Source organism: Dendrobates tinctorius, unplaced genomic scaffold, assembly GCF_039654945.1.
Source record: "Dendrobates tinctorius isolate UK_male_01 unplaced genomic scaffold, ASM3965494v1 ptg000064l, whole genome shotgun sequence".
NCBI classification, from domain to species: domain Eukaryota; kingdom Metazoa; phylum Chordata; class Amphibia; order Anura; family Dendrobatidae; genus Dendrobates; species Dendrobates tinctorius.
Genome location: NW_027361732.1, coordinates 50,028,071 through 50,100,159, shown reverse-complemented (window position 1 = coordinate 50,100,159; position 72,089 = coordinate 50,028,071). Strand labels below are relative to the sequence as shown.

Below are 72,089 nucleotides of genomic sequence, written 5' to 3'. Positions count from 1 at the left end.
CATAGGCTGCATCAGCAATAGTAATATGGCAGAGAAGAAAATACACATGGTCACCTGCAACACATGCTACATGTTTACGGATCTTCCGGCCCAAAAACTCAACTTTACCTGTCAGAAGTGCAAACTTGTTGCCCTCTTAGAGGAAAAGGTGCAGGGACTGGAAGAAAGAATAGCAACATTGAAGGTAATTAAAGAACATGAGGACTTCTTGGATGAAGCAGAAGCAAACATTCAGGATACGGAAAGTGAGAAAAGCTTCAGAGCACATACAGAGGCTGAAAAGTGGAGCCATGTGACGAAAAGAAGCAAACGGATCAAGTGGTCATCACCACCCACACAGCTTAGTAACCAATATGAAGCCCTCATGCTGGAGAACGAAAATGGCACAGCTCAGGATGATACCGTATCTACAAGAGAAGACACCCTATCAACAAAAGAAGTTACTCTGTCAACAAAAGCAGAAACAAATGACACTCAAAAACACTCACGAGCAACAAGCAGTGCGTCCAGAAATAAAAGAAGAGTGGTAGTTATGGGTGACTCACTACTAAGAGGCACGGAGGCAACTATCTGCAGGCCGGACATAACCGCACGAGAAGTATGCTGCCTCCCAGGAGCAAAAATCAAGCATGTGGCCAACAGGATACCAACTATCTTCAAATCCAAGGATGACTACCCTTTCCTACTGATACATGTAGGCACAAATGACATGGCACGAAATGACCTACCAACTATCTGCGAAGACTTTGAAATTCTGGGGAAGAAAATTAAGGAATGGAATGTACAGGTTGTTTTCTCATCAATCCTCCCAGTCGATGGTTATGGCATCAGAAGATGGAATAGGATACTAGAGGTGAACAACTGGCTACGACGGTGGTGCAGGCAGCAAGGATTTGGATTCTTGGACTATGGCGTGAATTACTTCTACGATTGACTTCTCGCAAGAGATGGGATACACCTCACAAAACCTGGGAAGCACACATTCACCAGAAGACTTGCCACACTCATCAGGAGGGCTTTAAACAAGAGGGGATGGGAGGAAAAACAGCAGAAGGACAAACTAATCAAGGATACTAGATGTGGTAAAGAGGACCCAAGACAGGGTACTCAGAAGGAAGCTAAGAAAAAGGAAGCAAAACTTCTTTCCTGCATGCTGACCAACGCAAGAAGCCTGACCAATAAGAATGAAGATCTGGAGTTGGTAATGTATGAGGAAAAATATGACATAGTAGGAATAACGGAGACATGGTTAGATGACAGCTATGACTGGGCGGCTAACTTGCAAGGATATGATTTGTTTAGGAGGGATCGTAAAAAAAGGAAAGGGGGTGGAGTCTGTCTATATATAAAGTCCACTTTAAAGCCCACACTAAGAGAAGATATACAAGAGGGAAATGAAGAGGTGGAGTCTCTATGGGTGGAGATACAAGGAGGGAAAAGTAATAAAATCCTCATAGGGGTTTGTTATAAGCCACCCAATATAACAGTCACTGAAAATGTATTATTGAAACAAATAGACAAAGCAGTAAATCACAATGAGGTGATTATTATGGGGGACTTCAACTACCCCGACAGACTGGGAAACTGAAACCTGCGTATCTCAGAAAGGAAACCAATTTCTGTCAGTGACCAAGGATAATTATCTGTCACAACTTGTGCAGGGCCCAACTAGAGGGACAGCCCTTCTGGACTTAATTTTAAGCAACAGGCCAGATAGAATAACAGAAGTACAAGTCGATGGGCACCTAGGGAACAGTGACCACAATATAATAAAATTCCACTTGTCCTTCAGTAAGGTGCCCATGAAGGGGGTACAAAATCGCTGAATTTCAGGAAAGCAAAGTTTGATCAGCTTGGAGAGGACCTTCGCCAAATTGATTGGGACAATGTCCTCAAAAATAGGAGCACAGAAAATAAATGGGAAATATTTAAATTTGTTTTACACACCCACTGCAAGCTAGCCATACCATACAGAAATAAAAGGGCTAGGAACAGAACACCAATGTGGCTAAATAAGGATGTAAAAAGGGCAATAAATAACAAGAACAAGGCATTTAAGAAGCATTAAAAAGTTATAGAGAAAAAAATAAAATGTGTAAAAACAAATACATTTAGCAAAAGTGGAAACTGAGAGACTCATTGCTAAGGAAAGTAAAACAAACCCCAAACTATTCTTGAATTATATAAACAGTAAAATGATTAAAATTAAAGGTGTCGGCCCTTTAAAGAACAATGAGGGTGAAATCATAGAGAGCGATGTGGGAAAAGCAAATGTTTTAAATTCTTTTTTCTCAACAGTGTTCACACAGGAAAAGGATTTGCCAGGGGAAATGCAGAGTGATAATGTAAACTCCCCATTAAGTATTACCTGCCTAACCCAGGAAGAAGTGCACAACCGCTTTAGTAAGATTAAAATTGACAAATCACCAGGCCCTGATGGCATTCACCCTTGGGTATTAAGGGAGTTAAGTAATGTGATAGACAGGCCTCTATTCCTTATATTTAAAGACTCTATAGAAACAGGGTCTGTTCCTTTTGATTGGCGGCAAGCAAATGTGGTACCAATATTCAAAAAGGGGTGTAAAAGGGAACCTGGAAACTATAGGCCGGTAAGCTTAACATCTGTTGTGGGTAAAATTTTTGAAGGGTTTCTAAGGGATACCATTATGGAATATCTCAATGTTAATAAATGTTTAACTCCATATCAACATGGATTTATGAAGGATCGCTCCTGTCAAACTAACCTGATCAACTTCTATGAGGATGTAAGCTCTCAAATGGACCAAGGAGAATCATTGGATGTCATTTATCTCGACTTCTCTAAAGCATTTGACACTGTCCCACATAAAAGATTGGTAAGTAAGATGAGAAAGCTTGGGCTAGGGAAAAATGTGTGTAGATGGGTAGGTAGCTGGCTTAGTGCTAGAAAACAAAGAGTGGTTATTAATGGTGCATACTCAGATTGGGCCAGGGTTACTAGTGGGGTACTACAGGGTTCTGTATTGGGTCCCCAACTATTTAATATATTTATTAATGATCTAGTGGATGGCTTACACAGTAAAATATCAGTATTTGCAGATGATACAAAACTATGTAAGGTAGTTAACACAAAGGAGGACAGTTTGCAACTACAGACAGATTTGAGTAAATTGGAGAATTGGGCTGAAAAATGGCAAATGAGGTTTAACACAGATAAGTGTAAGGTTATGCACATGGGAAGGAGAAACAGATGCTACAATTGCTTACTAAATGGGAAACTGCTGGGGGAAAGTAATTACTTACCAGTAATTTGATTTTCCAGAGCCATGACAGCACCGCACATGAGAGATGGTATCCGCCCCGGAACAGGAAACCTGTAGCAGAGATAAGAAGGGGGCGGCGCCTCTCTCCTCAGTTTGTTTCCGAGTATGCAAGGTAACCGCCTTATCAGTTGACATGTATTGTTTACGTCACTCTTACCACCTTCTTTTGATATATTATCTATTATATACTTCTATATATATTTTCCCCATATATACATATATTTGTGCACCACACAACTATCACCAAGATAGGGTGGGAACAATGCGGTGCTGTCATGGCTCTGGAAAATCAAATTACCGGTAAGTAATTATTTTTTTCCCTTCCCCATGACGGCACCGCACATGAGAGGAAAGATAACAGAGACTCCTAGGGTGAGACAACAGCAGATAACACTTCTCCCCAAAGGCAAGATTTGAGAGCCCTAGGTCTAGCCTATAGTGTTGGAAGAAAGTGGATGGTGAAGACCATACTGCTACTTTACAAATCTGTTCTACAGATGCATTTGCCCTTTCAGCCCAGGATGTGGCTATGGCTCTTGTGGAGTGAGCTGTTACACCCAGTGGGGGGAGTCTGACCCGAGGAAGAGTAAGGCTAGTTTCACTTTAGCGTTTACGGCTGCAGCGTCGGGCTGCGCACGGCCGCCGCTAAGCCCCGCCCCTGCCGCGCCTCCACCGGTAGCTCCGCCTACGGACGCATGACGCTGCATGCGTCCTGCGTCCCCTTTCTTTAGCACTGGGGATGCAGGCCGTACGCAGTATGCGTTTGGCGGCGCATGCGTCCTTTCGACGCTGCGCTGACCAGCGCCAAACGCAACAGGTTGCAATTTGGTGCGCTCGGCGCAGCGTCAAAAGGACGCATGCGCCGCCAAACGCATACTGCGCACGGCCTGCGTCCCCAGTGCTAAAGATAGGGGACGCAGGACGCATGCAGCGTCATACGTCCGTATGCGGAGCTACCGGCGGAGGTGCGGCAGGGGGCGGGGCTTAGCGGCGGCCGTGCGCAGCCCAACGCTGCGGCCGTAAATGCTAATGTGAAACTAGCCCAAGACAGTGAAATAGCCATACGTAGCCATCGTGCAATGGTTGATTTTGAAGCTTTTTTTTTCCCTCCCCTTCTCCTTCTTTCCCAGTTTGTCCCCTGGAAGGAAACAAAAAGGGCCGAAGACTGTCGCCATAATTTTGCGACCTCTATATATTGGAGTAGGCAATGCCTGCTATCCAAGAAGTGAAAGGTTTGCTCTCCCTGGGATTTTGGGTAGGCATAAAACGAGGGCAAAATTATTTCCTGGTCCCTGTGAATTTCGGAATTGACCTTCGGGAGGAAGGCTGGGTCAGTTTTTATAATTACTCTGTCATCCCGAAAGGTAGCGTATGGGGGATTTACAGAGATAGCTTGCAGATACGTTGAGCTGAAGTCAGGGCACCAGGAGTACCGTTTTCAACGTTAATGCCTTTACCGAAGTGGAAGTAATAGGCTCGAAAGGAGATGATGGGGCATTTGGTTTTAGGATGTTTCGCCCCCAGCAGTTCGCCCCAGGTACATTTCGCCCCCCGTACATTTTGCCCCCAGCAGTTGGCCCCCGCCTTTTCGCCCCCAGCAGTTCGCCCCCGGATTTTTCGCCCCCCAGCAGTTCGCCCCCACCAGTTCGCCCCTGGATGTTTCGCCCCCAGCAGTTCGCCCCTGGATGTTTCGCCCCCAGCAGTTCGCCCTCGGATGTTTCGCCCCCGGATGTTCTGCCCCCAGGCAGTTCGCCCCTGGATTTTTTGCCCCCGGCAGTTCGCCCCCGGATGTTTCGCCCCAGCAGTTCGCCCCCGGATGTTTCTCCCCCAGCAGTTCGCCCCCGCCAGTTCGCCCCTGGATGTTTCGCCCCCGCCAGTTCGCCCCCAGCCTTTCTCCCCCGGATGTTTCTCCCCCGGCAGTTCGCCCCCGGATTTTTCGCCCCCCGGATTTTTCGCCCCCCGGCAGTTCGCCCCCGGATCTTTCGCCCCCAGTTCGTCCCTGGATGTTTCGTCCCTCGATTTTTTGCCCCCGGAAGTTCGCCCCCAGATGTTTCGCCCCCAGCAGTTCACCCCGGTAGTTTGCCCCCGGATGTGTGTACCGTTTTGCCCCCAGAATTTTGTGTTTGGATGTTTCGCCAGTTTGTCCTTGTGGTTCATGAATTCCCGTCCGTCATCAATTCACATGTCACAAAAGTACTGTACAGAGTGCTGCACTTTTGTGACATTTTAAATCAACTGTTTCCATCTGTAAACCTCACAACTGATGCATTATAGTGTCAGAGCATTTTGCCGCAATTTTAACAAGACATTTTCCAAAACGTTTCTGAAACGTTTTTGTTACATAAACATAACATGAAAAAAATAAACGGATTAAAAAATGTAATGTGAATAAGGCCTGATTTAGGTGGGGAATCTAAAATCAAAACATTTTGTGAACTTTTACCTGACCCAGCACTGAGCTGCTTTTTTGCAAGTTTTGTTGCAGATGTAACAATTTTCATGTCCGGTGTCCTGCAAGTTAAATTAGACTAGCTTTTATTCCATCTTTACATCAGAATATAGCAGTATCTAAAATCTCTACAAAGAGAGAGGTGTACTAGCACAAAACATCAGTCAGCTTCCACAGCAATTCACTTTCTACAAGTATGAATTCAGTTCTATCCAAACGTGGGAAGAAGTTGGTCTACGAGAATCACATTTACGTATTTTCCAAACGGATGGCTGACTATGTCCATTCCATCTGGGTCTGTGAAAAACGGTTGACTTGCAAGTAACCAATCCCCACAACCACGCAGCACAAGCAGCAAGATCTGAAGCAATCTGACTTGTCAATGAGGCGCTCACCAGGGCAAGGACAACACAGGAGACACGACCACAGATTCTCACAGAAGTCATTTCAGGAGCCCATTCTAATGTTGTAGCACTTCTCCCAAAGAAAGCATCACTGAAGAGAACAATACAATTATCAAGGCAACTTGGCAATATTCCAAGATTGCCCCAAACCCTTGATCAACTTGTTATTCCCCAGGAGTTCCAGGGATCAATATTGACGGTATCCATCAACAGTTCCTTCTGCATGACTATGGTGAGAATTTAACATTTCCATTATATAGAATTATTGCAAAGTTTGTTGCACAAATGTGAAAAATTATCTATTACAAAAGTGCTGATATAGAATACTATGTGATTATTTTACCTTAAAGGGAAACTTTGAGGATAGTGTAATGTAGGGTGAGGCCTACTGATTCCAACTATGCCTCACTTTTTTAGTTGCAGTCTGATTCTCTGCTCAGCTTCAAAGTAGAAGTCCTGCCTTTGAGATACAGTGGTCTGCCATGTTCATAAGCAGAGTGGTAACCTTGTCCACCAACCATGATTTGCAGGTATCCAGCCATTGTCAATCACAGACAGAGGACAAGGTTGTTGCATCAAACCCGCATCACTAGATTTCAATTTTAGTGTAGAACTTTCTGCTATAAATTAGCTGCAGATTGTCTGCTGCAACTACTTAGTGCATGTTAGTGGACCTTAAGGATTCATTAACATGTCTCCTAACCTCTGCCCTGCCCCTTTAGCCATGCCCCCTGCCAACAGCCTGAAATGAAGTTCCAATGATGAATTAGTGCTGGGAAGAGGGTACACCATGCCCCGGTAGGTGCCGGTCACTTACCGGAACATGGCAGGTTAATTAATATTCACCACCTGCTGCCACACACTGCTTTGATACAGGACCTGGAATGATGTATGCAATCATGTGATCGCTCACGTCTCAGGATCTGTATCGAAGCAGAGTGAGGAACGCAGCGCAGCAGCAGGCGGTATTAGTTAATCCTTGACATGCTCCAGGAGGAGACAGGCACATACCAGAGCATGATAGATCAAGGGGGCCCGCTGTTCATGGGCGCATTACACCCCTTGGCGGCAGGCCCCTGACGGCCCAAGGGCAGTGGCATCCCCTGCCTACATGGTAGGTACGCCACTGCTGCACTGCATGTCATTTTTTTTAACTGTGCATTTTTTCATGAGCATGTGGATGGGATTTAGACATTTACGCTGCATTTGACCCCGACCTAATGAACCGTTGAGTTAGTATGCTTTTTTTCACAAATACTTCTTACATGTTTGCTTGTTTTTCCTGATGTAAACCTTTTATTTTCATGGAATTCTGCATTTTGCTAGTTTCTGCAGCCGATATTCCTTTCACGACTTTGAAAGTGAGACATTTTTGAATCTTGGAGGCATTTTTAAACAGGAATATATAATTTTCCACTGGGACAATATATGTCGTAGAAAAAACTATTGTTTAGCTCCTTCACACCAGATTTTGCTTCAATTTAATGTTTTTGTTATAAAATCAGAAAATCTGAAACTAAATGTGAGTTTTTAATGTGAGATATGAACAACGGATGCTTCTGATTAGGAAAATTTATTGTGAATTCATCCCAAAATTCTCTGCCGTGCATCCGTCCTTTTTGCGCTGCACCGAGCGCACAAAAATGCAACACAGTGCGTTTGGCGCACGTGGGCGCAGCGCAAAAAGGGCGGAGGCATGGGCAAAAGTTTACCAGCGCACGACAAGCATACCTAACACTAAGTATAGGGTATGCTGATCGCATGCAGCTGACAGGAGGGGGGGGTGGAGCTAAGCGGCGGCCCTGCGCCCAGTAACGCTAGTGTGAAACTAGCCTAAGTGTCCAAGAAAAAATATGCAACTCCAGGTAGAGAAAAGTTAATCCATGTGGCAGAAATGAACAGAGTACATATTAGAGATTTGAAAGCTAAGGTATAAGGAAGATATATAAAAGAAAAAGTGTTGCTACATTACCTTAAGTAGTGGCGGTACCCCATCGCGCGTTTCGCATTTGCTTTTTCAAGGGGAGTGTATTTTTTAATATAATCAGGTAAAATTACCTTTGGGTATCTCTTATACAGGGTGCCGCTACCTCCTGGACTAGCGCGTCCGCCCCATGCGTTTCAGCTCCTTTCTCAAGGGGCCTGCTACCAACCACGTGTCTCCATTATTTATATCTCCCAGCCACAGCGTGGTAAACCACGCGACCGGAAGTGACACTCACCACCCGGATGCGACGTGTCACATCCGGGTGGTAAGCGTTACTTCCATTCTCGCGGACCAGAAGTGACCACGGTTATCTGATTATATTTGCAGAGTATTATTGTAATTATGGGTATGAGGGTTATTGCCAAGCAAGCGGCATTGTTTTATGGTGGACATCTAGATCATAATCTGTGATGTGGCCTATACACCTTGCGATATAATTATGGTTATATTAATATTTGTAGTAGTTTATTATTAGGGCTTTTTCAGTTCTGCCCCTTGTAGCTGCAATATATTGCTGGCAGTCCCTGTGTCTATCCGTTTTCGTGGTAGCTGTCTCTTCCTGGATTTGCGCGTTATGAATTAATTAATGAGTGACTGTGAGCAATGAGTGTATCTGTAGTCTCCTACTTCCCCAGTTTTGGCATTATGGTTTTAATGAATTTGTTTCAATAAAAATTATATTTTTATACACACATAATTGCCTTGTGATCATCCTTTTTCCTATGGTTCTATGAGGTACCAACAGACGCAGAGGGTCCTCTTCAATGCACTTCCACATTGTGTGAATGTCATCGTTCCTGAGGGAATCCCTTTCATTATTCCTAGCTAGGGAGTCCCTTGATCAAGAAGACTCTCCACACAGGTAGGGACCTTGGCAAAGGGGAGAGAAGCGATTTTTCCTTTTTGATGAGCAAACTCCAAACATTGCCTGTTTTGGGTCGGTGGGGTTGAAGCCGAGCAGGCAATGTTCGATACGAAACCTGAACTTTCCAGATCGGGTTTGCTCATCACTAGGTATAGTATGATATGTAATGGATGACAAAAAGAAGCCATTAAGTGTAACACCACTAGTACATGACAGTAAAATGATGGTCACTTGTCTTAGATCAGGGGTGTCAAACTCATATTCATTAAGGGCCACACCAATTTAATGGTTGTCCCCAAAGGGCCATTTGTTACTGAAAGACCAGATGCACACAATCGGGTCCCGTCCAGAACATGCATTTCTCTGCACAGCAGTGCATGCCCCTGTATAAGGCATGTCACGGTGGATCAGCTCTTTACCAAGCACTGTCACATCTTCCCTGGATCTCACTGAAATCATGGAGAGCGCTGCAGCTTCCAGTCACTTGTCCTTGGTGCTGAAAGCTGCTGATAAACAGCTGGTTCAATGCAGAATATAACTGGACCCTATTCTTGGCCTAATCTGAGGAATGGGCATCAATAGAAAAAGGGATCCTGAAGTGAGAATACTACTTTTATCTGCTGCTCTATTCTTTGGTATACTGGCAGAGTGTTCTGTGAGGGCTAATCCCAAAACCCCCCTTCTGAAGACCTGATAAAGAGGTTCTGTAGAAGCTGGTTAACCACCACTTTAGTTCAGCAAAGCCAATATCTCAGTTCTACAGAGATGGTTGGTGGGATTAACCCTGTAGTCAGTTAACAGTCCCACTGCTTCCATACATAGCCTGCATTAAGGGGGTATTCTCATGCCGAACAGCAAAATAAGGCAGCATGCTTTCAGCAATCATGTTGTGGTAAGCATGCTGCCGATCTTCCCCTCCTGGTACTTACCTAGAGGTCTTCTGCTCATCTTTGTCTGATCTCCTGGCTGTGTGGGCTGGCGATCGCCATGCTGGGTCCAGAGGCCACCACGAGTCCTCTCCTTCCCAGCATCCTCTTGTTCTGCCTGATCTCATCGCGGCATTGCGCATGCGCAGCAGTGTTTTGGTGACAGGAGAGGCATCCTGCCCCCTGGATTAACTGATGAATGGGGCAGGAGTAACGTCATATGTCAGTGAGCGGCCAGGAGATATTCGGCCTCACTGCCGCGGCATTCTTCATGGATCAGTGATCCAGGCAAGATGAAAAGACAGCCAGAAGCAGAAGACGTCACGGGGAACCGCTAGACTGCACTCCGGGACCCAAGGAGCTGCAGCTGCAACAGGTAAGTATGTCAGTTTTTTTGTGTTCTAGGGTGATAATACTCCTTTAAGGCCAGCCAATAGAGCTGCTGAAAAGGCAGCCACAAGAATCCCCAGCAATTGGGGTCCTGTATATTTTACCTCCAGGTATGTTCAGCCCTAGATGTTTTGCTCCCTGCATGTTGACCCCAAAAGCTGAGGGTGAAACATCTGGGGTCAAAATGCTAGGGGCAAAACATCAGATGGTGACACATCTAGGGACAAAATGCTGTAGGTGAAACATCTGGGGGCGAAACTGCTGGGGGCGAAACATCTGGGGGCGAAACTGCTGGGGGCGAAACACCCGGGGGGCGAAACACCCGGGGGGCGAAACACCCGGGGGGAGAACCGCTGGGGGCGAAACATCCGGGGGGCGAAACATCCGGGGGACGAACCGCTGGGGGCGAAACATCCGGGGGCGAACCGCTGGGAGCGAAATGTGCGGGGGCGAAACCTCCTGGGGGCCAAATGCTGGGGACAAAATGTGCAGGGGCTAAATGTACCCGGGGGCGAACTGCTGGGAGCGAAACATCCAAATCCCAAGGAATTTAATACTAAATTTAGATCCCAGGGAGCTACCTTAGTGAGTAATTTTGAGGGTCTGGTTGTGAAGGAGGTTCGAATGAACCTATAGACCCAAGGGTGATTGGCAAGCTTTTTGTCCAACACACCCAGGGCAGATACTTGCACTTTTAGGGTGCTCGTGGACAACCCTCTTTCTAGCCCTTTTTGGAGGAATTCCAGGATCTCTTATCGGATCTTCCTGGCTCATTTGGATAACTGTCAGCCTGAGAACTCCAGGAACCTTTCCCAAATTTTTTGGTACTTGACTGAGGTTACGTTTTTCCTAACAAGCAGGGTGGTCACCAAGGGCCTGAGAATCTCTTTGCTAAAAGGAGTCCCCTCTCAAGTTCCATGTGGTGAGATGGAGTCTGTGCAATTGAGGATGTAGTACTGGGCCCTGGTGACTAGATTCGGGATATCCAGGAGGATCCATGGGTTCGAGATAGACATGCGTCTGAGTCATGTGAACTATGCTCTTTTTGACCAGAAGGCGCGATAAGGATTACTCGTGCCTTGTCTTCTCGAAACTTTTCCAGGAATATTGGAATTAACGAAATAGGGGGAAATGCACAAGCTAGGCGAAATTCCCAGTGGTGTAGCAGTGCATCCACCCCTTCTGGGTGTTCTCTTGGGTTTAGAGAGTAGAACCTGTTTATTTTCCAATTCTTTCTTGTGGAAAATAGACTCACTTCTGGTGTGCCACATACGGCATGGACTCTCCCAAATGTCTCCAGATTTAGGGCCCACTCCCCCTGGTGTAACACATGCCGGCCTAAGAAGTCGGCCAGATGATTGACTGTGCCTTTCAAAATGTGTCCCCGTCAGGGACAGAAGATTGTTTTCTGCCAACATGACTAAAAAAATTTTTTTTTTTTTTTTTGTTTCTGCCATCACAAATGTTGGCCATGTCCCCCCTTGTCGGTTTATGTAATCCATTATGTAATAATCTATATATATATATATATAAAGATTTATGTAGGCTATGGCTGTACTATTGTCCGATAAAATTGCAACATGTTTGCCTTGAATTTCTTCTTTTACCTGAAGAAATGCCCACCTTACAGCTGCCATTTCTTTTAAACTGAAGGATGCTGTTCTTATTGAGGATTCCATTGGCCCTGTAGAACCGGTCCACTAGGTGTGCTCCCCAACCTATCGGACTTGTGTCCGTGGTTAGCACCACCGGATTCTGAACAGACCAGGGTACTGCCCTGCTTAAGTTTTTGGCGCTCAGTCACCATTTTAATGAGTTGTGAACTTGTGGCAACCAGGGCTGTGGAGTCGGAGTCGTGGAGTCGGAGTTAGTTTTGGTTGGAGTCGGTAGAAATGTACCGACTCCGACTTTAAAAAAAATGTATTAATATTTCATAATTGAACTTTCATATGAATTTTATAAATGTTACTCAAATCTATATGTTCTATCAAACTATGAACAACAGTGATAAGCAGTTCTGCTGGAGATAGAGACATTTCTTACTTCTTGTGTGTCACTGTTCTCCACTGCCCTTATCTAATCTTATACTTGGTTAACCTCATGCTGCCCCAACCCCCCTACTTACAATGTATGAAACTAAGTGAAAATGTGTTGCAAATTCTTAGTAGTAAAGCTCCTCCTCTAGACTAGATCATACTAGGTGTGCGTCTTCCAAGCATCTCACAGCTGCCTGCTACTCAGAAGAGGAAGACTGTAAGAAGTATTATCCTTTCAACAAACTTTGCATCAGTTAACTGTGAGTACATGAGGAATAATAACAGTATTACTGACCACTATATCAGTTGTACGACCTGGCAATAATTTTGTACAATTGTTTTTAGGAAAAACAATTGTCATTTGGATTGTGAATGCAGAATTAAAAACCTGAGAATGTCAAAGAAGCATCACATTAAATCAGCTGTATTTGAACATTTCACCATCACTCAAGATAGAAAACATTATGTCTGTCAGTGTATGACAAATGATCCAGACGAAAACAAATGCTGTGAAGCCAAGATGAGTGCATATTCAGGCAAAGATAAAAATGCTTCTACCAGAGCTTCTAATCTAAAGAGACATTTACAGCGCTTTCATCCAGAAGTACCGAAAGCAGTGGATGAGAAAGACTGCATCCAAACCAATGAACCAGTGCCCAGCTCTTCCAGCCAAACAAAGGAGCAGAGAACTTTGCAGCCATCAGTTGCAAGATATTTTGTCAGTGACAAAGTTACTGTGACAATGACAGTAGATACATTTAAAAAACAGATCATAGAGCTTGTTGTAAAGGATAGTGTGCCTATTTCATTATTTTCACGACCAGCTTTTATGTGTCTGAATGGGGAAATGGCCCGCAAGCTTGGTGTTTCTCTGGAGAGAGAGAGTATTAGAAAATTAGTAATCGAAGAAGCTTTTAAACAAAAGGAAGAACTTAAAAAAACTCTCAAGGGACGCTTTATGTTTCTTAAAATGGATGCCTGCACACGTCACAGAGTGAACTATTTTGCCATCAATATCCGATTTGTTTGTGACAAAAATGAAATAGTTACCAAGACATTGGCAGTAAAAGACACCAAAGCTCATCACACCAGTGAGTTTCTCCAGGTCTTGGTGGAAAAGGTTCTGCAAGACTATGAACTTAAAAAAGAGCAAGTTCTTTCTGTCGTAACTGACAATGCTTCAAATATGATAAGTACTATAAAGCTAATGAATGAGAGTAATGATGGTGACCAGCAGCTAGAAGAACATTCTGGGTCCACAGACACAGAAATGTTTGAAATAGAGGAACACAGTATTGTAACTGAGGAGCAAACTGAAGTTGCTTCAGATGAACAGCAACATGATAGTTTAGATGATCTTGTTAAAACTGTGTCAATATGTTCTTTCATTCATCACATGCGCTGTGTTGTGCATACGCTACAGCTGGCTATAAGAGACAGTCTGCAAGAAGGACATGCTGCTGCACTGATTGGCAAGGTGAGAACATTGGCTACTGTTGCCAGAACCCCTAAAGTTGACTCAATTTTGAAGAGACGTGCTGGAAAAGGGGCAATTATTGATCAAGCCACACGATGGGGCAGTACTTACTTAATGATTCAGCGCTTGGTTGAACTGAAAACCTTTCTTGTAGACATGGCTAACCCTCAACTGTAGCTAAATGAAAGTCAGTGGAATCAGGTGACTGAGCTGGAAAAATTGCTAGAGCACCCATTTACAGTGACTAAAAAATTACAAGCAGAGGACTTAACTCCAGGTATTTTCTTAAAGGAGTGGAAGAACCTGATGTTTCGCCTGTCCCAAAGAGGAGGGTTAATTGCAAGTGGCATTGCTACATCAATGAAACGGAGAGAGGAGCTACTATTACAAAATAACATTCTTTTGGCAGCTGTTTATGTAGACCCAATGCATCGGATTCTTCTAGATGATCAACAGCTAAGTAAAGGAAAAGAAGCTCTGTTTGAAATAGCAGTAAGGATGAAAGGGTTGCAGGACAGTCAGGAGGAACAAGAAGAATTTGGTCGTCCTGCCACATCTTCACCCTCATCATCAACTGATGAAGAATTTAATTTCTAAAAATATTTGGATCACAAGGACCGTGCAAAGCGTTCCCGCATAGAAGAAGAGTCATCCCCATCAAGGAACACAGCCAGTACATTTCAGCAGAATTTTTCATGTGCACTAAAAGAAATTGAGAAATTTGACTGTTCATCAAAAATAACAGTGCAACAAGCGATTCCTCTGTATCCTGACATTGTCAGAGATGTTGCCCGAGTGGTTACTGCTTTGCCACCAACACAAGTTAGTGTAGAGAGGTTGTTCTCTGCTCTCAAAATAATTAGATCAGATTTGAGGGCATCCATGAAGGAGGATCTGACAGAGGCAATACTTTTTCTGAGGACAAATTTATAGATTTCTTCTTATTAACTGCATAAAAGTGTTTATTGCATATTTACTTACAGTTTAGAAAAGTTTATAAAAGTTATTTGCTATATTCTAATTGTATTCTAATAAATGTAGTTTTTGCTCTAAGTGGTCTGATTACTTATATGATGGTGAGAAACTGAATAAGCACGATGTTTAATATTTTACAACAGTAAATTTGTTGTTATGAATTGGCCATTTATGAAGGAGTCGGAGCCGGAGTCGGAGCCTGATAAAATCCAGGAGTCTGAGTCGGAGTCGCAACTGTGGCTTACCGACTCCACAGCCCTGGTGGCAACAAGACTATCTCCCGATTCAAATTGCAAGGGTATTTTCCCTGCTCAGTAAAGATCTGCCACTGTAATTTTTTTTTTTTTTTTTGAGCAATCTCCACTCCCCCTTAGCTTTTGCAGATGTTCTCCTTTAAATGCATGACCCCGGACCTGTGAGCACTGGCTGGTCTCCAATTCGGGTCCCAGCCCAGGCTCAAGCCGCTTAGCGGCTGCCACCTGACAAATGCACTCATGCTCAGCCTAGAATGGCCGGTGGCCCATATTGGCACATGGTAGTAAGCATTGGTTAGATCCACTACTGCCCTGTAGCAGCCCGGGCCGAGTAACCTTACCACTTTTAGGGTGCTCGCCAATTTTAAAGTTTCCATTTTGAAGCTATCTGCAAGGATAACTGATCAATGCTCTCATGTTGAATCTTGTTCTCAATGGACTGTCTGGCTTTGGCGTGAGGAACTGGGTGCGGTAGAATCCATTTCCTATTTGGTGTGTGGTACTTTTATCAGTACTTTTTGTGGGGATGTGGCTCGCTTAGGTGCAGCGGGAGACAAATGTGAGACAGGTTCTTCCACAGTGTTTGCAGTTTATTCACAGCATAAACGCACAAGGCAACGTAACACCAAACAAATAGCCTTTTAGCTCAGGCAAAATAACACAATGTCCGTAGTTGTAGACTCAGAGCAGGAGTCTCAGCACACATGGGAGGCTTAGTCCTCCCCACACACAACTCCTTGGTTCAGGAGCAGGCCACATTATAAGGCTGTAGCCACACCCACGTTCCCAGCAGCTGACTGGTCACCTGACTGTGACCTCACCACAGGTCCTTCAAACAAAAACAATAACAATATCTGTTATGCTTTACTTCTGCCTTACATTATAGAGACAAGCCATTTATGAGACACATATCTCCCATCGATTACACGACCCTTAGCCCTGCCACATTTTGTATGAGGAGCTAAACCTCCTCTATCATGGCCTGGTTCTTTTTGTCACGTGTCATTTTTATTCACTACGGTAGGGGGTTGCGCAGACCTCCCGCAGGTAATGCCGCCCCTGGTGTCGAAGTCTTTCCCCCCACCGAAATTTGGAGCCTAGAGAAGGTGGGTGGTGGGAATTTTTTTTTTTTTTCCCCACTTTTCCCAAAAATTCATCTGACACCTTCCTGAAGAGGAATTGTCCCTCAAACGGGACTGCACGGCGCTTGACCTTTGACTGGAAATCTGCAGCCCAATTTTTTCCCATAGCGCTCTGCAACCCAAATTTGAAGGGGCGCATGCACATTGGACGGAGTCGGCGGCGGTACGTCAGACGGAGTCAACCGTGGCATCTGCCAGGAATCGTGCCGCTTTCTGTAGGGAAAGTATTGCTTCTAGCAACCTTTCCCTTGGGCATTTATTTGCTTATCGAGTTCCTCTAATCACTTTGCCATAGCATGTGCTGTGCCAGTGGTGGGTAACCCCAGTTTAAATGACTATACTGGCGCCTCTCAAGATCCAGGGATCTTTTATGGCACCCATGTCTTCAAATGGCAGGGCTATCCCTCTGGAGGTACTGGCGATGGCAGCATCCAGTGTAGGAGCTTTTCTTTTTTTCAAATGTTCACATACTTCTTTATCAAACGGGTATTTACTTTTAAGTGTTTGTGGCAGAAGTGTGATCTGAACCCACGCCTCCAGGGGAGACTGCGACCTGAATGCAGCGCCTTAGAACGCTCGGCCATCCTGACCGTGGGAAGGGAACCTTGTGTTCCTTCCTTTCTAAATTACTAAACATGAAATCCTGTACTGTCTGCGGCTCCCTAGGCGTTTCAGTCCCCATGGTAAACTTGACAGTTTGCCGATATCTTTGGACAGAAATAAAGGGGACCTTCTTCCTCGTCTGAAGAGTCCAGGTCTGAGTCATCAGAGGGCTACTCTCCCAGCTGTTCCTCTGAGTCCTCCCGTTTGAATCTCTGTAGGGGGTGGGGTTGAGGTAGGTTTGGCAGAGCAGAGCGCAGTGTGCTGCTTTGTTTTTCCCCCCATCCCGGATAATAGTTTTATATTCTGCAGTAGGGCTGGTGATTTTTCCAGCTTTAAGCTGCTTAGCAGCTGACACCTGATGAGAGCATTCATGCTAGGGAACACATGACAGGGGGCATCATTACTCACATTTTTGCCTTACAAAGGCACTCACCCATATCCCCTGGGTACTACGGTAGCCTCCGGGTCTTCCTCTGTTGTTCGCACTTCAGTTACGGGGTCCGCCATGCTTTACCAGCTGCTGCCGCCTGCGCCTTGTTTCATTATAAAGGGGGAGCGGTGTGCACGCTCCTGGATCAACTCCCTCCCGGAAATGTCCTGTACACCGGCTACCCCCGGCGTGAGACATCACTTCCAGTGCGACCGGAAGCCGTCCCCTATTCAGACGGCGCCAGCGTCGTGATGGGCACACCTCCTCCCGGCCCGGCCACCGGGGAGTCCAGCGGGGGGAATGCGCGCGGCACTGACAGCCCCCCCCCCGGCTGGGATTACAGGCGCGCCACAGCGCCCAGCTGCATTTCCCCCCCATACGGACCTCGGCCTCCAGACCGGACTTCATCAGAGGGGGGATCCCCCAGGAGGTATGAGACCTGCCACAGGCACCTGCAGGAACAGGAAACCAAACTGAGGAGAGAGGCGCCGCCCCCTTCTTTTATCTCTGCTACAGGTGTCCTGTTCCTGGGGGCGGATACCATCTCTCATGTGCGGTGCTGTCATGGGGGAAGGGAAAATCTGACATGGAAAAAGACCTAGGCATCTTAGTCAATAAGAAGCTAAATTGGAGTGCCCAGTGTCAGGCAGCTGCCACCAAAGCAAATAGGGTCATGGGATGCATTAGAAGAGATCTGGGGACACGAGATGAAAACAATTCTCCCTCTGTACAAATCACTCGTCAGACCACACTTGGAGTATTGTGTGCAATTTTGGACGCCGGTGCTCAAGAAAGACATTACTGAACTTGAAAGGGTTCAAAGGCGGGCTACTAAAATGATAAATGGAGATGGTTCACTACAATACCCAGAAAGGTTATCAAAATTAGGTCTATTTATTCTAGAAAAGAGAAGACTTAGGAGAGACCTAATATATATTTACAAGTATATCAGAGGGCAATACAGAGATCTATCCAATGAACTGTTTGTACCAAGGACTGTCACAAGAACAAGGGGGCATTCTCTTAGTTTGGAGGAAAGACAATTTCTGCACCAGCATAGAAGAGGGTTCTTCACGGTAAGAGCAGTGAGGCTCTGGAATTCTCTTCCTGAGGAAGTGGTGATGGCCAACTCAATGAATGAATTTAAGAAAGGAATGGATGCTTGTGAGTAACAGTATAGAAGGTTACGAATAACATATTATAGGTAGATGGTTGACCCAGCTTAGGGGAAGGAATTTTTTTCCCTATGGAGAAAAATGGCTTCTACTCTGTGGGTTTTTTGCCTTCCCCAGGATCAACAATGCAGAACAGCTGCACTAAAAATAAGCTGAACTAGATGGACATAAGGTCTTCCTTCAGCCTTCAAAACTATGTTACTATCTGGTAAATAATTCAATAAGTACTAACCCACGAGGTGGAGAGCGTGACATGGCCGCGGCCATCTTGTCGGCGTTGTTGGTAGGTGAATAAAGTTTGTTCAAACAATAGTGACATCACTGGGCAGGGTGGCGCCTGCACAGTGGAGACAAAAAACAAGAAAACTGTAGCGCATGCGTCCAAGACACGTCGGTCAGTGTATAGTCATTGTAAGAGTAGAGACAAGTTTAAGTGGCGCTATCAAATACCGAGCGCATGCGCAAGTAGCAGACTTGTTAATAAATACAGCCATAGATGTTAATGCATTAACATGATTAAAGTGCAGGCACTTGCGCAGTGTGAACAAAAATACATAATAGATGTAGTTTATAATGTGAACCGTAAGCCCATATACCATTAATGACATCACCAAACAAGGTGACGCCTATGCAATCCGGCAAGAAGCCAGAGGGGCTACAGCGCATGCGTCCAAAAATGTGTCGATCATTATATAATTGCGGCTGGCAAAGTAGAGACGTCACCGAATAAGGTGACGCCTACACAGGCAAGAAAACAAAAGAACTATAGCGCATGCGTCCAAAGTGTGTCGATCATTATATACTCGCAGCTGACATAATAGATTTAAAGGCGAATATGCGTGGCGCTACCGAATACACAATGCTTGCGCAAACAACAGTCTGTTAGTAAATCTAACCACCGATGTTAAACCATAAAAACTGGTTTAACCCCTTCACGACCAATGACGCCACATAGGCGTCATGAAACCTGGTTCAAATCTGACCAGTGACGCCTATGTGGCGTCATGACTTCAAAGCCCCCCTGCGGGTCGGGTGACCGGGGTCACTGAAAGGTCACCCGACCCGCAGATACAGGGGGCTTTGTAATTCACCACAGGGGGCGTGGCTTCGCCCCCACGTGGCTACGATCGCTCTGATTGGCTGTTAAAAGTGAAACAGCCAATCAGAGCGATAGTAATATTTCATCAATGAAAATTGATGAAATATTACAATCCAGCCATGTCCGACGCTGCTGTAGCATCGGACATGGCTGGAGACACCGATTCCACCCCCCCCACCGGCGATCGCCCCCCCGCAACTGAATGACAGCGGCGATCTGCCGCCGCTGTCATCATCTGCCCCCCTCCCATTCCCTCTGCTCCCCGCCAGCCTCCGATCCCCCCCTCACCCCCCCCGGTACCTCCGGTGTCCCCCCGTCCCTCCTGGTGTCCCTCGGGTCCGGATGATGGGCGCCGCCATCTTTGAAAATGGCGGGCGCATGCGCAGTGCGCCCGCCCGAATCTGCCGGCTGCAGATTCCATTCTTTCATTTTGATCACTCTCACAGTGATCAAAATGAAAGAAAAAGTAAATAAACCCCCCGATTATCACCCCCATAGGTAGGCAGAACTAAAAAAATAAAGATAATATTTTTATTTTTTTTTTTCCGTTAGGGTTAGGGTTGAAAAGAGGGTTAGGGTTGGAATTAGGGTTAGGCTTGTGGTTAGGGTTATGGTTAGGGTTGGGATTAGGGTTCGGGGTCTGTTGGGGTTAGGGTTATGGTTAGGGTTGGAATTAGGGTTAGGGATGTGTTGGGGTTAGGGGTGTGTTGGGGTTAGGGCTGGAGTTAGAATTGAGGGGTTTCCACTGTTTTGGCACATCAGGGGGTCACCAAACGCGACATGGTGCAACCATTGATTCCAGCCAATTTTGCGTTCAAAAAGTTAAACGGTGCTTCCTCCCTTCCAAGCCCCGACGTGTGCCCAAACAGTGGTTTACCCCAACATATGGGGTATCAGCGTACTCAGGAAAAATTGCACAACAACTTTGGGGGTCTAATTTCTCCTGGTACCCTTGGTAAAATAAAAAATTGGGGGCTAAAAAAATATTTTTGTGGAAAAATTTTTTTTTTAAATTTTCACGTCTCTGCGTTATAAACTTCTGTGAAGCACTTGGGGGTCCAAAGTGCTCACCAGGCATCTAGATAAGTTACTTGGGAGGTCTAGTTTCCAAAATGGGGTCACTTGTGGGGGGTTTCTATTGTTTAGGCACATCAGGGGCTCTGCAAACGTAATGACGACCGCAGACCATTCCATCAAAGTCTGCATTTCAAAACGCCACTACTTCCATTCCGAGCCCTTACGTGTGCCCAAACAATAGTTCCCCCCCATATATGGGGCACCAGCGTACTCAGGACAAACTATACAACAACTTTTGGGGTCCAATTTATCCTGCTACCCTTGTGAAAAAAAAAATTGCTGGCTAAAAATCATTTTTTTTGAGGAAAAAAAATATTTTTTATTTTCACTGCTCTGCGTTATAAACTTCTGTGAAGCACTTGGGGGTTCAAGGTGCTCACCACACATCTAGATAAGTTCCTTGGGGGGGTCTAGTTTCCAAAATGGGGTCACTTGTGGGGGGTTCCACAGTTTAGGTACATCAGGGGTTCTGCAAATGTAACATGATGCCCGCAGACCATTCCATCAAAGTCAGCATTTCATAATGTCACTACTTCCCTTCCGAGCCCCAATGTGTACCCAAACAGTGGTCCCCACCCACATATGAGGTATCAGCGTACTCAGGACAAACTGGACAACTTTTGGGGCCAATTTATCCTGCTACCCCTGTGAAAAAAAAATTGCTGGCTAAAAATCATTTTTTTTTTTGTGGAAAAAAAAAATATTTTTTATTTTCACGGCTCTGCGTTATAAACTTCTGTGAAGCGCTTGGGGGTTCAAGGTGCTCACCACACATCTAGATAAGTTCCTTGGGGGGTCTAGTCTCCAAAATGGGGTCACTTGTGGGGGGGTTCCACAGTTTAGGTACATCAGGGGCTCTGCAAATGTAACATGACACCCGCAGACCATTCCATCAAAGTCAGCATTTCAAAATGTCACTACTTCCCTTCCGAGCCCCGACGTGCGCCCAAACAGTGGTTCCCCCCCAACATGTGGGGTACCAGTGTACTCAGGACAAACTGGACAACAAATTTTGGGGTCTAATTTATCCTGGTACCCTTGTGAAAATAAAAAATTGGGCACTAAAAAATAATTTTTTGAGGGAAAAAATTTTTTTTTTATTTTCACGGCTCTGCGTCAAACTTTTGTGAAGCACTTGAGGGTTCAAGGTGCTCACTACACATCTAGATAAGTTCCTTAGGGGGTCTAGTTTCCAAAATGGGGTCATTTGTGGGGGAGCTCCAATGTTTAGGCACACAGGGGCTCTCCAAACACAACATGGTGTCCGCTAACGATTGGAAGTAATTTGCATTTCAAAAAGTCAAATGGCGCTCCTTCCCTTCTGAGCCCTGCCGTGTGCCCAAACAGTGGTTCCCCCCCACATATGGGGTACCAGCGTACTCAGGACAAACTGGACAACAAGATTTGTGGTCCAATTTCTCCTGTTAGCCTTGTGAAAATTAAAAATAGTGTGCTAAAAATCATTTTTGAGGAAAAAAAATTATTTTTTATTTTCACTGCTCTGTGTTATAAACTTTTGTGAAGCACTTGGGGGTTCAAAGTGCTCCCTACACGTCTAGATAAGTTCCTTAGGGGGGTCTAGTTTCCAAAATGGGGTCACTTGTGGGGGAGCTCCAATGTTTAGGTGCACAGGGGCTCTCCAAATGCGACATGGTGTCCGATAACGATTGGAGCTAATTTTCCATTCAAAAAGTCAAATGGTGCTCCTTGCCCTTCCGGGCCATGCCGTGCACCCAAACAGTGGTTTATGACCACATATGAGGTATCTGTGCACTCAGGAGAAATTGCTCAACAAATTTTAGGATCCATTTTATCCTGTTGCCCATGTGAAAATGAAAAAACTGAGGCCAAAAGAAAATTTTTGTGAAAAAAAAGTATTTTTTTTTTTTTACAGATCAATTTGTGAAGTACCTGGGGGTTCAAAGTGATCACTATGCATCTAGATAAGTTCCTTGGGGGGTCTAGTTTCCAAAATGGGGTCACTTGTGGAGGAGCTCCAATGTTTATGCACACAGGGGCTCTCCAAACACGACATGGCAACCGCTAAATATTCCAGCATATTTTCCATTCAAAAAGTCAAATGGCGCTCCTTCCCTTCCGTGCCGTGCGCCCAAACAGTGGTTTATGACCACATATGAGGTATCGTTGTACTCCGGAGAAATTGCCCAACAAATTTTAGCATCCATTTTATCCTGTTTCCCATGTGAAAATGAAAAAATTGATGCTAAAAGAAAATTTTTGTTGGAAAAATTAAAATGTCCATTTTTTCTTTCCACATTGCTTTAGTTCCTGTGAAACACCTGAAGGGTTAATAATCTTCTTGAATGTAGTTTTGAGTAGCTTGAGGGGTGCAGTTTTTAGAATGGTGTAACTTTTGGGTATTTTCTGCCATATAGACCCCTCAAAGTGACTTCAAATGTGAGGTGGTCCCTAAAAAAAATGGTTTTGTAAATTTTATTGTAAAAATGAGAAATCGCTGGTCAACTTTTAACCCTTATAACTTCCTAACAAAAAAATATTTTGTTTCCAAAATTGTGCTGATGTAAAGTAGACATATGGGAAATGTTATTTATTAACTATTTTGTGTCACATAACTCTCTGGTTTAACAGAATAAAAATTCAAAATTTGAAAATTGCAAAATTTTCTACATTTTCACCAAATTTCTGATTTTTTAACAAAGGCAAAAATTATCAACCTAAATTTACCACTAACATGAAGCCCAATATGTCACGAAAAAACAATCTCAGAATCGCTAGGATCCGTTGAAGCGTTCCTGAGTTATTACCTCAAAAAGGGACACTGGTCAGAATTGCAAAAAATGGCCTGGTCATTAAGGTCAAAATAGGCTTGGTCATGAAGGGGTTAAAGACACCAATGCAATAGGAACAGAGAAAGAAAGTAGATATAATTTGAATGTTAACAGTAAGCCCATATAATTGTAGACAACTATTCAAGGTAACTAGTGTAATTTAAAGTGCCCATAACACAAACCTAGCACATACATTAGAAAAAACGCCTATACGCGACTAACGCATGTCAAGTCGCAAGGAATGTAAATAGGGTCCAAAAAAGACAATTAACAGGCAATGATGTATAAAGGGCAAATATATACAATACTCCCAAAAAGAGGTACAGACAGAACATTGGCACATGCACATGATGTGAGCCATCTAAACAAAGCATACAAATGATGCATGAACTGCAGTGCTTGAAGGTATAGAAGTTGATCTGCTTTCTGAAGGGATATATCCACAGAGCAGCAATATGTTCAAAAAAAGAAAAAACACGTGTGAGAGCAACAAGTGTTTCTTAAAATCCCTTTTATGTTTTTTTGGGTAGAACGGTCTGCAGTACAGCTGCGCCTCAAGAGCTGGAGGCATCGGAGCCATTTCGCCAGGAAACAAGCCAGCAGACAGGCACTGATGTGTCTGTCCTAAGCGAGCCACCATCAATGGACAGTAGTACTGTGGCTCCTGTTGTCAGTGCCCGTTTGCAAGCTCAGCACAGATGCAAGCGACCATCTGCCAAAGAAGAAATAGATGCCGGTTAGAGGATCTTTGTCACAGCGTACACAGTGAGATATGGTGGGAAATTAAGGACCTGCAATCACAAGAATCAGTGTACGCAGCCAATGATTGGAAGTTTCTGTTTTTATCTTATGTCCCTTTAGTTAAAAACATACCGCCGCACAGAAATTTACTGTTTTGTGAAAGATTTAATGATCTAGTAGGAGTTTTTGGACCCTCAGGAACCCACTTCGGCTAAGTGCACACGTACCTACCGGAACTCTCGCGGAAATTACCGCAAGAATTCCGGAATTCCAGTCCGCGGGAAAATCGCATTTTAAATTCCCGCGATTTTCCCGCGGAAAAACTAGCATTTTGCAAGCGTATTTAGCTTGCAAAATGCTAGCGTTCTCCAAGCGATCTGTAGCATCGCTGGGAGAAATGATTGACAGATTGACGAGTGTGACCAACTTTTTACTACTGAGGCCGCCTATGCAGCATCAGTAGTAAAAGATAAAATGTAAAAAAAAATAAAAAATATTGTTATTCTTACCCTCCGACGTCCCGCGCATCCGTTCCCAGTAATCCTTTGCGAAAATGCCCGCGATGACGTCGGTTCTCGCGGTAATTCGCGATGACATCGCGCGAATGACCGCAAGACTTCGCGATCCCGCGAGAACGGACGCCATCGCGGGCATTTTTGCAAAGGACTACTGGGAACGGGAGCGTGAAGAGAAGCGGAAAGACTGCGCGGGACGTCGGAGGGTGAGAATAACAATATTTTTTATTTTTAAATTCTATTTTTTACAGGGGTATGGTACCCAAAGCCCGGAGGACAGTCTCCTCTCCTCCGGACCGTGGGTACCATCCGCAAATGTTCTGCTTACTTTCCGCATGTTGTGCACAGCCACATGCGGGAAGTAAGCGGAACAATGCATTCCTATGGGTGCGGGATCGCCGCGATTCCGCAAATTAATGAGCATACCGCGGCGGAATCGCTTCGCAGTAAAAACCGCAGCATTAGCACAGCATTGCGGAATCCCATAGGAATGCATGGGATGCTTATTTTTCGCGTTTTCACGGTTAAAACAGCCGCGGAAACGCGAAAAAAAGTTACGTGTGAACTCAGCCTTACTCTCAAACCAAAACAAGTGAAAGCCATTGTACCATGGAGATGCAGTCATACCAAGCGACAACACAAGTCAGAGGTCAGGGTGAACCTGGTATGGAAATGCACCGGCAATATAGCAGTCCAGCTTTCAGTTGGACAGATAATACGCCCGCGCAATACCACAAGCTTTAAAAATTATAAAAAATTGCCATAGTTCAGCAATATAGCCTTGAAAAGTTTTGTTTGACTTTACAAAAAACATCAATTTGAATATTTTTGTAAATCCCCTTTGGGATCGCATATGTTTAAAATGATTATCAACATTTTGAGTGGGAGACTATTCTATTCCTGACTTATTAAACTGTTATTATGAAAAATAAGATTTGAAACTTTTTTAAATTTTGTAAAAATTATAAACCTCAATTGCAAATGACATAGGTATTAACCTAAAGAACCACAAATACAAGAATCATAATGTATGCACATACTGTATGTCAATAAAATACAGATTCCTAAAAAGTATCACACATGATCGTTTTGCCATGGAACCTGACCTGCATTGACAAAATTTGCAAATTGATCCCATATTTGCATAACCTCAACTGGCGAACGAACAGTAGTCGACTCAATGCTCATCAGGTTCGACTCACAGTCATCGGGGTCAACTAGCAGGGGTTCATGTCTGGACACAATTGTGCAGGCAGATGCAAGCCTTAACTAAACGATCCACATCTTCTGGTTGCAGTTTACAAGATAGTAAAATCCGCCATTTGTTAGTCAAAATACCGAATGTGCATTGCACATAATGTCTTGCCCGGCTCAAGCGATAATTAAAAATGCGTCTGGTGTAGTTTAGACTGCGGCTTGATAAGATTTCTTCCTAGTTGGAACGCCTCATCCCCAACTAAAACAAAGGGCAAACTTGGGTCTTCTGTGCCCAGTAGAGGTCGTGCTGAGGGTATGTTAAAGCGATTGCTGTACAGACATTTCCCCCATGTTGGAATTTTTGAAGACTTGTGAATCATTCGGCCGTCCATATGCACAGATATCAACTGCAACAAAGCGGTATCTAGCATCCGCTATAACCATTAACACAATTAAAAAGTATTTTTTGTAATTGTATTACAGGGATCCACTATGGACGGTTTTTTGAATCCAGATGTGCTTCCCACCCAAGGCACCAATGCAATTGGGAAAATTTGCCACATCCTCAAAGTTCTTAGCAATTGATAGCCACATTTCTGTTGTCGGTAGTACAAGTGGATGTAAGTTGTTCCAAATGGCATAACAGGTTTCCCGAACAAGTTGGCAAATAGTCGATTTCCCCAGCCGAAATTGGAAGTGCAGTGAGGCAAAAGTTTCTCCCGTAGCCAGGTATCTATGAACAAAAAACACTTATGACTGAAATGGACATATGTACAGATTTTACGAAAGCAAAGATTTTGTCTGACAACAAACAAAAAGGCAACTGAAAATGGACTATGACAGTAGGCTACGTGTAGAAAATAAGACATGTACAACGATAAATTACATCTCGTCTTTGCCTCTGGGACAATGAATAAATCAAAGGGAAATTACCTCAGGGTCACCACAATCTTCTTCCGCAGAAATACTTTCCTGGAAAGTGCTGCGTTGATGACGTAGCTCATCCTTCACATGTGACAGCAGAATATCAAACGTTTCAATTGTCATTTGAAGATAACACTGAAATTTAAAGTGATGGTCATGAAGTTGAACATTGAGGGTGTGAAAGGCACCATATGTTATCCAGAATAAATTTGCTTCATGAATCCAATATCTCCTTCAGGAAATATGCCTTCTCTGATGACGTCGCAACTGCATCAAGCGAAATCTTACAAGCTGAGACACAAACATCTTGCTTGCAGCAGTTCACACGATGCTTGCAAAATGGAGAATGTGTGTCAACCTACACACAACCCTGAAAAAAAAAAAAAATTTTAACAACTTTATTGACAGTGCCTGAATGCACACAAACGGATGCTTCAGGAACGGACTTCAAAAAGACAAACGCAGTCACATGCGTTAACGCGATGGCAAATTACACCAAATTTGACTCGTTATCTGCACATCCATTTAACGGATTCGTTAAACGAATTGAACTAAACGCAATGTGAACCTAGCCTAAGCGGTATGTGTGGAGAAAACCAGGCACTGCTCAACTGCCCAATACAATCCCAACAGTGAAATGTGGTGGCAGTATCATGCTATGGGGGTGTTTTTCAGCTCCAGGGACAGGACGACTGGTTGCAATTCAAAGAAACATGAATACGGCCAAGTACAGAGATATCCTGGATGAAAACCTCTTCCAGAGTGCTCTGGACCTCAGACTTGGCCGAAGGTTCACCATCCAACAAGACAATGACCCTAAGCATACAGCTAAAATAAATATGAGTGGCTTCAGAACATCTCTGTGACCATTCTTGACTGGCCCAGACAGAGCCCTGACCTAAACCCAACTGAGCATCACTGGAAAGACCTGGAAAAGGCTGTCCACCAACGTTCACCATCTAACCTGACGGAACTGGAGATGATCTGCAAGGAAGAATGGCAGAATATCCTCAAATCCAGGTGTGAAAAGCTTGTTGCATCATTCCCAAGAAGACGAATGGCTGTACTAGCTCAAAAGTGTGCTTCTACTCAATACTGAGCAAAGGGTCTGAATACTTATGACCATGTGATATTTCAGTTTTTCTTTTTTAATAAATTTGCAAAAATGTCTACATTTGTTTTTTTTTTCAGTCAAGATGGGGTGCAGAATGTTCATTAATGAGAAAAAAAATGAACTTTTTTGAATTTACCAAATGGCTGCAATGAAACAGAGTGAAAAATGTAAAGGGGTCTGAATACTTTTTGTACTCATTGTATATCACACACTATTACCATCTCTAGCCATATACACTGCAAAGTATGCCATATATCACACACTATTACCATCTCTAGCCATATACACTGCACAGTATGCCATATATCACACACTATTACCATCTCCGGCCGCATAGCGCATACCATTACCATCTCCGGCCATGTATCACACACTATTACCATCTCCGGCCGCATATCACACACCATTACCATCTCCGGCCGCATAGCGCACACCATTACCATCTCCGGCCGTATATCGCACACCATTACCATCTCCGGCCGTATATCGCACACCATTACCGTCTCCGGCCGTATATCGCACACCATTACCGTCTCCGGCCGTATATCGCACACCATTACCGTCTCCGGCCGTATATCGCACACCATTACCGTCTCCGGCCGTATATCGCACACCATTACCGTCTCCGGCCGTATATCGCACACCATTACCGTCTCCGGCCGTATATCGCACACCATTACCGTCTCCGGCCGCATATCGCACACCATTACCGTCTCCGGCCGCATAGCGCACACCATTACCGTCTCCGGCCGCATAGCGCACACCATTACCGTCTCCGGCCGCATAGCGCACACCATTACCGTCTCCGGCCGCATAGCGCACACCATTACCGTCTCCGGCCGCATAGCGCACACCATTACCGTCTCCGGCCGCATAGCGCACACCATTACCGTCTCCGGCCGCATAGCGCACACCATTACCGTCTCCGGCCGCATAGCGCACACCATTACCGTCTCCGGCCGCATAGCGCACACCATTACCGTCTCCGGCCGCATAGCGCACACCATTACCGTCTCCGGCCGCATAGCGCACACCATTACCGTCTCCGGCCGCATAGCGCACACCATTACCGTCTCCGGCCATATATCGCACACCATTACCGTCTCCGGCCATATATCGCACACCATTACCGTCTCCGGCCGCATAGCGCACACCATTACCGTCTCCGGCCGCATATCGCACACCATTACCGTCTCCGGCCGCATAGCGCACACCATTACCGTCTCCGGCCGCATAGCGCACACCATTACCGTCTCCGGCCGCATAGCGCACACCATTACCGTCCCCGGCCGCATAGCGCACACCATTACCGTCTCCGGCCGCATAGCGCACACCATTACCGTCTCCGGCCGCATAGCGCACACCATTACCGTCTCCGGCCGCATAGCGCACACCATTACCGTCTCCGGCCGCATAGCGCACACCATTACCGTCTCCGGCCGCATAGCGCACACCATTACCGTCTCCGGCCGTATAGCGCACACCATTACCGTCTCCGGCCATATATCGCACACCATTACCATCTCCGGCCATATATCGCACACCATTACCGTCTCCGGCCGCATAGCGCACACCATTACCGTCTCCGGCCGCATATCGCACACCATTACCGTCTCCGGCCGCATAGCGCACACCATTACCGTCTCCGGCCGCATAGCGCACACCATTACCGTCTCCGGCCGCATAGCGCACACCATTACCGTCTCCGGCCGCATAGCGCACACCATTACCGTCTCCGGCCGCATAGCGCACACCATTACCGTCTCCGGCCGCATAGCGCACACCATTACCGTCTCCGGCCGCATAGCGCACACCATTACCATCTCCGGCCATGTATCACACACTATTACCATCTCCGGCCGCATAGCGCATACCATTACCATCTCCGGCCATGTATCACACACTATTACCATCTCCGGCCATATATCACACACTATTACCATCTCCGGCCGCATAGCGCACACCATTACCATCTCCGGCCATATATCACACACCATTACCATCTCCGGCCATATATCACACACTATTACCATCTCCGGCCATATATCACACACTATTACCATCTCCGGCCATATATCACACACCATTACCATCTCCGGCCATGTATCACACACCATTACCATCTCCGGCAGCATAGCTCACACCATTACCATCTCCAGCCATATATCACACACCATTACCGTCTCCGGCCGTATAGCGCACACCATTACCGTCTCCGGCCGTATAGCGCACACTATTACCATCTCCGGCCATATATCACACACCATTACCATCTCCGGCAGCATAGCTCACACCATTACCATCTCCGGCAGCATAGCTCACACCATTACCATCTCCAGCCATATATCGCACACCATTACCATCTCCGGCCATATAGCGCACACCATTACCGTCTCCGGCCGCATAGCGCACACCATTACCGTCTCCGGCCGCATATCGCACACCATTACCGTCTCCGGCCGCATAGCGCACACCATTACCGTCTCCGGCCGCATAGCGCACACCATTACCGTCTCCGGCCGCATAGCGCACACCATTACCGTCTCCGGCCGCATAGCGCACACCATTACCATCTCCGGCCATATATCACACACCATTACCATCTCCGGCCATGTATCACACACCATTACCATCTCCGGCCATGTATCACACACCATTACCATCTCCGGCCATGTATCACACACCATTACCATCTCCGGCAGCATAGCGCACACCATTACCGTCTCCGGCCGTATAGCGCACACTATTACCATCTCCGGCCATATATCACACACCATTACCATCTCCGGCAGCATAGCTCACACCATTACCATCTCCGGCCATGTATCACACACCATTACCATCTCCGGCCATGTATCACACACCATTACCGTCTCCGGCCGTATAGCGCACACCATTACCGTCTCCGGCCGTATAGCGCACACTATTACCATCTCCGGCCATATATCACACACCATTACCATCTCCGGCAGCATAGCTCACACCATTACCATCTCCAGCCATACATCACACACCATTACCGTCTCCGGCCGTATAGCGCACACCATTACCGTCTCCGGCCGTATAGCGCACACCATTACCGTCTCCGGCCGTATAGCGCACACTATTACCATCTCCGGCCATATATCACACACTATTACCATCTCCGGCCATATACACCTGCAGCGCCCGCCTCTCCCTTCCTTCCCTCCCTGCCGTCCACGAGTCACACCCCACGCGCGCGTGTCCGCCTCCGACAGTCGCAGCCATCTCATGAGGGAGCGCGCAACACTGCCGCCATCTTAACAGACGCAGCAACAACAATAATAATCGGAGGCTGGAAACAAGCGCCATAGAGAAGGAGCGGGGCACCCAGACGCTGCGCTCTTTACTTTCTACGTCCTCTAACGCCGCGTGAGCGGCAAGGGCCTGGTTGTCTAATGAGTGCCGGGGGCGGGCTGAGTGGTGACGGGGAGCTGAGCTACAATACGGCCGTCCCGGGTTAATGCGACCAGCAGAAGACCACATACAGCGACCAGTCGAAAAACCAACCCGCCACTAAGGTAACGTATATCCCACCCAGACTGTAGACGTCACGTGGTGCTTTATCGCTGCGGCTTCTGTTGGGATCACGTGATGCCCTTTTCCCCCTGGATCTAAGTGTATAGTGTGGGGCGGGTCACGTGACTCCAGCGTAGCAGGCGCCCTCCTCTAGTGGCATCAGATAGTGCTCTGTATACATATATACATGGCCGAAGCCGACTGTGTAGTGTAAAGCGGGTCACGTGACTCATGTCTCTGGTGTAGCAGGCGCTCCTGTGTGCAGGGTGGGTCAGATAGTGCTCTGTATACATATATACATGGCCAGAGCCACCTGTGTAGGGTAGAGCGGGTCATGTGACTCCCTCTGTGCAGGGGGCCGATAGTGCTCTGTATACATATATACATGGCGAGAGCCGCCTGTGTAGGGTAGAGCGGGTCATGTGACTCCCTGTGTGCAGGGGACCGATAGTGCTCTGTATACATATATACATGGCCAGAGCCGCCTGTGTAGTGTAGAGCGGGTCACGTGACTCATGTCTCTGGTGTAGCAGGCGCTCCTGTGTGCAGGGTGGGTCAGATAGTGCTCTGTATACATATATACATGGCCAGAGCCACCTGTGTAGGGTAGAGCGGGTCATGTGACTCCCTCTGTGCAGGGGACCGATAGTGCTCTGTATACATATATACATGGCGAGAGCCGCCTGTGTAGGGTAGAGCGGGTCATGTGACTCCCTGTGTGCAGGGGACCGATAGTGCTCTGTATACATTATACATGGCGAGAGCCGCCTGTGTAGGGTAGAGCGGGTCATGTGACTCCCTGTGTGCAGGGGACCGATAGTGCTCTGTATACATATATACATGGCCAGAGCCGCCTGTGTAGTGTAGAGCGGGTCATGTGATTCCCTGTGTGCAGGGGGCCAATGGTGCTCTGTATACATATAGAGCGGGTCATGTGATTCCCTGTGTGCAGGGGGCCAATAGTGCTCTGTATACGTATATACATGGCCAGAGCCGCCTGTGTAGGGTAGAGCGGGTCATGTGATTCCCTGTGTGCAGGGGGGCGATAGTGCTCTGTATACGTATATACATGGCCAGAGCCGCCTGTGTAGGGTAGAGCGGGTCATGTGATTCCCTGTGTGCAGGGGGCCGATAGTGCTCTGTATACGTATATACATGGCCAGAGCCGCCTGTGTAGGATAGAGCGGGTCATGTGATTCCCTGTGTGCAGGGGGCCGATAGTGCTCTGTATACGTATATACATGGCCAGAGCCGCCTGTGTAGGGTAGAGCGGGTCATGTGATTCCCTGTGTGCAGGGGGCCGATAGTGCTCTGTATACGTATATACATGGCCAGAGCCGCCTGTGTAGGGTAGAGCGGGTCATGTGATTCCCTGTGTGCAGGGGGGCGATAGTGCTCTGTATACGTATATACATGGCCAGAGCCGCCTGTGTAGGGTAGAGCGGGTCATGTGATTCCCTGTGTGCAGGGGGCCAATAGTGCTCTGTATACGTATATACATGGCCAGAGCCGCCTGTGTAGGGTAGAGCGGGTCATGTGACTCCCTGTGTGCAGGGGGGGCGATAGTGCTCTGTATACGTATATACATGGCCAGAGCCACCTGTGTAGGGTAGAGCGGGTCATGTGACTCCCTGTGTGCAGGGGGCCGATAGTTCTCTGTATTCATATATACATGGCCAGAGCCGCCTGTGTAGGATAGAACGGGTCATGTGATTCCCTGTGTGCAGGGGGCCGATAGTGCTCTGTATACATATATACATGGCCAGAGCCGCCTGTGTAGGGGGTAGAGCAGGTCATGTGATTCCCTGTGTGCAGGGGGGCGAGAGTTCTCTGTATACATATATACATGGTCAGAGCCGCCTGTGTAGGGTAGAGCGGGTCATGTGACTCCCTGTGTGCAGGGGGCCGATAGTTCTCTGTATACATATATACATGGTCAGAGCCGCCTGTGTAGGGTAGAGCGGGTCATGTGACTCCCTGTGTGCATGGTGGGTCAGATAGTGCTCTGTATACATATATACATGGCCAGAGCCGCCTGTGTAGGGTAGAGCGGGTCATGTGACTCCCTGTGTGCAGGGGACCGATAGTGCTCTGTATACGTATATACATGGCCAGAGCCGCCTGTGAAGGATAGAGCGAGTCATGTGACTCCCTGTGTGCAGGGGACCGATAGTGCTCTGTATACATATATACATGGCCAGAGCCGCCTGTGTAGTGTAGAGCGGGTCATGTGATTCCCTGTGTGCAGGGTGGGTCAGATAGTGCTCTGTATACATGGCCAGAGCCGCCTGTGTAGGATAGAGCGGGTCATGTGATTCCCTGTGTGCAGGGGGCCGATAGTTCTCTGTATACATATGTACATGGTCAGAGCCGCCTGTGTAGGGTAGAGCGGGTCATGTGACTCCCTGTGTGCAGGGTTGGTCAGATAGTGCTCTGTATACATATATACATGGCCAGAGCCGCCTGTGTAGGATAGAGCGGGTCATGTGATTCCCTGTGTGCAGGGGGGCGATAGTTCTCTGTATACATATATACATGGTCAGAGCCGCCTGTGTAGGGTAGAGCGGGTCATGTGACTCCCTGTGTGCAGGGTGGGTCAGATAGTGCTCTGTATACATATATACATGGCCAGAGCCGCCTGTGTAGGATAGAGCGGGTCATGTGATTCCCTGTGTGCAGGGGGCCAATAGTTCTCTGTATACATATATACATGGTCAGAGCCGCCTGTGTAGGGTAGAGCTGGTCATGTGACTCCCTGTGTGCAGGGTGGGTCAGATAGTGCTCTGTATACATATATACATGGCCAGAGCCGCCTGTGTAGGATAGAGCGGGTCATGTCATTCCCTGTGTGCAGGGGGGCGATAGTACTCTGTGTACGGTAGAGCGGATCATGTGACTCCCTGTGTGCAGGGGGCCGATAATGCTCTGGCCTTGTATAGAGGTCACATGGCAGGATATGGATTACCAGTAGGCACAGTGCTGCAGCCATGTCAGGGGTCAGTAGATCACCAGTCTTTTACCTGTGTTGTTGCAGGACATCTGCCATGTTCCTATGTACGTACTGACTTGGTACTGGGATAGGTGTGGCTGCAATGTTATATGTATTAGTACTCCTGACTAATACAAATAATCAGTAAATCTAATCCATTAGGCCTCTTTCACACTTCCGTTTTTTACAATCAGTCACAATCCGCCAGGTTTTGAAAAAAAACGGATCCTCAATTTTTTTTTGAGGATCCGTTTTTTTCCCATTGACTTGCATTAATGGCGGATTGTGACGGATTGCTGTCCGTTGCATCCGGTTTTTGTGAGGATCCGCCAAAAGTTGCTGTCCGTCACCATCCTCAAAAATTTCAAAACGGAAAAAAAATTCAACAAGAAAAAAAAATTCTCTTTCTTTCTTTCTTTCTTTCTTTCTTTCTTTCTTTCTTTCTTTCTTTCTTTCTTTCTTTCTTTCTTTCTTTCTTTCTTTCTTTCTTTCTTTCTTTCTCTTTCTTTCTTTCTTTTCAGGATCCGTCTGAAAACGGATCCTGTGCCATCCTTTCACATCAGTTGAGAACGGATCCGCTTGTCCGCCTTTTTGGCGGATTATAACTGATGCAAAAAACTGAAGTGTGAAAGAGGCCTTAGACTTGGTAGGTGTAGACGACAGTACTTTCTCCATCCGAGAAAATCTGTCCAATTATGCTAATAATACTCTGATCGGATTGGGATCCATTTTTCTCAGATGTGGAGTATTAAGAAAAAATGTCTTTACTGATTGCATTCAGACCAAAATGATGGTCATCTGTAAGAGGCTTAAACCAGGGCACACAGCGAGGAGCCGAACTGCAGCGTGCCGGCACAGATCCTGCAACTAAACACCAGTGTGCAGCTTGTCTGTGAATATTCTACAGCTGGGATTTTGCTGTGAATAAATCTGCCAAGTTGCAGAGAAGTTGCAGTCACTTGCACTGAAGTTTATGGGACATGTCATCTGCGACCAGCGTCAGAAAATCAAACTTTGGGGAAATATTTGCAATTGTCCGTGTTGCAGGTCACAACATGACTTTGTAGGGAAATCACTCCATCCAAAGTTGTGATGTGCGATTTCCCCTTGGTGCGTCACTTGTCGCCGTGCAGCCGAGGCCTTAATGCTTCTTGATTCAGGGACTTATGGTCCTATAAGGCAGTTAGTGTGTGTTATAATGAGGGGCATGTCTAGTTTGGTCCCCTGCCTATTGCTACTGATCATTGTGAGCCTAGCGCTGTATTCACACCTCAATGTCATGCTTGGAGTATAGACCCCAGTGTTCGGATTGGCCACAGGTTTCCTGACCCAAATGCAACAGCGATAAGGCTCATTCAGACATCATTTTTTTTCCAAATTCAAGAAACAGATTCCATGTTTACAGAGATGTTCAGAGTATCGTCTGTTTTTTTGCGGATGAGAAATAAGTTTCTCTACCTTCTATCTAGCAGTCCATGAAATCTGACAGCGCACTGATGTCATCCCTGTGCTGTTTATTTTTTCACAGACTCGTAGTGTTGTATTGGTGCTTTTGATCCGACACTTTGATCTGATGATGTCGCTGCAATTTTGCATGGAAAACTCAGTCTACAAAAAAGAAATCGTACATGTGAACAGCCCAATAGACTATACCAGGTAGGAGTGCTGTCTGTGAAAAGCACGATAGAACCTGTATGCAAAGAACAGATGCCTGAATGAGCCCTTAAGCATTTGTGAGGCTGGTGCGTTCTGGTCAGTAGTCCCCCAGCCAGTCAGGACGTTGAGGTCTGTACTCAGACAATGAATGTCGCATTCATGAAACCAACCCTAGAAAGGCTCCGTGCTGCTCTTGCTTAAACAATTAGTAAACATTCATTTCCACGGTAGATGTGAACCTGACCTAAGTGGGTAAAACGGCAGAAGGATTGTGAAAGACATGGAGAAAAAGCTGTCGTTAACCTTCCCTATAGTCAATTTTCCTCATAGGAATATTGGGCAGATCTGTTCATGGCCCAGTAACCTGGATGATGGATATCAATCACTGACCTTTGCTACGCCGAGGAGACGTGTTTGTGGACTGTAGTGTTGGTTTAATCATTTGCTGGGTGATTTTACTGACAGTGTTTGACTTCCTTGTGGTATCTGACCTCAGATGTTTTCAATTCAGTAACTGAAGTCACGTTCTGGTGGGGTCATCAGGGTTTCATGTTTAGCCTTTTGACATCCTATACTTCCCAGTGAGTAATTAGCCTTTTAGAAGAGCACTATTCTTCCAGATTTAATATATCTGTAGATACATAAACTGGAAAAGACTGTAGACCCTAGCAGCAAGGCAGCCAAATCCAGAAGACCTTGCTCCATTCATCTATTTTATCGTATACAGTCATTGGAACAATCCTAAATGCTAGGCTTCCTTGTCTTAGTATTTGTCCCATCCTTCTTCATGTATAGATTGTTAAATAGGATGGCGCCGATAACAACAATATTAATAGGTTGTCTTTATATTTTATTTTTGTGACATAAGGCTACATTAATCCCTCCACCAAAAGGACCCCAAAGTATCCATGTAGAGTGGCTAACCCTGCCCATATCATGGCAACATAACTCTTTTATGGAAGAAGAAAAAAAGGGTACTCTTCCAGCGATGAAACCAGTGAAAAAAATTTGAATATAAAAAAGTGAAACTTTATTAGACCAATTGAAAGGACATAAGTTAGCGTTTCAGCTAAGAGTCTTATTCTTGATCATAATCATCTGACCATGATCAAGGCTCTTAGCTGAAACGCGTCGGTTGGTGCACCCATGTGGTGACCAGCACTTATGGCCTTGCAATTGTTCTAAAAAGTTGTTTACTTTTTTATACTCCCATTTATTTACTTGTTTCATCGCTGGAGGATTCCCCTTCTTTCTTCCGTGCTATTATAACTGATGTCCAAGACTGAGTTGTGTACGTGCGATTTTTCTCCAGCCAGCAAGGTGCATCTAACTAACGGTGAGCAGACTACGTCCCCTCCCTTTTCCTTCATTTCCATAAATCTTTTATGTGGTGGCCACATCCATCCGGTTAGTACCAGCATCAAATCTGCATTGCTGCTACCTGTAAATTTCATTTTACAACCAATGTATTTTCTTACACAGAAAAATATATTTGTGAAATTCCTACATTGTAATCAGTTATGTAAAGGGGATTTCCCATAGATAAAGTGATGCTATATCTTTAAAATATACCTTGTGACCTCTGGAATAAAGGGGAAACCATACTGGTGTAGCTCACTCTTGTCCATGCACACCAGAGGCTCACAGCCAGTTGGTGGGGGAAAACTAGTGGAGGACAGGCAACGCTTCACCGGCAGTGGATCACCTTCCTTCCCAGGAGCAGTGAGACACTAAGGCCAGCCTTCGCTGATCATAACTTCTGAAAATGGAAACCTCCTTTGAAAAGGTACACAGTCATATTTCTTAGTTTTATAAGTTGGGTGTGGACCTAGATATTACAGGGCTTCCTGTTTTCCCGTGTAATTATCACCTAAATAAATAGTTGGGAGATGATTTCATCTGTCACGTGAGGAGTAAGGGTTGTGCAATGCTATGTGTTACTGCAGGGCAGGAGCTACAATGGGCAGACAGAAGGCAGGTAGCCTAACAGGTAGTTGGCGTATGACAGTGAATGTGTTAATATATATTTATTTAAGTTTTACATTTTCTTAAAACATATTTATATGAGAGTATTTTATTATAGAGATATTTATATTCACCACTCACAAGTGGACACTCACCAATCCAGAGAAAGCTGAGTTTTAACACTATGGGCACAGTGATGTTTGTGATGCCACATCCAAAGTATTGGCCCTGTATCATAGTTATTGTCATGAGCACACAGTTTCATGGACAGTGCTCAAGCAACTGGACAATGCTCATCTGACAGTAAAAAAGTGACTGTTCATCGATCAACAGGAATTATTCACTACTTTCTGAATAAAGGCCTTAGAAAAACTTATTTGTAGTATAGGCATGAGCGTTAAGGTGTTGTAAAATAATTGATGGCTTATCAGTATGACAGGTCATCACTGGAAGATTGGTGGGTATCTGACACTGGACATCTGCATACAGCTCAGGCACACCACAGCAGGCAGCTCTATGCTTCTCACAACAGACAGGCACATTGCTATTTCTACTACACAAAGATAGGAAAAGGTTTTACTAAAGCCATTTACCAATCCAGATGTCTTGCAGTATGATTAGTAATGCTTTTCAATGTGAAGCATGTTACAAACGGATTACAAAAGCAACATCCCTGTTCTCCAAATCCGAACTATTATGTATCGTTTACTTTTCGGCTTTGTTTGACTCGTTTTTTTCAGACCAATGTCATTGTTATTACTGAGATGGTCTGGAGGACCATCTCAGTAATGCATGAAAGAACAGGCTTTCATTTCAACTGGAAACATAAGTTGAGAATCCATAAGTTGAGTACTCTGTACTGTAACCTGAAGAAGAGGTGCGGTTTGTCACCTCGAAACGCGTAGTTTCTGTAGTACATATAATAAAGAACTTGAAAGATTTATATGGATTTCTGAAGAATTCTTAGCACTAAAGCAGCGCGGATGCTCAGAAGTGCTTTTCTTGGATCCTCAACTTATGATACCTAGTGGACGCTGTCCACCTGCACGAGCTCTGCAGCAGCTATATGACTGCAACAAACATTGAGAGTGGTTGTGTCTGAACACAACCCATAAAGGGTGAGTACTCCAGAGTACTTTTATATTTTAATTGATTTATACCAGGTGAAGCCCTATGTCTGCGCCCCTGCCCTTGTTTTCTCTTATTTCAACTGGAAAGACATTTTTGTCTCAGTCAGTAGCTCTTCATTGGAGAGCAGTCTAGACCTCAATAACCGCAAGAAGAGACCTTGAAGATGGTCTTTCATTTTCTTCTTGCTATGTTATACATTAGCTCTATGCCCTGCACTTTGTTATGACCTTTGGGTATGCCATCCACCCTCGCCCACTCTCCTTCCATATAGACCACAATCTACATTGTCACTATTCTGTTCTTCAGCTCTCTAATGAATCATGTTTTTTTTTATGTGCAGGATGAAAAGAGGTAGAATGGCCAGTCACACCAGCACTGGGTTGTCAGATGGAGAGTTGGGTGAGTTGTCAAAAAAGTCAAAAGAAAATACAGAAGACGAACCCACAAAGCCATCCAAGGTTCACAACTGGGGTGATCTGCTTCCTGACATCATTCTGCAGATTTTTCAGTATTTGCCTCTTTTGGATCGTGCGCATGCTTCACAAGTGTGCAGAAACTGGAATCAAGTGTTTCACATGCCGGACCTGTGGAGATGCTTTGAATTTGAGCTTAATCAGCCGGCTACTTCTTATCTAAAGGCAACACATCCTGACCTGATCAAACAGATCATTAAGAGGCACTCGAATCACCTACAGTATGTCAGCTTCAAGGTAACGAATATTTCATGTGTATTGTGTGTATGCTGCCTGGTGTATTTCCCTGCTTCTGCTATGGATCTGCTGATTCGTGGACCCTTTTTTTTCTGCCAACATGGCTGCCGTGCTTCTCAGATTAATTGGTTCACAGTCCCTACTGCACTCAGATTAGTTAGGGCTGACAGTGTGAGCAGCCATTCCAAAAATGGTGACTGTGTATATCAGGAGGTCCTGGCAGTGTTCAGGAAATGATGCGGAGCCCAGAAATCAGCAGATCAGTGGCAAAATGAAGACACCAGGTAACTTTACTAAGCATTTCTCATACAAGGCAAGATTTTTGACCAACAGAAGGTTTGCTTTGTTTTGTTCCTGCTTAGATTAAAATGGAAATTTGTGACCCAACAGTGGTGCCTGGTTGAATGGTGCCTTATCCCAATTAATATAAACATGTCTAATGGACATTACCATTCTGTACAACTTGAGAATGAGCTGGTGGTCATTTATTTTAGCGGCATATAAGCACTTCTTTGATTAATATAGAGCATTTATTTTATTATCCTTCTAAAAGGGGTTTTACCTGGTAGTAGATCATCACAAAGACAAGCATTTGTGAAATGACGTATTCTAAGGAGACCTTATCACTATCTTAGTAGTGGACATCTTCTTTAATAGTTTTTTTTTTCTACTATTTTATTAATATGCAAACACATGAAGTCTTACTGTCTGTAGCGAGGCTTTTTACCTTAGTACAGAAACACAAGTTGGCCCTTCTTTGTCCTTTGTAGGCATTTTTCATGGTTGTGTGTGTGATTTATCGTTTCCTTTTTTTTCAGGTTGATAGTAGTAAGGAATCAGCAGAAGCTGCATGTGATATCCTATCACAACTTGTAAATTGCTCTTTAAAAACTCTCGGACTTATTTCAACTGCTCGACCCAGCTTTATGGATTTACCAAAGGTAAAGGTTTTAATATTTCATAGTCGTCTAGGGTGATCCTTGAAAAAATATCTGACAAGTGTAACTATGCTACAGTCAGGAGGTGCCCATACACATGAGATTAACGCCTGCCAATACAGATGATTTCCGCAAAACTGGCTTGCAATCTTATGTAATTGGGGACTGTTCCAACTTTTCCCAGATGGAAGATGATAGATGAAAGAAGAATCTGACACATTGGATTTCTGAGATGTTCCCCTATTGAGAACGCATACATACCTGACCAAACCGAGTGTGCATGTGTTTTAGGGGGAAGTGAGAAATGACTGTCAGCAAAATTAGCATTTGGATGGCAAAACGCCAAGGTGCATAGCCATGTTTGTTAATTTTTAGTCCTGGAAAGAGCTCAACTATTTCATGTTAAACTATTTTTAAAGGCTTGGCTAATAAGGGATGGATTGAAGTTACATTCAGGTCCAGCATGGCTATATAGAAGACCACAGATTTTATCATTCTTTAGAAAAATGTTGTTCAATTCGAGCAAGAAAGTAATGCTAATTTACTTTATGCATATATGACTCTTTAACCCAGCGGGCTGCTGTCTTTTTACGCTTTCATCTTTGCAGGCATCACTTAGTATGTCGGAATCATTGCAATTGTTGCGATTCTGATGTTAAGTGGAGGTTTTACTCAAAATCCCTCTTTATTTAGTGCCATGGATGAAACCATTTTCTAATATATTTGCATTAAAAATTCATTACAGTTCCCTAACTACACTGTCTAACTGCTATTCTATTCTTTTCCCTACTTCATTTCTGATGATGATACTATACCAGCATTCACTGAGATACACAAGTGAAGTGTCATTAGAGGGCAGAGGCTGCAGTCGCTTGTGCACCTTCTGCCATCTCCCTGAAATGAACTGTGATCAATGGCGCTAGTTCCTGCTCTTTCACTACGAGCTGTGCACAATCGCAGAGCACGCTCTGTTGTTGGCTCAGATCAGCAGTAACAAGCCGGCAACAGAGTGGTGTCAGAACACCCGACATGCAGAGACCAGTGATGTCACTTGCGGGGGGCAGCGCTGGTCTCTGCATGCCAGTTAATCTGACAATACTCTGTTGGTGCGTTACTGCTGATCTGAGCTGACAACAGAGAGCGCACTGTGATTGTGAAATGGACAGTGCAGGAATTAGCACAGCCCCTGAAACAAGCGTCACTGATGACTCTTCATTTCGCAGATGGGGCATAGACTGCAGCAGTGACCGCAACCGCTGCCCCCTGATAATGCTTTGAGTGTTCCAGCATGCACTGGGATTCTCAAAACAGTCATCAGGAAGGAAGTGGGGGGAAAAATAGACTAAAAATTCCCTATCCTTCCTTAACTACACTATCTAACTGCTATTCTAAGTATATTAGAACATGGATTATGGTACTAAATAGAGATTTAGAATTTAAAATGACTTTGATTTCGGACCAACCCTTAAGTGCAAGAGAGCAAATCAAGTGAAATTTGAAATGCGTACTACGTATAGGTTCGGGTTAGTGTGGCTCCAAGGACTTGCCCCACTCACACAAAGAAGGGACCATGTCCACTTTGGTGTTCAAGTCTTGCTGTACATCTGCAGTAAAATTTATAATGTGGGGAAGAGGATAGAAAAGGGTTTTGTATGCTACAGTGGGTACGGAAAGTATTCAGACCCCTTTAAATTTTTCACTCTTTGTTTCATTGCAGCCATTTGGTAAATTCAAAAAAGTTCATTTTTTTCTCATTAATGTACACTCTGCACCCAATCTTGACTGAAAAAAAAAATAGAAATGTAGAAATTTTTGCAAATTTATTAAAAAAGAAAAACTGAAATATCACATGGTCATAAGTATTCAGACCCTTTGCTCAGTATTGACTAGAAGCACCCTTTTGAGCTAGTACAGCCATGAGTCTTCTCGGGAAGGATGCAACAAGTTTTTCACACCTGGATTTGGGTATCCTCTGCCGTTCTTCCTTCCAGATTCTCTCCAGTTCCGTCAGGTTGGCTGGTGAACGTTGGTGGACAGCCATTTTCAGGTCTCTCCATACATGCTCAATTGGGTTTAGGTCAGGGCTCTGGCTGGGCCAGTCAAGAATGGTCACTCCTTTATTTTAGCTGTATGCTTAGGGTCATTGTCTTGTTGGAAGGTGAACCTTCTGCCAAGTCTGGGGTCCAGAACACTCTGGAAGAGGTTTCCATTCAGGATATCTCTGTACTTGGCCGAATTCATGTTTCCTTAAATTGTAACCAGTCGTCCTGTCCCTGCAGCTGAAAAACACCCCCATAGCCTGATGCTGTCACCACCATGTTTCACTGTTGGGTTTGTATTGGGAAGGTGATGAGCAGTGTCTGGTTTTCTCCACACATACCACTTAGAATTATCACCAGAAAGTTCTATCTTCGTCTCATCAGACCAGAGAATCTTATTTCTCATAGTCTGGGGAGTCCTTCATGTGTTTTTTTTTTTTATCAAAATTTACGCTGGCTTTCATATGTCTGGCACTGAGGACAGGCTTCCTGTGAGCCATTCTGCCATAAAGGCCCAACTGGTGGAGGGCTGCAGTGATAGTTGACTTTGTGGAACTTTCTTCCATCTTCCTACTACATCTGTGGAGCTCAGCCACAGTGACCTTGGGGTTCTTCTTTACCTCTCTCACCAAGGCTCTTCTCCCACGATTGCTCAGTTTGGCTGGACAGCCAGGTCTAGGAAGACTTCTGGTGGTCCCCCCCCAAACTTCTCCCATTTAAGGATTATGGAGGTCACTGTGCTATTAGGAACCATGAGTACTGCAGAAATTCTTTTGTAACTTTGTCCAGATGTGTGCCTTGCCACAATTGTGTCTCTGAGCTCCTTGTCCAGTTCCTTTTGACCTCATGATTCTCACTTGGTCTGACATGCACGGTGAGCTGTGAGGTCTTATATAGACAGGTGTGTGCCTTTACACATCAAGTCCTAACAGTTTAATTAAACACAGCTGGACTCCAATGAAGGAGTAGAACCATCTCAAGGAGAATCACAAGGAAATGGACAGCATGTGACTTAAATATAAGTGTCTGAGTAAAGAGTCTGAATACTTATGACCATGTGATATTTCAGTTTTTCTTATTTTAATAAAAAAATTTTTTTTTTTCCAGTCAAGATGGGCTGCAGAGTGTACATTAATGAGGAGAAAAAAAAAGAACTTTTTTGAATTTACCAAATGGCTGCAATGGAACAAGGAGTGAAAAATTGAAAGGGGTCTGAATACTTTCCGTACCCACTGTATAATACTTTTTATAACCCCAAATTTTACTGATATTATTGAGTAAAACAAAAAAATAAACTTCGTTTGTGTTAGATGCAGATTTTGCTGTTTGTATTTATTCTGCTCTCTTATATAGCGTCACTAATTCCACAATGCTTTACAGACATCATCACTGTCCCCATTGGGGCTGAGAAACTAACTTTCTTGTTAGCATGTGTTTGGAGTTTGGGAGGAAACCCACACAAATGTGGGAGAACATACAAAATCCTTGCTGATGTTTTCCTTGTTGGGATTTGAACACATAAATGTACAAATTCTGTAGTAATGATTAAACCTGTGGTGAACCGGCAAGCAAATATGCTGTCAAAAATGTGTTTTTGCTACAGATTTGTGACATGTTTGACTCTGTGTTTCTTGGAACCACAATCCAAGGCCTTATTAAGACGTCCATTCTTCATGTACATGCCTTATGTGTTTTTTACTATAAAGCCTTATTGAGTACTGTTCACATGTCTTTGTTTTGTTTTTTTGTGGACCATGTGTCCAGAAAGAAAATCACAGACACTTCCAATTTTTATCTGAGACAAGAATCAAAAACACCCATACTAGGTTATGGGTCCATGAAAATCATGGACAGCACATGGATGGCACCATGAACTGTTAGTTTTAACCCCTTAGTGACCGGACCAATTTTTGAAAATCTGACGTGTCACGTTATTCTTCAACATATCCCAGGGATTTTGAGATTTTTTTTTTTTTTTTTGTGACACATTGTACTTTATGATGATGGTAAATTTAGGTTGGTGTTTTTTATAAATAAACGCAAAACATATCAAAAATTTGTAAAAATGAAAATTGTAATTTTACACCTTTTAATGATTAAATTTAATCCAGATTATCATATCACACAAAAACATTAATAAATGACATTTCCCTTGTGCCTGCTTTATATCAGCACCATTCGTAAAATCTTGTTTTATTGTGTTAGCATTTTAGAAGGTTTAAAAATGTAGCAGGAAATTTACAAAACTCATTTTTTATAGGGACCTGTTCAGTTTTGAAGTGACCTTGGGGGTTCCTATGTATTGCAAACTCCCAAAAGTGATACCATTTTAAAATCCATACCCCTCAATGTAATCAAAATTGCTTTTAAGTATTTCATTAACCTTTCAGGTGCTTTTCAGCAATTAATGCAAAGTGGCATAACAGCAGGCCGCTATAACAGGCAGATGCTAAGGCCGTTATTTTGCCATGACCTGCTGTGCCAAACATCAGGACCACGCAGTCAAGATCTCGGGGTGCTATTGGGGTTAAACAGGGAGCCCCCACACTCTGTTAACTATTTAGATGCTGTAGTCACTATTTACAGCAGCATCTAAGGTGTTAAACTGCCATGGTTAGTGCCAACAAAGATGGTGGCTGATACAGCAAGTTGTCAGCTATTGTGTACAGCCGACATCTTCTGGATTGTAAACTGTTTGGGGAGGCTAGTCTCCTCAGTAAAAAGACATATTGGTGGTTAACATTGCAATTAGTAGGAGAAGCTTTGTAATTTTTTTTGTTTTGGCTTACAACCAATTTTGTTTACCATATTTAGTAAACAACCAATGACAAAAATGGACTAGATGGCTAAATGATGTTGAAATTCTGATCTAGTACGATGATGAAAACCGGTCTGATTTTTACATGTGAGAAGAAAACGAACGTCTGAATGAGGCCTAAGAATAATAGTCATGTCTACAAGTGACTCCCAACACTTTTTGAAGGAGACAGTTCATGAAATAGAAATAATGCATTTCACTTTTGTTTTGCAGTCGCACTTCATATCTGCACTTACTGTTGTGTTTGTCAACTCAAAGTCACTCTCGTCACTGAAAATTGATGACACTCCGGTTGATGATCCATCTCTGAAAGTGCTGGTGGCCAACAACAGTGACACACTAAAGCTTCTGAAAATGAGCAGTTGTCCACATGTTTCTCCTGCAGGTAACACATTGTAGACGTTGGTTGAAGAAAACTTTGCAGAGCTTGACTTGTATTTTAAGTATTTTCACTAAATAGAGATATTAAACCCTTCACGACCGACGACGTATATTTCCTTCATTAGATGTGTCCCTGCCTGTGATGCCGGCTCACACATTGAGCCTGCATCATTCCCCACACTTGATGGTTGATGTAATCAGGAGGCTTGAACCCGAACACAAGGTCACAGTGGAAGCTCATGAGGGACAAATAAGTACTTATCGTGATCTGTGTTCTGATTTCCATCCCAATGTTTTTCTCCCGTCTAATGGTAGGGGATCGGTATACATGAAGGCAGTTTTCTTAGAGGGCACTTTTCAAAACTGAAATGATGGTGTGCTGACCTGGAGCGCACTCAGCATTTCACAATTACAATGACCAAGGGGCTCACTATTTCCGGGTTAAGGCCATCCCAATATGGCACCTACCCCAGCCCCCTTCTCACCAATATGTCTTTAATTGGTGAATTCCACACCTCTCATTAGAGAGTCACTGTTGGAGGCACCTGCTGGAAACAAAGTACGTTCAACATTGTGACGTGAACAGCTGTTGTAAATAGTAGGAGGGTCTTTTTTAAGTGTTTTGTGAGAATAGGGCCTATTTTGAGTCTCACGGACCATAGACAGATCTATTTTATAACTGATATGTGGATGTCTCAGTGAGACTCTGGGTCAGTGTACGACGGATGTTTGAATGTAGCATAATTATGTGACGCTTGTATGTTCAGAGCCTAGCTCTTTGATATACAGACTTTTTTTCATTCCTACCAGTTAATTATCTTCATATTTTAGTCTTTATAATGGGACTTCTTAGCTTCTGTAGATGGACCTCATATACCTCTATTTTCCCTGCCAGTCACTATGTGCATTGCTTATGATTAGCTAGAGCCAGTGAACTGCTAACCTGTTGTTTTACCACGTCAAAGTAACAGGGCGGGTACACCCTTACTTGCGTAGCGCTCACTAATATACGAATTAGGCACACTGAATACAGTTTTATGGTAAAACAATAATGTAACAATTTATTAAGATTACATCAGGATAATGATAAATTATGGAATGGCAAATATAATATTACCCTGTTTTGTGTTAATTAATTTCATGTGAATCATACAATTAATATGAATTATAGTACATAGAGAAATAAGCATCAATACTATACATTACCAAGTATTGTAACATCACTTCTTCACTGGAGGGACCACAGTGTCAGCGAGAAGGAAATACTCTGGTCTTGTCATCACAGAAACCGTGTGTCTACGATACCTTCTTGAAAATGTCCCTACTTCACTGACACAGGGTCCACCTTTTTGTACACAACTTCCACATCCTCCCCTATTACATCTGCTGAATCATCAGTATCTTGCCATTGCACAGATTGTTTGTTGTCTTGATAACAGCACAAGACTTCAAGGTCTGTTTGTTATAGACTACTACAATCTTAAAGTTTGTTTGCACCAACCCAAGATTTATTTGCCACTGGTATGTCTCTTAACAATAGCACAATGCTTGAAGGTTGTCTGCTACTGATTACAACCCAAGATCTGTTTACCACTGGCATGTCTTCTAACAATCAAGATTGTCTGTCACTGATTGTCTGTCAGTCACTGTTCAAAGTTCAGCATATGTTGCTTGTTACAAAGTTAGCTCTTCATGATCATAGCATAACGCTTTAAGATGGTAGCTATATGGGCAGCATGACTTCCATAATCACCTATTCTGAAAACTGGATACCTATCGTAACCCAGGCACACACTCATACTCGTCTCATTTGTATCACAATCTGTCCTCGATTATTGATGTCATGCATGACCATTGCTACATGAAACCATCAAAACATTTTGGTCTCCGATCATCATACTATTATTGAACACAAGACCTCCTTGTTCAAGCAGCATAAATATTCATTATCTGTACAGTTGTTATTTTTAACCTTGTCTTACGATATTAACACAGAGCAAACACTTTGTGGCTCAGTATCAATGATATTACACCGTAGTATATTGCAATACATAGTGGTTGGATTCAAACAACCATATTTCATATTTGCAATACATTCCACCCTTGGTCTAGTGACCACACTATATCAAAGCATATAAACAATATGTTATAATATGTAGGCTATAAGATATCCATATTTTTATTAGCACCACACCGGTGTGACAGGGCCAAGCTATACTTCGTCTGCAGATCACAGGTCCTTCAGCCCTTCCAGTCTGAAGCAGTTAAGAGTCAACATACTTTTATTGTATACTCTTTTATAGTCAGTGGAAATCCACTTTAAATATACTTAGCTGCTGTCAAATGGTACTGTTTTAAGACCTTACTTATTGACTCAGTGTCATACCTTGGAGACTTCTGGCAGAGGTGTAAGTCAAAGAATACTTCCAGTAGATGTACCCAAATCTAAAATGTATACAAAGCCTTAGATGCAAACATTAATTTGTATTTTTTTTTTCCAGGCATTTTATGTGTAGCAGATCAGTGCCATGGTCTGCGGGAATTGGCTTTGAACTACTATTTACTGAGTGATGAGCTGCTCCTTGCATTGTCTTCGGAAAAACATGTGCGGCTGGAACACCTCCGTATTGATGTTGTCAGCGAGAACCCAGGACAAACACACTTTCACACCATTCAGAAAAGCAGCTGGGATGCTTTAATCAAGCATTCTCCTAAGGTGAACCTGGTCATGTACTTTTTCCTTTATGAGGAGGAGTTTGATCCATTTTTCCGCTATGAAACACCAGCAACACACCTGTACTTCGGGAGATCTGTGAGCAAGGACGTACTCGGTCGTGTTGGCATGACATGTCCTCGGCTTGTGGAGTTGGTAGTTTGTGCTAATGGACTTCGACCTCTTGATGAAGAACTGATTCGCATTGCAGAGCGATGCAAGAGCCTGACAGCCATCGGACTTGGGGAGTGTGAAGTCTCCTGCTCTGCGTTCGTAGAGTTTGTAAAGATGTGTGGTGGTCGCTTGTCCCAGCTTTCTATTATGGAGGAAGTGTTAATCCCTGATCAGAAGTATAACTTGGAGCAAATCCATTGGGAAGTTTCAAAGCATCTTGGCAGAGTCTGGTTTCCAGATATGATGCCCACTTGGTAGAATCTGACGCTGGTGTACTACCAGTGGTAATATGGAAGAGCACCTTATATCTTCAGTACATCTGCATGACAAGTTAATAAACTAATCTGCAGTTCTTTCTTTTGTTTTTGCATTATGTAATACTTGTGCAGGAGCTAATTTATTAAGGTCATGTTATAGTTTGGAATAACTAGGGACCATTGCTGCATTTGGTTTTCTCTACGTTCTTATATAAGAGATTCCGATAGATTGTGTGAGATGAGCTGGAGATGATCTGCTCCGTACCACACTTAATCATCTTCAGCTTTCAGTATAAACATTGCAAATGTACAAATTTTGTATTTGCCAGGATCTGATTTGGGGTGTATTTTGCCACAGGCAAAGCTTTTATTTTTATGTACTCAATAAACAGACCCTGCTTGCTTGTAATTTCCATCTTTTACTTATTACATGATAAAAATTGGTGCATGTATGAGTGTTTTATTCCAAGACGTTGTTTTTTTTAATTCAGTCAAGGGCTACAAGAAATCCGTTTACACTGTAAATGTGTCTTTCTATTTTGTGTTCAGATTTTAGTCACTTTTTGAGCCATTGCTGGTTCTCTTTTTCTATCTTTTGGTTCTCTTTTATCAAAGGACAGTGTACATCCATTGGCATACGGGCTACTTGGCCTACATTGTGGTTTTTGTTTGGTTTTTATCTTTTTTTGAACACTTTGTAATATAGTAGATCTACCGTACATTAAACTAAAAGCCCTAAAGTACAATAAAAAATATTACATATAGAAATAACATTGCATTTCATTCACTGTCTGCATAAGATTGTCCTAATAAAAAATGTTAGTCTTGCCCTTAGTAGTTTGTATCCATTTTTGGTTAAATCACAGCTACAATTTGTTTCCTACTTACAACAACACAATCTTTAAAAAGAAAAAAATATCAAGTTAAGAATAAGGTCCAATGCTTTTCCTTTTTAACCCCTTCCTGACATCCGACGTATTATCCCGTCCATAGGACCCGGGCCCCTATGCCCATGGACGGGATAGTACGTCTACCGCGATCAGCGGCGCCCACGTGGTGAGCGCCGCTGATCGCGGCCGGGTGTCAGCTGATTATCACAGCTGACACCCGGCACAATGTGTCAGGGGCGGTCACGGACCGCCCCCGACACGTTAACCCCTTGCACACCGCGATCAAACATGATCGCGGTGTACCGGGGGTTAAAGGGAAGCATCGGCAGGGAGGGTGCTCCCTCAGTGCTTCCCTGAGCCCCCCACAGCAGCGCAATGTGCAGCGCTGCTGCGGGGGGCTCCTTTCCTGCAGGCCCCCGAATCCAAGATGGCGACGGGGGCCTGCAGGAAGCTGGCTTCCTCAGTGCCTGCAAAGCGCAGGCATGAGGAAGCCTTCTGCACTGCCTGTGACAGATCGCTGATCTGTCACAGTGATCTGTGATGTGACAGATCAGCGATCTGTCACAGGACAGTGATGTCCCACCTGGGACTATGTAATAAAGTTTAAAAAAAGGAAAAAAAAGTGTTAAAATAATTTTAAAAAAATCGCCAAATAAATTAGAAAAAAAATATTCCCCCAATAAATCCATTTTTTTGGAAATAAAAAAAAAACAATAAAAGTACACATATTAGGTATCGCCGCGTCCGTAACGACCCGCCCTATAAAACTGTCCCATTAGTTAACCCCTTTAGTGAACCCCTTAAAAAATAAAAAACGAAGCAAAAAATGATTTATCATACCGCCAAACAAAAAGTGTAATAACGCGCGATCAAAAAGACGCATATAAATATCCATGGTACCACTGAAAACGTCATCTTGTCCCGCAAAAAACGAGCCGCCACACAGCATCATCAGCGAAAAAATAAAAAAAGTTATAGCTCGCAGAATAAAGCGATGCAAAAATAATTATTTTTTATATGAAATAGTTTTCATTGCATAAAACCGACAAAACATAAACGACCCAAATGAGGTATCGCTGTAACCGTACTGACCCGAAGAATAAAACCGCTTTATCAATTTTACCGCACGCGGAACGGTGTAAACACACACACCCCCCCCCCCCCCCCAAAAAAAAGAAATTCATGAAACTCTGGTTTTTGTTCATTCTGCGTCCCAAAAATCGGAATAAAAAACGATCAAAAATGTCACGTGCCCGAAAATGGTACCAATAAAAACGTCAACTCGTCCCGCAAAAAATAAGACCTCACATGACTCGGTGGGTCAAAATACGGAAAAACTATAGCTCTCAATATGTGGTGATGCAAAAACTATTTTTACAATAAAAAGCGTCTTTTAGCGTGCGACAGCTGCCAAACATAAAAACCGCCATAAATAGTAAATCAAACCCCCCCGTTATCACCCCCTTAGTTAGGGAAAAATAATAAAATAAAAAAAATGTATTTATTTCCATTTTCCCATTAGGGTTAGGTCCAGGGTTAGGGTTAGGGCTGAGATTAGGGTTAGGGCTGAGATTAGGGTTAGGGGTGTGTTGGGGTTCGGGTTGGAGTTAGAATTGGGGGTTTCCACTGTTTGGGCACATCAGGGGCTCTCCAAATGCAACATGGCGTCTGATCTCAATTCCAGCCAATTCTGAGTTGAAAAAGTCAAATGGTGCTCCTTCCCTTCCAAGCTCTGCCATGCCCTCAAACAGTGTTTTACCCCCACATGTAGGGTATCGGCCTACTAAGGACAAATTGCAAAACAATTTTTGGGGTCCAATTTCTCCTGTTACCCTTAGGAAAATAAAAAATTGGGGGCAAAAATATCATTTTTGTGGAAAAAAATGATTTTTTTTATTTTCACGTCCGAGCGTTATAAACTTCTGTGAAGCACTTGGGGGTTCAAAGTGCTCACCACACATCTAGATAAGTTCCGTGGGGGGTCTAGTGTCCAAAATGGGGTCACTTGTGGGGAGTTTCAATAGTTTAGGTACATCAGGGGCTCTCCAAATGCACATGACACCCGCAGACTATTCCATCAAAGTCTGCATTCCAAAACGACACTACTTCCCTTCCGAGCCCCGACGTGTGTCCATACAGTAGTTTTCTCCCACATATGGGGTGTCAGCGTACTCATGACAAATTGCTTTTGGGGTCCAATTTCTCCTGGTACCCTTGGGAAAATAAAAAAAAGGTGACTAAAAGATCACAAATTTTTTATTTTCACGCCCGGGCGTTATAAACTTCTGTGAAGCACTGGGGGGTTCAAAGTGCTCACCACACATCTAGATAAGTTCCTTGGGGGGTCTAGTTTACAAAATGGTGTCATTTGTGGGGGGTTTCCACTGTTTAGGTACATCAGGGGTTTTCCAATCGCGACATGATGTCCAATCTCAATTCCAGCCAAAAACGTCAAATGGCGCTGCTTCCCTTCCGAGCTCTGCCATGCGCCCAAATAGTGGTTTACCCCCACATGTGGGGTATCAGCGTACGCAAGACAAATTGCACAATAACTTTTAGGGTCCTGTTACCCTTGGGAAAATAAAAATTGGGGTGAAAAGATCATTTTTGTGGAAAAAATATGATTTTTTAATTGTACCGCTGTACGTTATAAACTTCTGTAAAGCCCTTGTGGGTTCAAAGTTCTCACCACATATCTAGATAAGTTCCTTGGGGGGTCTAGTTTCCAAAATTGGGTCATTTGTGGGGGGTTTCCACTGTTTAGGTACATCAGGGACTTTCCAAACGTGACATGGCGTCCGATCTAAATTCAAGCCAATTTTGCATTGAAAAAGTCAAACGGCGCTCCTTCCATTCTGAGCTCTGCCATGCGCCGAAACAGTCGTTCCCCCCCACATATCAGGTATCAGCGTACTCAGGACAAATTGCACAATAACTTTTGCAGTCCAATTTCTCCTGTTACCCTTGGTAAAATAAAAAAAATTGAACCTGAAGTATTTTTTTTGTGAAAAAAAAGTTAGATGTTCATTTTTTTTTTAAATATTCAAAAAAATTCCTGTGACGCACCTAAAGGGTTAATAAACTTCTTGAATGTGGTTTTGAGCACCTTAAGGGGTGCAGTTTTTAGAATGGTGTCACTTTTGGGTATTTTCTATCATATAGACTCCTCAAAGTGGCTTCAAATGTGATGTGGTCCGTAAAAATAAAATGGTGTTGTAAAAATGAGAAATTGCTGGTCAACTTTTAACCCTTAACTTCCTAACAAAAAAAAATTTTGGTTCCAAAATTGTGCTGATGTAAAGTAAACATGTGGGAAATGTTAGTTATCAAGTTTTTTGTGTGCCGTATCTCTGTGATTTAAGCGCATAAAAATTCAAATTTGGAAAATTGCGAAATTTTCAAAATTTTCGCCAAATTTCCATTTTTCTCACAAATAAACGCAAGTTATTTGAATGAAATTTTACCACTATCATGAAGTACAATATGTCACGAGAAAACAATGTCAGAATCACCGGGATCCATGGAAGCGTTCCAGAGTTATGACCTCATAAAGGTACAGTGGTCAGAATTGTAAAAATTGGCCCGGTCATGAACGTGCAAACCACCCTTGAGGGTGAAGGGGTTAAGACATGCATTGTCCTGTATTCTTTGTGAACCAGAATGGGAATGGATAGCATAAGTGCATATGTACATGACCGCTTTTTTCCTGGTGGCAGAGAAGCCGATTTTTTTCTAGGCAAAGCTGTTTCAGGAACATGGCAGTATTCTTTTTACTGAAGTGGCTTTGCTGTAGTTTTTTTGCAGCATCTCCGCTATGTATTTTCTACTAGAGCAGGGATGTCAAACTCAAATACAGAGAGAGCTAAAATAAAAATCTTGTGCAAAGTCGCGGCTCCACCTTGATATTTATTGAAAAAAAGTCTGCAAATGAGGAACTTTTTCCTTATCAAATATAACGACTAACCTTTTCATATAGAAACAAACTTAAAGGGGTTGTCCCACGAACAAAGTAGATTTTAATTAATACTTCTTAGAATAGAATAAACACATAATCACAAATTGGGCATACTGGAATAATATAATATATTCTGTAAGAGCAGATAAAATCATATGGCCTAATTTAATATGTAATCACATAGGATGAAAAACTAAATTAACAAATAATACAGATAATGTATGATTCCAACAAAAGTTCCCCCTAAACACCGTATGATACCCCACAGTGAATTCCTCCACACTCACTGTATGATGACCTTATTGTATCCCCCCAGCTAAGTTTGGTGACCCCAACACAGTATGATGCCTAAACTGTTATTCCCACACAGTATAATAGGCCCCATATAGTCTTCCATAAATTATAATAGGCACAACATAGTCCTCTGTACCAAATAATGGGCCCCGCATAATCCTCCACACAATATAATGGGCCCCACATAGTCCTGCACACTTTATAATGGGCCCCACATAGTCCTCCGTACAGTATAATGAGCTCACATGGTTCTCCATACAGAATAATGGGTCCCACACAATCCTCCATACACTATAATGGCCCCACGTAGTCCTCAATATAGTATAATGAAGGTGCTGGCATCACGGACCAAATCTAATAATCCTGCGGGCCACATTTGGCCCACAGGCCAGAGCTTGACTTTGGACTATAGTCAGCTACAGATGAATATGCTACTTTTATAATTAGAATCATAGAATGGTAGAGTTGCAAGGGACCTCCTGGGCCATCTGGTCCAACCCCCTGCTCAAAGCTGGATTTGATAAATCATCCCAGACAGATGTCTGTCCAGCCTCTCTTTGAAGACTTCTATTGAAGGAGAACTCTCCACCTCTCGTGGCAGCCTGTTCCACTCATTCATCACTCTGTCAAAAAGTTTTTTCTAATATCTAATTTGTGTCTCCTCCCATTCAGTTTCATCCCATTGCTTCTAGTCTTTCCTTGTGCAAATGAGAATAAAGATGATCCTTCTGCAATGTGACAGCCCTTGAGATATTTGTAGACAGCTATTAAGTCTCTCAGTCTTCTCTTCTGCAAGCTAAACATTCCCAAATCCTGCAACATTTCCTCATAAGACAGGGTTTGCAGACCGGTCACCATTCTGGTCGCTCTTTTCTGAACTTGCTCCAGTTTGATGTCTTTTTTAAAATGTGGCGCCCAAAACTGGACACAGTATTTCAGATGAGGTCTGACCAAAGAGGAGTAGAGGGCAATAATGACTTCACGTGATCTAGACTGTATGCTTCTGTTAATACATCCTAGAATTCTCTCTCTTCTCTAGTAATAGCTATCCCTCCTAGCTTTGTGTCATCAGCAAATTTAATCAGTTTACCCTCAATTCCTTCATCTAAATCGTTGATAAAGATGTTGAACAATACAAGGCCCAGGACAGATCCCTGTGGTACCCCACTTGAGACATTCTTCCAACTGGATGTGCAGCCATTTACGACCACTCTTTGGGTCCGATCACTAAGCCAGTTATGAATCCACCTAACAGTTGCCTTGTCCATTCCATACTTAGCCATTTTTTCTATAAGGATTGTGTGAGATACTTTGTCAAATGCTTTGCTGAAGTCAAGATATACTATATCTACAGCATTTCCCTGATCCTCCCAATCAGTGATTCTGTCATAGAAGGAAATTAAGTTAGTCTGACATGACTTATTACAAACCCAAAAGTAATAGGAATGAAAAAATAACAACCATGCAAAAGGAGTTGAAAAGAAAACTCTTGAGTGAGGAAAAGAAGGGCTCAATTCTGGCTTAACTAGCAGAGGGATACAGCGAGCGTCATGTTGCCTCCATCCTTAAAATTTCTAAGACGGCAGTCCATTACAACAAGGTCAAGCAACAGACATTGGGGACAACAAAGCTACAGACCGGCAGAGGGCAAAAACGACTCTCCACTGACTGGGGTGACCGTCATCTTATTCGACTGCCTTGAATCCACCTAAAAAAGTGCTGCAAAAAATCAACATAATGAACAGCAATGTAAAATCAACATGGTGGTGCTCTTGTTCAGTTTTTTTAATCACTTCAAACTGACTTCTATACCAGGAAAGATCTTTGAACAAATTATTAAACAACATGTACGTAAGTACCTGGATAAGAATGAAGTGACCTGGACCTAGAGGCACACTGGTGGGGTAAGATCACAGCTGGGTTTTCTTCACTCAGCTGTGAATCCATATTACCTATAAGGCTCTCCTATAGGTTTCCTCTGCGTAGCCACCCCTGTAGGCCCCTCTGCATAGCCAGCCCTTCTGCACTATGCTGGGCTCAAGGAAGAGAACCAGGCAGGACTGCTTTTAAGCATTATGCACAGCCTGCAAAACCACCCTCCCCAGTGGCAGCACGTACCCGCACTGCCGGGATTGTATCCAAAATACTGGGTCAGAACCCCAAGAGGCCCCTACCAATGCTTCAACGTCTGCTATAATGCCGGAATGGGCTACTCAGATGTCGCAGTCTATGACGCAGTCCATAGATAACTTAACCTCCACACTACTCCAGGCACTGCAGGGTCATGTCTCGGCTATGAGCGTTACCCAGCAAAGGGACAGTTCGACTCAGGGACATGCCACTTCCGACACTCACAGACGTAAGCGGCCCCACAGGTCGCGTTCATCTGCGTCATCCTATAGCACACGGTCATCCCCCTCTAGGGACAGACACCGTGGTTCCAGGTCACCTAGACTGTCCCCTAACAGAGTCAGACAGCGCAGATCTCCACAGAGTTCCCCGACCACAGAAGTCCTCCGCCCAAGTTCGCCCACCAGGGAACGCCTTAGCGATATGCAGGATCCGGAAGGCATCTGTGACTCAGACAACGAAACGGAGAGGTCTCTGGTCCCTGGCCCCCCCTAGCAATACAGCGCTAGTTGACATAATTTCTTCCATCCATCGGGTGCTGGACATTTCTGACCCACTCCCGGAAGCCCCAGAACCCAAGATTTGCTTTGAAGGTGTTCTGAAACCACCTAAGGTCTTCTCTAATCATCTGGAATTTCAGGCGATACTTACTAAGCAGTTTTCACAGCCTGAGAAGAAATTCACCAATCGCAAATATTTGGAGGCAAGGTACCCCTTCCCACAGAAGGACACCAAGGAGTGGACAGATCCACCCAAAGTGGACCCCCCAGTCTCTAGGCTAGCAACACAGACCCTCCTCTCACTGCCAGATAGCTCAACCCTCAGGGACGCAGCAGACCGGCAGGTAGAACACATGGCTCGTTCAATCTTCAAAGCGGCAGGGGCCTCTCTGGCTCCCGCGTTCTCTTCAGTCTGGGTGGCCAAGGCCATTCTGGCTTGGGCCAAACAATTGCAGGCTGGCCTCCAAGCTTCAAATCCTGAGCTGTCGGACCAAGCGGTTCAAATAGCAGTGGTAGCAGATTACATGGTTCATGCAGCCCTGGATTCCGCAAGAGGTGTAGCGGGAATAGCATCAAACGCCATTACGATCCAGCGTATCCTCTGGCTGCGGGAATGGAAAGCAGACGCGGCCTCAAAAAAGTCCCTCATGCATCTCCCGTACCTCAGTGGGCAGCTTTTTGGTGAAAAGTTGGACACAATGATATCCAACGCCACTGGGGGTAAGAGTACCTCTCTCCCTCAACTAAAGTCTAAACGCGCGTTCAAAAGGCGTAACCAAACTCGCTTCCGATCCTTTCGGAATTCTTCGGGCTGGTCTGTCTTGCGTCCAGCACAAAACCGTAACCGCTCTCCACACAGGGACAACCCACGGGCGGCGCAGAGGCTGGACAGGACCTGGCAGTCGAAAGCGGGCCAGGCAAAGCCCAAAGGAGGAAAACCTCAGACTTTCTCCTCATCATGACTCACGAATTCCGGAAGACACCCCACCCATAGGCGGACGACTTCTACTCTTTCAGCAAGTCTGGCTGCCTATTACAGAAGACAGGTGGGTGAAGGAAATAGTGTCTTCCGGATACAAGATAGAGTTCACTTCCAGCCCACCGAACCCGTTCTTCCTCTCTGTTCCTCCAAAACCGCCAGACAAGGCTCGTGCCTTCCACCAAGCGGTTTCCTCCCTCCTTCAAGCAGGAGTCATAGTACCGGTTCCCGCTTCCGAGGGTTCTACTCCAATCTGTTCGTAGTCCCCAAGAAAGGAGGCAGCGTCCGGCCCATACTGGACCTAAAAAAACTCAACAAGTACGTACGGGTTCGTCGTTTTCGCATGGAGTCCCTTCAGTAAATCATTGCGTCTATGGAGAAGGGAGAATATCTCACCTCCATAGACATACAAGACGCATACTTGCATATACCGATTGCTCCCGCCCATCAGAGATTTCTCGGGTTCGCAATCAACCAGGACCACTACCAGTTCGTGGCTCTCCCGTTCGGACTCGCCACGGCTCCAAGAACGTTTACCAAGATCATGGCAGCCACCATGGACGTTCTACACTCCAGAGGCATAGTAGTCGTTCCATACCTGGACGACCTTCTCATCAAGGCTTCCACCTTCAAGGACTGCGAGGTCAGTGTCTCAATCACAATCGACACTCTGAGTCCCCTGGGCTGGCTAGTCAACTTGCAAAAGTCATCGACTGCCCTGAGTCAGTCTCTGGCCTTCCTGGGGATGCTATTCAACACCTCCAGGGGTCTGGTGCTCCTTCCCAGGGACAAGGCACTGGCTCTCCATCTAGGAGTTCGCATACTCCTCCGCAATCCCCCACAATCCGGTTTGCCATGAGAGTCCTTGGCAGGATGGCAGCAGCAATGGAGGTGGTGCCATTTGCCCAGTTTCACCTCAGGCCTCAACTAGCCATCCTCAAGTCCTGGGACAGAAATCTTTTCTCCCTCGACAGGGAGTTCTGGCTAACATCGGCAACCAGGCGGTCCCTGCACTGGTGGCTCAAGTCAACCTCGCTTGCAACGGGAAAATCTTTTCTCTCAGGTCAATGGAAGGTCCTGACCACCGACGCGAGCCTGACAGGTTGGGGTGCGGTGCACCTACCTCACAGAGCACAGGGCAAGTGGTCACCAGTGGAAGCGAGCATGCCCATCCACATCCTGGAAATTCGGGCCGTCTTCCTGGCATTGAGAGTCTTTCGTCACTTACTGGCAGCCTCTCATATCAGAATACAGTTGGACAATGCCACGGCGGTGGCATATGTGAACCATCAAGGCGGGACCCGCAGTACCCAGGCGATGAGAGAGGTGGCACGTATCCTCCACTGGGCGGAAGACACGAGGCCGGTACTCTTTGCGGTCCACATTCCGGGTGTGGACAACTGGGAAGTCAATTTTCTCAGCAGACAAGGAATGGACTTGGAGGAGTGGTCCCTCCATCCCGAAATTTTTCGCCAGATTTGCCATCACTGGGGGACTCCAGACGTCGACCTAATGGCATCCCATCTCAATGCCAAGGTCTCCAATTTCATGGCCAGGACACGCGATCCGCGGTCGCTCGGAGCAGAAGCCCTGGTTCAGGACTGGACCAAGTTCCAGCTTCTGTACATTTTTCCACCTCTCCCCCTGATATCCACAGTCGTGAGGAAGATCAAACAAGAGGGAGTTCCAACCATCCTGATCGCACCGGACTGGCCCAGACGTACATGGTATGCCGACATCGTGCAACTTACAGCAGACGCCCCCTGGCGTCTCCCCAACCGTCCCGATCTTTTGTCACAAGGCCCGTTCTACCACCAGAACTCAGGGGCTCTCATTTTGACGGCGTGGCCCTTGAGACCTGGGTTCTAACCCAGGCAGGGCTCTTACCGGATGTCATTAGAACAATGATCAGGGCACGGAAGCCAGCCTCCGCCAAGATCTATTACCGTACCTGGAGAGCTTTCTTTACTTGGTGCGAATCTCGCGGCCAGATCCCACTCCCTTATTCCCTCCCAAAGGTACCTGGCTTTCTCCAATCGGGCCTGGACGCCAGGTGTCAGATGACTTTTCTCCAGTGGGTTTCCCGATTGGTTCCCCCTACAGACGTCCACTGGAAACGTGGGACCTCAACCTGGTCCTGACAGCATTGCAGGCACCACCTTTCAAACCCCTTAAGGAAGTCCCACTCCGCCTTCTATCACAGAAGGTGGTCTTTCTGGTGGCAATCACCTCGCTACGCAGGGTGTCTGAGCTGTCAGCACTCTCCTGCAGACGTCCCTTCCTAGCTTTTCACCAGGACAAGGTGGTTCTCCGTACAGTCCCGCCCTTCCTTCCGAAGGTTGTGTCCAACTTCCACCTCAATGAGGAAATTTCACTGCCGTCCCTTTGCCCGGTTCCGGTTCATAGAGTGGAGAAGGCTCTGCATACGCTTGACCTCATCAGGGCATTGCGTATATATGTGTCTAGGACTGCACCCTTCTGGAAGTTTGATTCCCTTTTCCTTCTTCCGGAAGGTGTTCGCAAAGGTCTGCCGGCTTCCAAAGCTACCCTTGCCAGGTGGATCAAGTCCACCATACAAGAGGCTTACCGCCTCACCAATTCTCCTTGTCCGGCCGGTATCACGGCACACTCTACGCGGGCGGTAGGGGCCTCCTGGGCCATTCGGCACCAGGTTTCGGCACAACAAGTGTGTAAGGCAGCCACTTGTACTAGCCTACACACGTTTACAAAACACTGCAGAGTTCATACCCAGTCCTCAGCGGACGCGAGCCTGGGTAGACAGGTTCTGCAGGCGGCGGTGCCCCTAGTTTAGGGACCTGTCAGCACAATATTTGTCCATTTCTTCCCACCCAGGGACTGCTTTGGGACGTCCCATGGTTCTGTGTCCCCCAATGAGGCGAAAGAGTAAAGTCGATTTTTGTGTACTCACCGTAAAATCTCTTTCTCTTAGCCTCTAATTGGGGGACACAGCTCCCACCCTGTTGCCCTTACAGGCCGTTGTTACGGTTCAGTTCTCATATTGTTCTTTGAGCTCGTGCATAGTAGCCTTCTTACAGGCATGGTTATGTTGTTTCTGTTATGTTCCTGCTAATGCTTTTGCACAAAACTGGAGAAGGCTGACGCCATCCAGGGGTGTATACTGCAGAGGAGGAGCCAAAGTTAATCTTTTTCAGATTATGCATAGTGTCGCCTCCTAGTGGACAGCAGCATAATACCCATGGTTCTGTGTCCCCCAATTAGAGGCTAAGAGAAAGAGATTTTACGGTGAGTACACAAAAATCTCCTTTTTTTTGCAATTTCACCGCACTTGTAATTGTTATCCTGTTTTCTAGTACCCAACATGGTAAAACCAATTAGTACAACTCGTCCCGCAAAAAACAAGCCCTAACACGACCATATTCATATTGACGGAAAAATAAAAATGTTATGGATCTGGGAAAGAGGGGAGCGAAAAATGAAAATGCAAAACCAAAAAAAGCTCTGGGGATTAAGGCTTCATTATTTGCCAGAATGAGCATTCATAAGAACGCTATCATGGGTTTACTGCAACAAAGAGGAGCCAGAAGTCCTCAGTAACTGATTTCTCCTGCTCCTGCACTGATTAGAAGCACTTCATCTTCTTATTAAACCATGTAAATTTCTTTGGGCAGTGCAGGGCTTAATCTGCTCAGTTGAGAGCTCCTGGAGTTTAGGCGCTCAGCTGTGTACGGTTAGCCACTCCCATCTCCTATAAAAACTGAGTCCTGCTAAGCACACCTTGTCATAGCTTTTGATGCATGGCTGGAGGTTGTTGGAGAAAGGCGTTTGGTGGATTTATCTGTGACTGTTGCAAGGTTTTGTGTTTGTGATAATTCCCTTTTTTCTACTTTGATTTTTACCCCATCCTGCACTCCCCGGTACATTCCTCTGTTGTCTGTGTGAGTATATTTTCTATTTTCCGTTACCCCCTGTTTGTAATACCTTGTTACTCTGGTTGGTGTATTACAGTACGCTACTACTCCCCTCTTCCCTGGGTGCGGGAAGGGTACAGAGTGAGGGCGGAATCTGGAGTTAAGGCACAGTACGTGGCCTCAGCGTCTTCACCATGAGAAGTAATCTGAGGTACAGGGCTGTGTTTGCAGTTTTGAGTTAATGAGATGCTAGTGTTTCAGGGTGTGCCTGTGGGTGGGTCTTTTTTACTGCTCTGGCTACATCATCATCATTCTGGGTTTAAATGGGTGCTGAATGTGTTCCGGAGACCATTGCGGGAGCATTGCTATGTTCAGCAGTGATTATTTCCTCTTCTTGTGCACGCTCCTGCACTGAGCCTCAGATGAGAACATCACTTGCCAATAGATGCTACTGCGCATGTGCTGGTGCCATTTTGTTGAAGCAATTTTTAATTTTTTTTTTGAAGACTAGAATAATAAATGCACAGGCGCAGTTTTTAAAATAGGAAGCGCGTCACTGAAGGCACGCACTGGAGCACGATCATCTCATTAACTCAGAACTGCAAACACATATTAAAGAAGAACCAAAAGATGGATTTATTAAACCCAGGTATTATTTTAATCAGTGTAACAGCACCAATCTGACAGTGTCTGTAGTTTACTTAGCAAAGTCCTGATGACAGGCTCGCTTTAAATCACTTTAAACAAAAGCTGATCGACTTTGCACTCATGTGATAGAAACCTGCCTGTGCAAATGTACCTTTAAATAACTGCCTCAGCCAACGTTAGTCTTCATTTTTGTCTCAAAATAACTTAAAAGGAATCTGTCAGGTCATTTTCGGTAATGCCAGTAATGAAGACTTTAAATAGTGCTTGATTATTTTTCTGTACGTGTAATTTTTATTATTGTACTCACCCATTTTTGTCCGCTATAAGCCCAGCTCTAAGTGGACCACTCTTTCCTTATAGGTCGTGTGGCTCATAGACCTTCATATTTTAATGAATGATGAACCTGACCTGCCATCCTCCTTAGGCTGGATTCACATTAGTGTTTTATCGCACAGCGCATCGTGCGCTATAGTAAGCATGCGCAATGCTCCCCTATCTTTAACATGGGGGCGCATGGTCTAGCGCTTGCACGCGTTCATCAGCGTTTTCGTGCGCTGTGCATTTTCCAGGTGTGCGGCCAGACGCTACATGTTGCATTTTTTGTTCCGCCCAACCTCTTTAAAAAAAATGCATGCGCACGTAATGCGCAAAAAAATAACATTACAGTCTATGGGAGCGCTGGCAAGCGCATGGCTCAGCACATGGAGAGTTTGAGTAAACAATGTCTAGACACTGGATCACACCACCCCCTACACAAGCAACATTGTTTCAGGTGAGTCTAGATAAAAGAAGGTGTCTGCCTGCACTGTACCACAACTCTACAGACAGCCTGGAGAGCAGACACCTTGCAAAACAAGAGAGCATTTTGGATTAAAGCTTCAGCAGCAAGAATGTGAGTATTCTTACATCTAAAATGTATGCCTGTCTTGTGAAATGTATTATGTACTAATGCTTTGCATTTTTTTAACATGCAGTATGTCTTCTGGATCAAATTATTCACCATCCCGGGAGGAACTGGCTCAAGCAGAGCGTGAGGTGATTATTTTCGTGCCTTTGGGTAAGTATAGCTGTTGCATCTACAAATGTCTAACAATTTTTGTTCTTTTTTTCAGACATCATCATCAGCGGACATGGCTAGTGAGGCCGAACAGGGGAAGCAGCAAAGTCAAGGCCCGGCGGTGAGACGCAATGTAGTATAAAATGATTTTGAATGTCCCTTTTTTTTTTTTTTTTTACCTTCTATCTTTCTTCTTTTCTGTTTCTTTTTAGAACTTTTTAATTCACACAACATTCCAATATTCTAATGAATGTTTTTTTATAGGTTCCACAACGGGATGAAGACGTCTACCTGGATAATGAACACCTCATCCACCTGGTCCAGGAGCGTGTCCCGTTTGGGACAGCCGTGACCAGCTACACAAGGACAATGTGGTGACCCGGCGGCTATGGAATGAGGTGGCCACAGCGTTGATGGATGGCTGGGACAGCGCCCATGCAACCTCCAAAAAGGCGTTTCGTAAGTATTTCCCTGCTCTGTGATGCCATAGTGACTATTGTCCTTGATGACACAGTTATGTTTCCTGCTAAATATATTCTAGCAGGAAACACAACAGTAATATCAGGATCAACAGTGACTGCTTTGGGCATTGTATTGCTGAATTGTGCTGCCTTCACTGTTTTTACTGATGGCATTGTTGTGTTTACTGCTAGATATATCTTAGCAGGAAACACAACAGTAATATCAGGATCAACAGTGACTGCTTTGGGTATTGTATTGCTGAATTGTGCTGCCTTCACTGTCTTTACTGATGGCATTGTTGTGTTTACTGCTAGATATATTCTAGCAGGAAACACAACAGTAATATCAGGATCAACAGTGACTGCTTTGGGTATTGTATTGCTGAATTGTGCTGCCTTCACTGTCTTTACTGATGGCATTGTTGTGTTTACTGCTAGATATATTCTAGCAGGAAACACAACAGTAATATCAGGATCAACAGTGACTGCTTTGGGTATTGTATTGCTGAATTGTGCTGCCTTCACTGTTTTCCTGATGGCACTGTTGTGTTTACTGATAGAATATATCTTGCATCATACACATAAATGTCTTTTCTTTGTTTTTCAAACAGTGAGCAAAGTCCGAACACGTTGGCGTTCGATGAAGGACCGCTTCAACACTGATGTTCGTGCTGAGGGACAGGTTCGTAGTGGGTCAGCGGCAAGGACCAGAACCAAATACCGGTACCATCGCAATTTGGTGTTCCTAAGACCTGTCCTTGCCACCAGAGCGTAAGTATTTTATTTTTTATTTATTTATTTTTTCTTAAATCTATGCTTTTCTATTCCACAGCTGATGCTTCTTGTAAATGCATGATTGTAATGTTTTTCTTTTCTTTCCACAGCACCTAGAGCAGCACCCTGCAACCTGTCCCTGGAGCGGTCCTTCATCGGACGACCTCAGACCTGTCCCAGCCATCCGACAGCCAAGAAGCAGCTTGCAGCTCAGCAACACGGACAGCTGGTGACCAAGAAGCTGGTCAATCAGGTGTTCCCCTGTCCCAGGTCTCTGCCACTGGTTATGCGGGGACTACCCGCCAACGGCAGAGGGCCTTGGACAGGCCTGTCTTGCCCGAGTTCATGCACTTGAGTGAGGCCTTTCATGCCAGCCTCAAGTTGCTGTCAGACAGAGTGGAAAGCGGTTTTTCACTCATGGAACAAGGTTTTAACCACATGGAACACCGCTTCCAGTCTGTCGAACAGCCCCTTGACCGTCTGGAGGCCGACCTCAACAGACCAGCGCACCATTTTTTCAGTAAAATTGAACGGGGCATGGCGGAACACCTTAGTATTGATCAACAGCTGAGTGTGTTGCAGGCCTGCAACACTGCTTGCTTGCAGGCTATGCACCAGAATCTGTACGTGCAGCAGTCAGTGGTGTCATTTCCAACTGTGCCACCACTGTACTACCGACTTCTGCTGCATACAACTGCACGGCCACCTCTATTCAAAGCCTTGACAGCCAACATTACACCACCACAAGTCGGAGTGCTGCTGGTCACTTCACCGCCACCACCATGGCAAGCGCTGCTCCTGTCTGGAGCTCCACCGCCACCCCCACGCCTGCTTGGAGCACAGCCACCGTGACCACTCCTCAAACGTGGAACAGCCCTGCCGCCACCACTCCTACATGTAGTAGCCCTGCCACCACCACTCCGCAAACATGGACCAGCACTGCCGCCACCAGTCCACGTGCAAGGACGATTACTGCCACCACTGAGCAGCAGCAGCCACAGCAGCAGCAAACGGGGGACCTCCATTCCTTATTTGCCCCAAATTCCAGCCGGAGCCAAGAATCAAGGTGGTCATTGGGTACAAGGCGGTCCAGGAAGCACAGTCTCAGGAGAAACAAAAAAGGTCGCAAAACTTTAACTGTTCTTCCCCCCTCTCCTACTAGTGAGTCTACCTCCATTTCCATCACTGACCTCCCTTCCCCCACAACTTGTCGCCCCCTTTCCCTAGAACACCTTCATCCACTGTAAGCCGTTCCTCATCACTGCACACCCCAAACGTGCTCTCATCTTCCCCCAAACGCGGTAAAAAAGTTTTTTTTTCAGATTTTTTTTTTAAATAAATTTACATTTCTGTTTTACCATAATAATACACACTGCCACACACTTGTGTATTTGCCAACTCATAACTCCAATACTGACACATGTTTCTTGTGTCTGTCAAGGAGATATGTGTTGTCAAAAACACAAATATATGACTTCTATTTTCACCACCAGTCTCTTCAGTTTGCTAAAATTGCACAGACTGAATAGAGGATGGTGTTGAGTGCAAGGCATATCTATTGTCACCTTGGCAGGTATCATAAAAATTGAATTGAGGATGGTCTGTTTTGTACCATCCTCAATTCCCTTATTGCGAGACCAGTATGGGGGATTCTAGATATACCTTGTAATTAACGACATCCTCTATTCAGTGTGTGTTGAATAAACTGAGGAAATGATGGGTAAAATACACGTCATATGTACAATACCCAGGCCTAGTATCATAACTATATATCAAAACTGGGCTGTGAATACACATGATTTTTAACCTGCAGCGTCGCTTCAGTCTGAATATATTTCACGCAGATTGTAGCGATGCTGTAGTTTTACTCATATGTGTATTTACCTGCCCAGGTGTGATAACATTCTGAAGTCAGGATGCTTTATTTTTGGCGTCCTCACTTCAGCATGACACTAGGCCTGGGGATTGTAGAAGTTTTATAAACTTTATTATCTCTCCAGTCTCAGTTGAAACTTAAGCCACAGTGGGGATCCTACAAATAATATTTAGCGCCACATGGTCAGGTGTCATAAAGAACGACGGATGCTAGTGCATAACCAACTCACAAATTTTAAATTCAGGCCATGTGACACAAACATTATTTGTATTATCACCGTCGCTGCAAACTGTAGAGGTGATAAAGGTCAGACAAATTGTGTGTATGTATAGTCACCTATTCAGGAGTGCTAGTAAATTCATGATGCACAGAACACAGGATCATGAATTCACAGGTATACCTGGGCAGTTGATTATTGTATTGGAGTGTAAAAAGACATAGTGCACTCGGTACAGGTATCAATAGAAAAACCTGTTTTAACTTTTTTTTATTAACATACATGCATGAAAATATTTTTACACCATTTGAGCTTGCCATTCCACCCGTCCTACATCTGAGATGAAGTAGGCTGCAAATTGATCCCTCATTTGGCCAACTTCAACGGATGACCTGAGAGGGTGCTGAGTGAATTCAGTCAATGGGATAGGAGCAGCATCATCGAGTTCAAAGGTCGGGTACTCTTTAGCCATTGCAAAATTATGTAGAACCACACATGCTTTCACCACCTCATCCACTGTTTCCAGTTTAAGATTAATGGCTGTGCTGAGAATGCGCCATCTGGAGACAAGAATCCCAAAAGCACACTCTACAGTTCTTCTGGCCCTGGTCAGCCTGTAATTAAAGATTTTTTTTTTTTGTGTGGTCCAAGTCACGGCTGGAGTAGGGTTTCAGTAGGTTTGCGCACATTTGAAAAGTCTCATCCCCAACCATTACAAAGGGCTGTTGGCGGAGCTTCGGTGTAGGAAACACCCCGTGGCATGGGGAAATTAAATTGGTTGCCATTCAACCTCCGGCCCATGTCCGAGCTTTTAAAAGCCTTGGAGTCATTCCCACGACCAAATGCCCCAATGTCCACTGCTACAAACATACATTCGGCATCCGCAATGGCCATGAGTACTGTAGAAAAGTACTTTTTGTAGTTATAGTACTCAGATCCAGTTCTTTTGGGTTTGATTATCCGTATGTGTTTACCATCAACAGCTCCCAAACAGTTGGAGAAATTGCAGACTATCCAGAATTTGTCAGCAATTTCCATCCACTTTTCAACGGTGGGCAGGGGCGTAAATTCTTGACAAAGAATGTTCCACAAAGCCCGGCAGGTGTCCGCAACAATTCCTGACAAGGTGGAGATTCCAATCCGGTATTGGACGTGTAGTGAAGATAGGGTCTCTCCAGTCGCCAGGAATCTGCGAAACAGAGAAAGAAGTAAAATTAATATTTCTGTATATGGTTTTTTAAAACAATAAAAGAAAAAAAACAATTTAGTACATTGCATAAAAATAATTCTGCCAGGTTTGGAAAAGTACATGTCACAACAAAGAAAATTATGCAGGCATTGGTTTGTAAATATTGCGTACCGCAATGTGACCAGGAGCCGTTCCTCAGGAGGAATCGCACGACGGAGCTGCGTGTCCTGTCTCCGGATGGATTGTTGAACACGAGCAAGTAAATCACTGAAGCTTTCTTGGGACATCCGTGTATAGTACGTAAATTTCTCCGGGTTTGCCTGTAGCTCGCTGTAGAGGGTGTGGCTATTCCGGAGTTCAATCGGATGTATCCACAAACGCCGCCGCTGCCGTCTTCGCTGTCTCTCTCTCTCCCTTTGTTGATGGCAAGCAATTGCATAAGCCTGAGCCATCCTGTTGTCCAGGTCCAAGTTAAAGTGAAAACTCTTCCAGCGCAGATCCATGTTGACACGAGAAAAAGAAAGCAAATGTGAAGAGTACGGCTGTAGACAGGGTCTATATAAAGAATTACCATAACACACACCCACTGATGTCCCATTGGTGGTGTCTGTTGCAAGAATTTTTCTAGAATTTTCCTCCTGTGATTGTGACACCATGCGCATAAATAACGCAAACGCATAGGAAACGCTTGAAAACGCATACAAATGCTGCATTTTTTTGTCGTAATGCGCACGATTATGCGACGAAAAATCGCAGTGTTTACAAGCGTTTGTAAACGTTTTTTCCATGCGTTTCATGTGCGCTCGGAACGCAGCGCTATAAGGCGCAAGTGTGAAACTTGCCTTAGTATGTCTAGATTTCCAAACTCTCTCACTGTCTAATTTCACCCATATACTACCTTCCTCACTGGAGTGCTCACACTGTCCTGGCACAGCACCTGCTTTCTGTTCTTCCAATTTTTTAGACTCATCTTAGAACTGAGTATACAAATTGGGAGCATGCTAAGCAGGCTTTGCGCCAGGACATAGTGTGGGCACTCCAGTGGGAAAATAAAACTCACGCAACCCATGCTCCATACTCTATAACCACACATGCATGGGATTTTATAAACCTAGACCTACTGATGAGGGTGGCAGGGTGGATTTGAAGGGCCACGTATGGGCTTAGAGCTTAGCAATCTATTAACATATGGAGGACTAGGAGACATATAAGGAGCCGTCCATTCAGAACTGGGGCACGATGGCATCATAAGCTAATAGAGAGCAAAAGTGGTTGAGGGCAACAATAAAAAAAATTCTTGTACAGAAAAAGCTCAACAAGAGGCCTACATTACTTGTATCACCAAAAATGGCTTGACAGAATCCCATGAGCTATGGGTGTAGCTGCCACAATAATTTCACATGGGGAACGTTGCACCTACACCAACTGGTCCCTCTACAGACTAGAAAGGTCCTAGCTGTACAACTAAAAACACCACCTCGTACCTAACTCTCTAAAAAGCAGTCAAGGTGAACCAAAAATCAAAAGAATAAATATAACCTCCCAGAAACCTAACAGTGGTAAAAGGAAAGGTCCTGGGAGGGAAAGAAAACAGACTCACCGATAGAGTACAACTGGAGTTTATCTAGCAAGGAAAACCCCTTAGAAGAAGGACTGGAACTCCTGAACACACATCCACCAAGGGGCATAGCCATCAAGGAAGTGCAGTGAAGAAAGAATATATAAAAGCTCAGCTAGAATGTGAATCGGACAAACCAAAACAGGAAAAAGAGAAACACCTGCAGAGGAGCAAACCTAGAAAGGAAAACAAAGACAATAGAAAACATCAGCATTTGGACAGAGGAGAAAGGCTTATTCAATATAAATGGCATCAAGAGTTTTGTAGTCAGTTTGCTCTTACATTGCATTTACACATCTGTGCAGGATGATTTTTGGATGACAGCACTTTGACCCATAAAGTCTTACATATCGTTTCACACATCCTTAAAATGACCCTTTTGCACAACCATGTGCTCTTTTGATCAAACTAGTGTCAACTAAGTACCCTATGTTATTTACATGTACTATTAATATTGCAAATAACTATTAAAGAAATTACCCTATAAAGGGTTTAACTAAAATGCAACGGACACCATGACAGACTTACCCCCTGAGACTGTCCAGGTGTCCAGGGACGTGCTAGGAAAGCAGGGAACTTCTGCTGTAATGTGGGAGGCTGCTGTGAGCACGCCTGCAGGTGAACAGGACCTGCAGCACGTGACCATCGTGGGCGTGGTTTGGAGACGGGGCTAGGTCCTGAACTCCTAGGGATGATGACAGGAGCCGGGGAAACCCAGAGAAGTGTCAGGCGAGCTGAGGTCAGACCAGAGAACAGTATGGTAGCCAAGGGGACAAATAGTGTGGTAAGAGACAAGCCGGGGTCAGAAGCCAGAGAGTGATATGACGTACCAGAGGGACTAACAAGTAGACAGTCGGGGGGACAAAGCAGAGATCAAAACCAAGAGTATCACGAGAAGTACCGAATCAGGAGACAAATGCAAAATGGGGAACAGACCAGGTCATACACAAGCACGCAAACAGATATAAGCAATACACACAAGTATACACAGGGTCAGCTGCTCAGCCAAGGTTGGATGTATAACTGACCACGGGCACAGCACAGGGGCGGGTAAATATAGCCCCCCCAACCAAAGAGAGGCCAAATGGTGTTAACCCTAGAAGCACTGCCAAAGAACTCCTGAGCAAACCATGACCTAAAATCAACAAAAATTATTATATGGACAACTTCATTGGTCTTAGGAAATAACGAACTGTGCCTGCGAACCGTGGTATTCACTTTATCAACTACATCTACTGGATAACGAATTTTCATTGCATGGTGTATGATGTGTACAGTTGTGCTCAAAAGTTTACATACCCCGGAAGAATTTTTGCTTTCTTGGCCTTTTTTCAGAGAGCATGAATAATAACACCAAAACTTTTTCTCCGCTCATAGTTAGTGGTTGGGTGAAGCCATTTATTGTCAAACTACTGATCAAAAGTTTGTGGGTTTTTCTTTGCATCCCGAACAATTTTCCCGGCATTTGTCACAGGTCACAGGTGAGGATGTTACCTTTAGTTTCCATTCAAACCCATTTGTGTCAACTTCTGTGCATGTTATCTGGCCAAAATCACCAGGGTATGTGAACTTTTGATCAGGGTCATTTGGATGTTTTGGATTTTCATTATGATTTAAAAAGAGAAAACACAGTAGTTTGACAATAAATGGCTTCATCTAACCACTAACCATGAGTGGAGAAAAAGTTTTGATGTTATCATTCATATTCTCTGAAAAAAGGCCAAGAAAACAAAAATTCTGCTGGGGTATGTAACTTTTGAGCACAACAGTAACTATATGTGTTTGTTGTTTTGAATATATCCTTTTTTATTGCAATTTGCTATGCATGACTAACAATTCAATTGATGAAGCAGGCATTTGCACAATTGATGGGGATTAGTGTGGATGGTATCTTATAGGGCTATATACCGCACATGTTCACACTATATAGCGCAGAGACATTTTTTCATTTTTGTTAACTCACTGCTGGGTATTTTCTAATTTTGTTTTTATCCTAGGTTCATACCTTCCCACTTGTAACATTATTGCCCCCCACTTCAATAGTAGTAAAGGGGGTTTTACACTAAGCAATATCGCTAGCAATATCGCTAAATCGTCACTGGTTTTGTGACGTTATAGCGATATTGCTAGCGATATCGCTATGTGTGATACTTACCAGCGACCGGCTCCCCCGCTGCTCATCGCTGATCGCGCGAGAATGTCCAGCTCCATTTCTCGTCGGGCGCTTCCTGCTGAGACTTCCTGCTGTGTGAGACGAGCGACGCGTGGAGGCGGGCGGGAGGACGCAGGATCGCTGTGTGTGAAAGGTAAGTATCGTGCGCTGCGTCGCTGCTGCATCGCTGTGAGATCTTTCTGTATGAAAGCTCACTAGCGATCATTTAGCGATGCACCAGCGATCCTGACCGGGT

General features: G+C 44.7%; 1 protein-coding gene and 1 long non-coding RNA gene across 11 annotated transcripts; one reads left to right on the top strand and one right to left on the bottom strand.

Annotated features, from left to right (window-relative positions):
* Positions 1-25,670: 25,670 nt before the first annotated feature.
* On the bottom strand, positions 25,671-31,602 carry LOC141094536 (uncharacterized). Of its 9 annotated transcripts, none has more exons than XR_012233097.1 (3): positions 31,451-31,602; positions 26,788-27,148; positions 25,671-26,587 (listed from the first exon to the last, which is right to left on the bottom strand). It is a non-coding gene; the product is annotated as an uncharacterized lncRNA (long non-coding RNA). The 9 variants fall into 9 exon arrangements; XR_012233094.1 differs by lacking the exon at positions 31,451-31,602 and adding an exon at positions 31,052-31,099; XR_012233091.1 differs by lacking the exon at positions 31,451-31,602 and adding an exon at positions 31,033-31,097.
* FBXL3 (F-box and leucine rich repeat protein 3) lies at positions 31,103-49,612 on the top strand. Of its 2 annotated transcripts, XM_073580406.1 has the most exons (6): positions 31,103-31,434; positions 35,950-36,077; positions 39,514-39,883; positions 40,702-40,824; positions 45,892-46,063; positions 48,561-49,612. In XM_073580406.1, exons 2-6 carry the CDS (start codon positions 35,995-35,997, stop codon positions 49,202-49,204), a joined length of 1,392 nt encoding a protein of 463 aa, XP_073436507.1. In that variant the 5' UTR covers positions 31,103-31,434; positions 35,950-35,994; the 3' UTR covers positions 49,205-49,612. The 2 variants fall into 2 exon arrangements, with proteins under 2 accessions (XP_073436507.1, XP_073436508.1); XM_073580407.1 differs by lacking the exon at positions 35,950-36,077.
* Positions 49,613-72,089: the final 22,477 nt, after the last annotated feature.

Excerpts from the sequence above, each read along its gene's own strand:
- FBXL3 (XM_073580406.1), top strand. The coding sequence starts at position 35,995 with ATGATGTCGCTGCAATTTTGCATGGAAAACTCAGTCTACAAAAAAGAA. Across the intron at positions 39,884-40,701 it reads TACAGTATGTCAGCTTCAAG|GTTGATAGTAGTAAGGAATC; the intron begins GTAACGAATATT and ends CTTTTTTTTCAG. Across the intron at positions 46,064-48,560 it reads TCCACATGTTTCTCCTGCAG|GCATTTTATGTGTAGCAGAT; the intron begins GTAACACATTGT and ends TTTTTTTTCCAG.